The sequence below is a fragment of the Sorex fumeus genome, unplaced genomic scaffold, assembly GCF_029834395.1.
Source record: "Sorex fumeus unplaced genomic scaffold, SorFum_2.1 ptg000206l, whole genome shotgun sequence".
NCBI classification, from domain to species: domain Eukaryota; kingdom Metazoa; phylum Chordata; class Mammalia; order Eulipotyphla; family Soricidae; genus Sorex; species Sorex fumeus.
In genome coordinates this window covers 291,931-364,019 of record NW_026606263.1, presented here as the reverse complement: position 1 = coordinate 364,019, position 72,089 = coordinate 291,931, and positions in this window count along the sequence as shown.

The window sequence follows — 72,089 nt, the reverse complement described above, 5'->3', positions numbered from 1 at the left end:
CTAACCTAAATTGAATTCCCAGTTTGAGGTTCACATTGACTCCTCTGTGTGAGCCTCAGGGATCAACAGGAACTGACCTACTTCGTTAGGTCGTGACATTTGTGATGAAGTTCTTCCCCTGCATGTTTGCGCTGACCTTGGCATCTCTTTTTTGATGGATTCAACTGTTTCTGTTACCTAAGGAAGCCTGTCCTTTACTTTGAGAAATGCAGTGCCAAAACTCTACACTTGGTTGATTTCTCCAAAATAGGGAAATACCCAAACTTTAGTTTCAGTGATGAAAAGGCTAGCAAACAAAGACTTGTATAGAACATTTTTTCTCTTTGAACATCACCTGGAATAGAAAGTGTCAATGAAGTGAAGTCAATTCAACTAACTCGTACTGATCTTCTTCCCTAAACTCAGGCCACAGAAATGTTCTGCGACAAAGATCTGTTCTAAACTGGTCATTTTGGAGAAGGCCTAACACACAGTTGGATGATGGATCAGATTCTACGACAGGAAAACTGTTTGGTATCTCTTTGCCAAACATCTGCGAAAATGGCAACTTACCAACACCGATTCTTGTGAGTTCTGTTTTGTCCTGTAACACTAACTGCCCCAGGCGCCATGGAATCTCATCAATGGCCAAGACACAGTGGCCATAAACTAAAGCTCCCAGGAGCGAACAAGACAGATTTTCCTGGACATTATTTTCTATTCATAACAAGCAATACAAAACAAATTGTCTAGCATTGCCTTTTCGGCAGGTTTCAGTGGTGGTGGGACTGGTGTCAAAATATTGAATGTAACCAAATTAGAGAGAGAGAGAGAGAGTGGAGGAAATTGTCTGCCACATTGGCTGGGGAAGGGGGTAGGGGAATATAGGATATTTTGGTGGTGAAAAAATGTGCACTGGTGAAAGGATGGGTGTTTGATGATTGTATTACCAAAGTTCAAACATGAAAGTTTTGTAACTATCTCATGGTGAATCAATAAAAAGGGAGAAAAAAATAAAATAATAAAATAAAATAAACATTCTGAATGCAAAAAAAGTAATGTGGACTTCATGCCCAATTCAATCAGCTTAATCAATGGCTGAGTAAATAGTCCTACTCCGATATTTAAAAAAAAAAAAAAACAAGAAGGGGAAGTCTGTCAAAGGAGAGCTTTGATGGAAAACTCTTCCCAAATAGAAGGACGATAGATAACCACATGCCTGCCAGTATCATCATCAGTAACTTAAAGGATACAAAACCCAATTGAACTCTATCAGAATTCTAGAAAGGTTTTGATCATCTGGTCTACTAGTGTTAGTAAACATCATATAAGCCTGCTCAGATCAATTAGAATTTGCCTTTTAGATAGAGAATCCACAACATCTCCACACCCTGTTCCTTGAACTCAAAAAGTATTCTGAAAGCCAGTTTCACATTAGAAGCAGAGAATAGTTTGGAGAAGACTCTTTCATGGGTTTTATAAGTATTTCGATTCTTGGCACATTTGGTTACCATTCATCAATGGAGTGGCTCAGAAGATAGGCTCCAGTTCATGAGTTTCCTCCTTACATGAATATGGTATGTGCCATTGCAACGTAGGAAATACTAGTCGAGCCACTTTTTAGCACAAATTTAGGGAGTAGTTCTCTTCCTACTTTAGATTACAATGCTGGGGTTCTAGTATCAGGTATTGCTATAACTAGGTTCCAGAGTCCCATGGGTGCTTGTCTCTTCCTTCAAGCAGAGGACAGAGCAGGAAAGAGAAATTCAAACCGTATTCCGAGGGAATGTAGTAGAGAAAGCTTCCACCAGAGGAGAGTGTTGAGTTTTTTGCAGCAGGAAGTAAACACACACTGTCTGTGGCACTGTGGCACTGTCCTCCCATTGTTCATCGATTTGCTCGAGCAGGCACGACACAAGTGGAATGACATATGAAACGGAAAAAAGAAAAGCAAGTGGAGAAATTTGGCAGAAATATTTTTATATTTGGAATCAGGGAGGAGAATGGGGAAGTCTGTGTTAGAAAGGAACAGGAAAATACTGAGGAGGAGAAAGGTTAGCAGAGAAATTTGACTATTGGTTCGCCGAACAAACAGATGACATTTAAAACAAGCGTCTGTAGTAAAATGTCTTGGTGGGATGTTGACTATAATAGCATGAATATATAGAATGATGAACCACCAGAAAACACATGGGCTTTCGTCCTCCTGGCAGTTCCCTAGTTGTGTAAACACACAAAAAAGAAAAAGGCCGGCGGTCAGGCCGCTTCCCCACTCCAGGGAGGTCGAAGGCGATGGTCAGGCGAAGGAAGGAAACGAGGGCCAGGCTGGTTGGTCTTAGCAGCGATTTATTACATGGAAGAGATGTATGTCACGGAGGCCTCAGGAATCCTCAAGCATGTGCACACTTGTTCTCTCCGCTTCTTTCCTCAGCCCCATCTTCCCAGGTTCTCTGGTGCACGTGTCCCCCCCCCCCCCCCGCAGAGAGCCCTGAAATCTCCCTTATATAGATCATAGTACCTCTAAAGGGTGCAATATAATGATGTCATCAAAAGGAGTTACAGAAAGAACACTGAGGCAAAACATACATTGTTTCTTTACATCTGCTGGCCAGTAATCCTGGCCTCACCTTTTTATAAGCTATAAGCACTTAGATTAGCACAACAAAGACCAGTCTGCTAGAGCTTGGAATCTACATCTCCAAAATCAACCAGCCTGGAGCCAGGCATCTACATCCCAAAGACCAGGCCTGGCTTAGCACCTGGGATCTGTATACCTAAGGCCAGCTAGGTTCCTGTGAGATAAGAGAAACTACCTCAATATACTGAAATCATTCACTGAAGGCAGTTTGAAGGGGAGAAAGCAGTCTCATCCAAGCTAGTCAGGACACACAGGAAAATTGCTTCTAGGACGTGTTTCTCCTCTCCTTGTCCAACCAACATATAAGCATACATAATATTAATCATTTTGTATGGACACAGTAAGAAATACTTTGAGCTTATAGAATTGCTCTCCTAGGGCCATCTCGATCTCAGACTGCAGTGCTCAGGCCAGATATCTTTCCTATTCCTAGCAGCAGGGCCCTAGTCTCGTCATTACTTTTGGATCATGACATCATTTGCCTATGATCAACCTCTTAACTTATAGTTAAGAATCGTGGCACCTTGGCCTGGCCCATCGTGATGCCAGGGTAGCACATAACTTACCGACTTGCCCTGGTTCCATCCAGTCCCACGTCGGGACCCTGCCCTTGGGGTGCTAGGAAGTGAGGGCAACTGAGGCTTAAGTTGAGAAGGCAGATGCCCAGGAGTGAATAATATTCAAAGCCAATCAATTCCTAAGTTCAGAGCATATTAATTAATTGTCTTCCTGAATCTATACAAAAGGACATTGCATTAAAGTAAACTGCTCAAAAGACATAAGGAGAGGAGAAAGGAAATATTAACTTACAGTACAGCTTCAGTGTCTAAGCAGGATGAGACCTTACAAATTGGTTGGGGAAGAGAGCATAGAAGAGGTTACAGACAGACAAAGTAATGGGAGTGACTCAGGAGCACTGTGATGGGTGCAACCTGATAAACCTAAGCTCCGTGTACTCCAACAGGCTTTCGTCTTCCTGGCAATTCCCTAGTGATGCCCCGATATGAAGCACCATTCTGCTTTTCCTCCCTACAGAACATACTATGGCTCCTTTATGAGAGGGGGCCCTTGACAGAAGGCATATTTCGTCAATCCGCAAGTGTGAAGGCATGCAGAGAATTAAAAGAAAAATTAAATGCCGGCACTGATGTACAGATTTATTGCGAGCCACTTTTTGTAGTGGCCTCCGTTTTCCAGGTACGAAAGGTTCTCCCTTAATCCACTCTGTCCTGTGTTGCTCAGGAGAAATACAATGGGATTCCCTCGCGTAACATGCTCAGAATAAACTGTAAGCCTGAATGGTTCTTAGATAAACATCAGGAGCTAGAGAGATAATACAACTGTTAGGGCACTTGTCGTACACACAGCGTAGCAGGATTCAATCCCAAGCACGTTTAGCTGGTCCCCCAAGTCCTGTCAAGTGTAAGCCCTGGGCAAGGCTGCATGTGGCCCAAAACCAAAAAGAAAAAAGAAAGAAAGAAATCATACTTTATCAGGTCAGCATTGAGTTTTTTTTAAAGCCACCAGGAAGTCTAAGAGCGAACACAGCAGGGAAAGCATTTGCCTTGCACACAGCCCAAAAGCCTATAACAGAAGTATTCATAGCATGATTCTCAAAACAAACATCCTAATACAATAACTTTCATACAGTCTTCCTACCTTCTTAACACTGGCAAGATTTTCTAAAGGAAGCTCACTAAACTTGAAAACTAAAGTTTGCCACAAGAAGCATTTGCCTAAGGAAGAGATATTGCTTGGGTGAGTGGGGTGGGCTGGGGTTGGGGAGCCACTGAAAACTCCACTCTTTTGAGCCTTTACTGTTCTTGCTGCGCCCCACTAATGCCATCCCATGCAGGACAATCCTGTGGTGCCAGTGATTGAAACTGAGGCTCCTGCATACACAGCATCCTCTCTAGCCTGCTAACATCCCTTCTAATAGAGGCAAAGGTTGAGAAGGAAGAACCACAGAATCTGGACTGCCTTTCTCAAAGAACTCCCAACGTCGGCCTTGTTGGCGTTCCTCGCACTTAGACTTAGGGTACCAGAGTTTGATCCACAGTTGAGCTAGAGATAAAAAATGCAGAGTCAGAGCCATCTTTTAGCAGTTTTGAACTTTTAGGTTTGAACTCAGCAGGAGCTTCTGTAGACCTGTTTTACCTTCCCACCTCCCAGCAGGGTTGGAATGCACCAGAGCCAGGAGAGAGAAAGGTCCTGGAACAAACATCCAACTCAGGAAGTATGGTGAAATGGCACACTCTGCCCACCACTAGCGAGTGCAATTTAGGAATAGGAAGTGAGCCGGCTCTGCTCCTTGACAACTCTGAAGTAGAGGTTTGCAATGAAGCACCTCTCAAAAGAACTGAAGATTGGTATTAGGTTCTCTCATCTGGTTTGGCCAGAGTATATGATGACTTGTCAATCCTAAATATAATCCAAGGTATACATGCTGTGCTTACCCAGCTGTGATACTGTAAGGTTTTTTTTCTGTTTTGAGATGTCAGATTTTCTCTCATCTTTAAGGAATTTAAACCACATGTCTTGAAAATTAATTTTACTGTTCTTCACCAGGTTTAGAATGTGAATTCTTAAATTTTGTACAAAATCCTAAGGTTATACACAACAAAACTTAAGAAGAGTTTAACTGCAAGTGATTTGTGCAAAAATAAAATAAAAAACTATCAGTATAGTAGAAAGTCTGTTCAAGTGAGTCCCAGCTATCTGTTTGCATGCAGTTACCAGAAACATCTTGGTTTCTAACCAGATTCTAACTTGATTCTAACCAGAAGTTAGAATCGATCAGAAAAAGGACCGAGTCAGTCATGTTCCTACTTGTGAAATCAATTTATTAATAGGTAACATGACATCAAGGGGTTTTTGTAACAGTCATAAATACATTCTAGCTTCCAGTTTATTTTTTAAAGTTTTTAAGTTTTTTTTCATTTTTGGAGCATTACAGAGCCGTTCATAATTGAATTCCAGTCATACAATATTCCAACACCCATCCCTCCAGCAGTGTACATTTCCAGCACCAGAGTCCCCAGGTTCCTGCCCAACACCCCTTACCCCCTCCCCTTGCTGCCTCTTTGGCAGGTGCTTTTCTGAACTCACTCTCTCTCTCTCTCTCTCTCTCACCCTCTATCCTTTTGGGCATTGTGGTTTGCAATATTCATACTGAAAAGTTATCAAGAATATTTCTTACCTACTTTTAATCCTCAGATCTTGTCCAGAGTGATCATTACATTACCGGTTATTATTGTCATAGCAGTCACTTCTCTCTCTTACCTACCCTCAGCCCCACACACACTTGTGGCAAGTTCGAACAACTGACCAGTCCTCCGAACCCAAAGAGGCTTTCTAATGACCATAAGATCTCAGCTACAATTAGCTAAACTTCCCATATGTCCTTCATATCTATTTGACTATATGACAAATTGCAGCAGACCCATAATGACCCCTACTCTATATGAGAGGAGTAAAGAAATAAATAAACCATTATTTACTTTCAAAATAGTCCATCATTGCTCTGGTATCTGCTCATTAAACTAACAGGCACCCCAGCTCAAACATTAGCCCTGCAAACATGGCATCTAAATAATAAATTTTGAGTTGCCTGTGCTCAGGTAAGTAAAATCAATAATTTGGTTTCTCAGCAAGAGTTGAAACTGCCACGTCTAGAGTCGCATCTATCTTTCTCTTGTATCAACTTACAAAAAGGCAGCCTACTTCTCAGGCAGTGTTGGAGACCAGGATTGGAGATCAAGCTTTGCAAGCTCAACTTGATGAAGACTGTTGATTGGGATAACCTTTTGCTGGTGTCATACTCTGCTTCCATCAACCGCATCTATTTAGAGCCTGGAATGATTTCTCCCCCAAATCTATGAGAGCACTTATGTGGAGAACACTGGGAGAAACTGGAGTGTCTCCCCCAAGAATAGGAAGTAGCAGGGAGTTAGTATTCTTCACTAGACTAGCCTTCGCACCACAGCTAGTGCCTGTCCCATCTGAGGAAATAGGAGTACAATAAGTAGCGGGCTGGTTACCACATGCCTAACCTCAGAAAGACCATGTTAGTGCATCTATTTCTCTGAGCTACTGGTCTAAAGTTGTGTGTGTGGGCGGGATGGGGGTGGGGGTAAGCCACAGGGCAAGGGAAGGTGCTGTCTGCTTACTTACGGCCAGACTAGCCCGTTGTATACATTGCTACATGCACACAAAAGGAGGTGGAAGTTTCAATAGACTTCAGTCTTCAGTGACTCCTCTAGTTTTGGGGTACAAGAGAGTCAAAGTTAAACTAAAGCATGTGTTCGTAAAAGTGAATGTTAGTGCAGAGTTGACCAAGAACTCTGTTTCCCGGAGAAGGGAGAAAGAAATTTAACGAATCTTCCCACCCAAAGCTTTTCTTCTTTGCCCCATACTTAGGAGCCTGAATAATGACTTAAATATTTCAATTTCTTCTATATAAGGATTTTTTGAGGAGTATTCCAGGTAGTCTATTGTCATCAAACATGTTTGAAATTTGGCTTTCGATAATGGATGAAGCGAATCCTGAAGAGCGTATCCGTACTATCCAGTTGTAAGTGCGCTAGTTTTGTCATGTCTCAAAATCTTTCTGAAATGTATAACTTGCCTAGGAAAGTAATGATGACTATTAAAAGCACATTTGAGGGGGCTGGAGCAATAGCACAGCAGGTAGGGCGTTTGCCTTGCACGCAGCTGACCTGAGTTCGATTCCCATCATCCCATATGGTCCCCTGAGCACCGCCAGGAGTAATTCCTGAGTGGAGAGTCAGGAATGACCCCTGTGCATTGCCGGGTGTGACACCCCCCCAAAGAAAAAGCAAAAATAAAAAAAAACACATTTGAAATAGTAGGCGCAAGAAAGATAGTGGAACAGGAGGGAGCTTGCCTTGCACACAGCTGATCCAGGTTCCATCCCTGCCATTCCATTTGGCATCCTCAAACACCATTGGATGTGACCCAAAAAAAACAGAACAAACCAGGAGAGTAGATTAGCTGCCGTCATTGGTATTTCAGACGTAATTCTACCACATGGAATTCTTTACCTTTCTAAGAATCTGATAAGAACTGAAACCAATAACATCCAGAGCTAATGCTCTAGACCAAATCTTATCATTGGCGGTCTTAATTTTGTTAAGTATTTCACCAAACAACTCCTTAAATGTCTAACTCAACATCTGGATTCTTCTCTCAAGGAACTCTAAAGTCTGAGCAGATAAACTAGGAATTATAGTACTGTCTCATCAATGCCAGAAAAGACATAACTAGGGGTGGGATCTTCTTGGAGAGGCACTGCAGAAGGCTGCTCACTATTAAGAGTCAAGGGAGAGGGGAGTTGCAAAGTCTCTCCATCTTAATCACAGAGAACACATGGTTCTGCTGCAAAGGGAAGTTCCTAGCAGAACTCTGCACCCCTGACCCTAAACATTTTCTGTATTATGAGAGAATAAGAAAGATATGTCTAGGGACTGGAGCGATAGCACAGTGGGTAGGGCATTTGGCTTGCACATGGCTGACCTGGGTTCAACTCTTCACATCCCATATGGTCACCCAAGCACTGCTAGGAGTAATTCCTGAATGCAGAGCCAGGAGTAACCCCTAAGCATTGTTGGTCTGACCCAAAAATCAAAAGAAAAAAAAAGAAAGAAAGATATGTCTACCCTAATAAAAAGCAACACTTCCTTCACCTGTGAAAATGCAATCACTTATTTTTGCAAACGCTAGTTTAGTAGTCCTTTCTGGAATAACATTTAAAAAAGTTTGTTTCATTTGAATGAATCAAAGTGAGATACAATTACAGACTTACAAACTTGCATGATTACTTATTGGTTATACAATTCTTGAATACACATCCCTCCACCTGTGCCCATTCTCCATCACCAATGTTTCCAGGATCCCTCCGACCACACCTACCCTTTTGCTCCCCTCTCCCCAACTCTGAGGCAGGCATATTCTCTCTTTCTCTCTCTTTCTGGGTATTGTTCTTTGCAATACAAGTACCAGGTGACCATCATGTTTGGGCGATGGTCTACTTTCAGCACGCATCTACCATCCCAAGCAAGCCCTCCAACCATCATTGATTTAGTGGTCCCTTCTCTATCCAGCTGCCTTCCCTCAGCACATGAGAACAGCTTCAAAAGCCTTCCCCGCAGAGATCCCCTTGGCTCCTATCTCTACTCTCCTTAGGTGTTGGTCTCCGATTATTTTACTTTATATTCTACAACTGAGTGCAGTCATTCTATGTCTGTCACTCTCTTTCTGACTCATTTGATGTGATACTCTCCATGTCCATAAAATTGTTTGAAGAAAACCGCCCTAAAGCCCTTCTGGAGTAACCTTGAACTTGTGAATTATCTAGACTGCTGTTGATAAACTATGTTCTTCTATTAACAAAAGAGGTCTAGCTCCTAAGAGGGTCAGAAATCAAGGCCATGGAACAAAGAGGTTATTACTTTCATTATGATTTTGTGGGATGTTCAGACAGAATGAACATCAGATTATATGCTTTGTTGCTTGTCTTAAAGATCTTATCCTACAACCTCAAATAGTTCAAAGACTGATGACCTGAAAGTCAGAGAACCAAAAGAGAGTACCCTAGACAATAGCTGCCTTCTTACTGAACTTCCTCAGCAATCTTTAGATTCCTCGTCCGTGTCCTTTATACCCTTTCCCTACAGACTCTACCCATTAGACCACTGCACTGAGCCTAAGTGCCTCTGCTTCATTTGGCGCAGCACCACCCACCTGATTTTCCCACTGGCTGCAGATTCTGGCTAAAAATAACAAACTTTCAAGATTATCAATAATGTCTCTGTTTCTCTGGGTAACAGTTAAAATCATTTTTAGTGACTAATTGTTTGAAATCCCTTATGAGCTGCAGTCCAGACAGTGGGAAACATAGTGTGAGAGTGAAGGAGAATGCTAAGCTCTGGATGGAGCAAGGATGTGTCCCAAGCACACAGCTGAGGCCAAGTGCTTGGGACACCAAAAGATACACTGGCATTTCTGCATTGCTGGAGCAACTTGATATTTCAAGGAGCATGTTGGGAGCTGGAGTATTAGTAAAGCCAGTAGGACACTTGCACGTGGCCAACCCGGGTTCAATCCCCGCCACCCCATTTGATCCCACAAGCCTGCCAGAGTGATTCCTGAATGAAGAGCTACGAGGAATCGCTGAGTAACATCAGGTGCACTACCCCACTCCCGCCAAAAAAAAAACACATTAGTTGTTTAATTTCCTCAGAAAGTGTGTGGGATAGTTAGCTTGAGAGTGTTCGGAAATGTCTCTGGGTTTCAGGCAAATATTTTAGGCAGCGCTGTTTTACAAACCATTCAGTACCACTTTTACATCTTTCTAGACCCAATGCCCTATTCATTTGACCTCTCTACAGGCAGTGCTCACTCTGCACACCATCACACTCACTAAAACTCTGCATATCTGACTGTGCTCTTACTTTCTTTGGTTCCCTATGGACAGAAAAAGTGCCTACTCTATACAAGCTTTCTATGAAATGTCTTCTCTAAAGTGCCTTATTCTTTCTTTAGACTCTTACAGCATCTTCCAAGAGACAACATCACTGTCCTGAGGTATCTTTTTGGAGTGCTACACTGCATTGAGCAAAATTCCTCTTTAAATAAGATGAACGCTCTCAACTTAGCTATATGCATAGCCCCTAGCATCTTGGGGCCACCAAGAGATACCCCGAAGGTGGAAACAGAGATTTACGAAAAGGTAATGGCATTTCTTTTTTCTTTTGATGCCCCAGGGAACTGAGTTTTATTTCCTATAGCATTTGGGGTAGTTCTGGTGTCTTCTTTAAGTAACATAACATACCTTACAGACTACATTGAACATGTTATCCTAGCCTGTTCATCTATTCACACATGGATGGCAGTACCGTAATTTGTGTTAAGCCACATTCAAGTGTGAAACACTGATAGTACACGCCAGCATCAACATATTCAACAGAGAAGTACTCCCAATTGGGTCACTTCTCATTTCCCTTGAAGAAGGCAAGTCCTTATGTCTTCAAGTGATGAGAAAGCAACTGACTTATATGAAGGGAAGAAGAACTTTGAAGTGGGACAGGTCACGGTTCAATTCTCAGCCCATTATGTACAGAAAATATATATATATATATCTGTATATGCTCTTAGAAAAATGATTTGCAGTGTCCACCATTGCCAAATCTAAAAATCTGAAGTAATGGTAATCTCAAACTCATATTCTAGTGACTGGGAGCCACACTCATGTACAGTGTTCTTGCTTCCACCATTCTTCCTGTTCCACTGTCTCAGACACTGGGGCAACAAACCAAAGATTCCAGTATCCATCTCCATAGGGGCTGCTGCCCCAGGTGAAACTTTACCTCCTCCCACATCAGGGAATTCAAGGGAATGAACTTCACTGGCAGAGGCTGTGAGACAGAAGACAAACTCCCTCCTCCTTAAGAGGCCCCATGAGCACAGCCTCTGCCCACACTCACACACGTCATCAATACTTATCAAAGAATGCTTTACCAATTTTCATGATGTATGATTTTGTCGCTTCAAATACTCTACACAGAGGATACTGAAAACAGTCCTCATTTTAAAGTCAGAGCCATTGGCAGAAAAGTGTTAGCATGAAATCCAGGTCACAAATAGTGATTCTTTAATGTATACGCCAAATAACATACTCAGATGGAGAGTTAAGACACTTGACTTGCATGTGGCAAACCCCACACCTAGCACTTCCTATGGTTGCCCAGATACCGCCTGGTGTGGCCCAAGTCCTACACCCTCCATCCCCAAAAATGCCTTGTGTTTTGTGACTTTGAAAGCAGACATTTCTCTTAGGATTCACGTATTACAGGTGACTCGAAGAAAGGCTGTATAAAAACAGGTGCTTCCTTTTTTGTCCTTTTTGAACAGATGTCCAAACTCATTCAATTCATGATAGAGAATTGTTTCCAAATTTTTGGAGAGGTAATCATTTGCCTCTTTGGAGAAGTTTCGAAACCATATGATAGGAAAAAGAATATTCCAGGTATTGTAAAGAAACAAGATCTCTAGGGGGTTGGGGGGTGGGAGAACATGGACACTTGACTGGAACAGGGGGTATTTCTTAGAAGGCAGGTCTTTCTTGTCAGCAAAGGTCAGGGCATGGGGACGTCCACAGATTCACTTGGTGAGGTCCCAGAATCCAAGTAACTCATCAGCAACATGAGATACTAGAGTCATTTTAGCCTCTATTCAAATAAAGTTACACTAGGACCAAATGTGTTTACGTTGCTATGGTTGAAGTTGTAGTCAATGTCCCAGTGGCAAAGTAAGGCTTGTCTTTGGCTGTGTGATTCCTGGCATAGAGTCCTTGAAACTAAAAAAATAGTATCATGGCTGGTGTCCATGACTGAGTGGTGCTTGCATGTTGGAGGCCCTGAGTTGGATTCCTGGCAATGCCTTCCTCACCCCAGCACAGCTAAAAGGGGCTGAGCAGCAAGTTTTCTCTCACCCTGATCACCTTTTCTAGTCCTTCAAGTACCTCTCCAATAGAGACGACTTTTCAGGCTCAAAGGATACCTGGGATTGCTCTTTGGGCTCGCACGCTGATAACCCTGATTTTGAAATGTCTGGTTTCTCAGACGGCAGGCCAGCACTGCTTGGCTTCTACAAAAAAAGGACACGGTGGGATGGTATTCATAAAATAGACAAAAATCATTGCTGTTGTGGGGAAGGAGGTTTGGAATATGAAGTCCTGTTCTATCAATGACTAGTTCTATGGTCTTCAAGCTGCCATAGCTGCACCAAGAAAATACAGAGAAATCTAACTAATGGGGACTGAAGCAGTAGTACAACAGGTAAGGCACTTGCCTTGCACGTGGACGACCTGGGTTCAATTCTTGGAACCCCTTTGGGTCCCTGAGCCTGCCAGGAGTGATCACTGAACACTGCTCGGTATGGCCCAAAAACCGAATGGGTGTGTATGGGGGTGTGTGTGTGTGTGTGTGTGTGTGTGTGTGTGTATACAAAAGACATACAAAAGAGAAATAGTAGTTGTTAGAAAACAGTTTTCTGAGCCTAGAGTTGTAAGTCCCCACCAGCGATCCATGTTAAAAATCTGAACCCAGTTCAAGACGTTGGTGTATACCAGACATCAAGTCCTTACTTATCTTTACCATTTCTTGTTATTTTGGTATGTCCTCATGACAAGGATGTATGTAGCATGTGCTTGAGAAGTTCTTTTCCTACACTAACATTTGGGAAGATTGTGACAGAACCTATCCTCCTTGAGAGTAGGAGGCAAATGACAAGAAAATTCCATGGAAGATGTCTGTTTTTAAGGCACATGCACTGTGTTTGTGGTAAGAAAATACTAACAATAACTTGGATATTTTTTTCCCACAGCTTGTTTGCAAAAGTCCTATGATAGTGTGGAAAATGAACACCCATATCTTATGCCATGGTATCATGGAGAAGAGGACACCCCTGATGGTGATCCTGTCTTACTCTCAAACCCTCCCCTGGAGAGCCACTCTAAGCTCCCATCGGGAAAATTCAAAATGAAAAGTCCAAACGGTGCCAGATGTCAGGGGCAGTCCTCGGAGCCCACACTCTCCACAGAACTCTGTCTCAAGGAGAGCGTTCCCCAGGAATCGCGGGTGGCCTCCGCAGCGGCTCATGCCGTGCCCTTTGCCAACGCACATCATGGTGATCACGCCAGGGATTCCTCAGGGGAAACCCTAGTCAGATCTTTGTCAAGCAGACTGAGCCTGTGCTCGGAACCAGTCCCTGAAACACACCACAACCTCCCCGAAGGCATTCGGGGGGCCCAGCCTTCAGAGCCCACCACACCAGGGGCTCCAAGCCCTATGAGGCAGCAGCGGAGCTTCTCCGAGCCCACTCTAAACAGCCTGAGGATAAAGTGGCCCTCTTGGAAGGAACTGTATCAAAAAAAGTTCTGCTGCCATAGCTGTGACTCAGCCCTTTCACCACCACAGAGAGACTGTTTGAACCAAAAGTCACCCGGAAATGCAGAAAAGCAATGCTTAGAGAGAGATGTTACAGGCCTGGTGGGACTGCCTAAGAACAAACCCCTCCGCCAGTTGAGGCGATTTTCAAAATCCAACACAGGTCTGCCATGCGAGTCCATTTCTTTTTTTATTTTATTTTATTTTTTTTGGTTGGGCATTATATATATATATATATATTGTAGATTTACAATTTTTTGTGCTTGGGTTTGAATTATAAAATGATCAAATACCCATTCCTCCACCAGTGCCCATTTTCCACCACCATGGATAATATCCCTCCCACCCCCATCCCCCCCATTCCCCCCTGCCTCTGTGGCAGGGCAATCCCTTGTGTTCTCTCTCTCTCCTTTTGCTTGTTGTGGTCTGCAAAAGAGGCATTGAGAGGCAAACATGTTCAGTGCATAGTCTACTTTCGACATGCATCTCCCCTCCTGGGAGGATCCTCCAAACACCCTTTATTTGGTGCTCCCTTCTCTATCTGAGCTGCCCTTTCCCCTAGAATGCCCGGCTGGCCTCTAAGCTATGGAGTAATTCTCCTGGTGCTGATCTCAGCTATTCTTGGGTATTAATCTCATATTTTGTTACTTTATATCCCCCAGATGAATGCAATCTTTCTATGTCTATCCCTCTCTTTCTGACTCATTTCGCTTAGCATGATACTTTCCATGTAGTACCACTTCTATGTAAATTTCATGACTTCATCTTTTCTAACAGCTACATAGGACTCCATTGTGTAGATGTACCAAAGTTTCTTTAACCAGTATCTCCTCTCGGGCACTCAGGTTTTTCCCAGGTTCTGGTATTGTAAAGAATGCTGCAATGAACAAACAAGTGCAGATGTCACTTCGACTATACTTTTTTGCCTCTCTGGGATATATTCCCAGGAGTGATTTTGCTGGGTCAAATGGGAACTCAATTTCTAATTTTTGGAGAATCATCCATACTGTTTTCCAAAAGGACTGAACCAATCTACATTCCCACCAGCAGTGAAGGAGGGTCCCTTTCTTGCCACATCCGCGCCAGCACCTGTTGCTTTTGTTTTTTTGGATGTGGGCCTGTCTCTGTCGTGTGAGGTGATATTTCATTGTGGTTTTGATCTGCATCTCTCTGATGAATAGTGATGTAGAGCATTTTCTCATGTGCCTTTTAGCCATTCAGATTTCTACTTTGAGTATATTTCTTTTCATTTCATCACCTCATTTTTTGATGGGGTTAGAGGATTTTTTCTTGTGAAATTCAACCAGTGACTTGTAGATTCTTGATATCAACCCCTTATTGGATGGGTATTGCGGGAATATACTTTTCCATTATGTAGACTGTATTTGTATTTTGGTCACTTTTTCTTTGGGGTGCAGAAGTTTCTTAGTTTAAGATAGTTCCATCTGTTTATCTCTGTTTCCACCTGCTTGCCTAGCAGTGTGTCATCTTTGAAGATACCTTTAGCTTTAATGTCTTGGAGGGTTTTGCCGACCTTGTCTTCAATGTACCTTATGGATTCTGGTCTGATGTTGAGGTCTTTAATCCATTTGGATCTGACTTTTGTGCATGGTGATAGGTAGAGGTCTGAGCCAATTTTTTTGCATGGGGCCATCCAGTTTTGCCAGCACCATTTGTTAAAGAGGCTTTCCTTGCTCCAACTCCCATTTCTTGCTCCCTTATCAAAGATTAGATGATTATAAAAGGGTGTTGAGAGGATCCTCCCAGGATGAGAGAAGCATGCTGAAAGTAGACCATAGACCAAACATGATTGTCACCCATCGCCTTTTTTGCAAACCACAACACGCAATAAGAGAGAGAACAAAAGGGAATGCCCTGCCACAGAGGTAGGGTGGGATTGGGGGGTGGGGGGTGGGAGGGGTCCTGGGATCCGTGGTGGTGGGAAATGGGAACTGGTGGAGGGATGGGTATTTGATCATTGTATAATTGAAACCCAAGCACAAAAATTTGTAAGTCTACAACTGTACCTCGTGATGTCTCACTCATAAAATTTTTTTTAAAAAATTAGATGATTATATATTTGGGGGGGTCAGGATATTAAACCTTGTTCCATTGGTCTGCGGTTCTGCCTTTGTTCCAGTACCATGCCATTTTAATTATAACCACTTTGTAGTAGAGTTTAAGATTGGGGAGTGTGATTCCTCCCATTATCTTTGTCTGAAGAAATGCTTTAGTTATTCGTGGAGACTTATTGTTCCATATGAACATCAGGAGTGTTTGCTCCATTTCTTTGAAGAATTCATGGGTATCTTTATTGGGATCACATTGAATTTGTACAATGCTTTGGGGACAATTGCAATTCTGACCATGTTAATCCTCATCCTCCTGATCCGTGAAAAGGTGATATCTTTCCATTTCCTCATGTCCTCTTTTATTTCATGTCACTGTCATTGTCCTCCCGTTGTTCATCGATTTGCTCGAGCAGGCCCAGTAATGTCTCCATCAAGAGACTTGTTGTTACTGTGTTTGGCATATCGAATACGTCACGGGTAGCTTGCCAGGCTTTGCCATGTGGGCTAGATACTGCCACGCTCTCCGAGAGGAGCGGAGGAATTGAACTCGTGTCGGCCATGTTGGTCCCTTGCGAGGCATATGCCCTACCCACTGTGCTATCGCTCCAGCCCATTTTATCTTATGAAGCAGTATTTTATAGTTTTCTTTGTACAGGTCCTTTACCTCCCAAGTTAATTTGATTCCGAGGCACTTGACTTTCTGGGGCATAATTGTGAATGGGATTGATTTTTTCATGTCATTTTCCTCTGTTTCATTATTTGCATATAGGAGAGCCATGGATTTTGGGGTATTGATTTTATAAGCTGCAACTTTATTGGACAAGTCTATTGTCTCTAGGAGTTTCTTGGTGGAGGCTTTGGGGATCTCTTAATATAGTATCAAATCATCTGTGAGAGCTTGATTTCTTCCTTTCCTATATGGATGCCCTTAATGTCTTTTTCTTGCCTAACCACAATTGCAAATACTTCCAGCACTAAATTGAACAGGATTGGTGAGAGTGGCCATCCTTGTCTTGTCCCTGATCTTAGAGGAAAGGCTCTTAGTTTTCCCCATTGAGGATTATGCTTGCCATAGGTTTGTGGTAGATGGCTTTGACTCTATTGAGGAAAGTTCCTTCAAAACCCATTTTGGTGAGAGTTTTCATCCTTAATGGGGGTTGGATCTTGCCAAATGCTTTCTCCACATCTACTGATATGACCATATGGTTTTTATGTTTTCTTTTGTTGACATGGTGGATTCTGTTGATTAATTTTCGAATATTAAACCATTCTTGCATCCCCGGAATAAATCCCACTTGGTCGTTGTGTATGATCTTATTGATGAGATGTTGGATTCTATGTGCTAATATTTTGTTGAGGATCTTCGCACCCATGTTCATCAGGAAAATTGGCCTTTAGTTTTCTTTTTTACTGGTATCTTTGTTTGCTTTAGCTATTAGAGAGACATGTGCCTCATAGAAACTGTTTGGGAGATTTCCTGTTTCTTCCATTTCCAGGAAAAGCTTGAGAAGAACTGGTAACAGGTCCTCTGTAAAAGTTTGGAAGAATTCACTAGTGAATCCATCTGGACCTGGGCTTTTGTTTTCAGGAAGACTTTTTTGTTTTGCTTTGTTCTGTTTTATTTTTATTTATCTATTTATTTTTGCTTTTTGAGTCACACCTGGCGATGCACAGGGGTTACTCCTGGCTCTGCACTCAGGCGTTATTCCTGGCGGTGCTCAGGGGACCATATGGGATTCTGGGAATCGAACCCAGGCTGGCTGCATTCAAGGCAAATGCCCTACCCGTTGTGCTAGCTCTCCAGCCCCGTTTTTTTTTTAAAGAAGATTTTTGATCACTGTTTCAATTCCCTTGATACTAATAGGTTTCTTGAGGTATTCCAAGTCTCCCTTGTTTAATCCTGGGAGAATATTGGAATCCAGGAATTTATCCATTTCTTCTAGGTTCTCTTGCTTCGTGCCATACAGACTTTCAAAGTCATCTCTGATGATCTTTTGTTTTTGTTGTGTTATCTCCCTTTTCATTTCTGATTCGTTTTATTAGGGTTCTTGCTCTCTTTTTCTTTGTGAGTCTTGCTAGTGGTTTATCAATCTTGTTTATTTTCTCAGAGAACCAGCTCTTGGTTTCATTGATCTTACGGATTGTTTCTTGGGTTTCCATGTCATTGATTTGTGCTCCAAGTTTTGTTATTTCTTTCCTTCTGCCTGGCTTGGCCTCTTTCTGTTGGTCCTTTTCTAAGATCTTGAGTTGTGAAGTCAAGCTATTTATATAAGCCCTTTCTTCCTTCCTGAGAAATACTTGCAGAGCTTTAAGTTTCCCCCTTAAAACGGCTTTAGCTGCATCCCACAGGTTCTGGTAACTCGTGTCTTCAACCTCCTTTGTTTCCAGGTATCTTTTGATTTCTTCCTTCATGTCCTTCTTAACCACTTCATGTCCACTCGTTGTTCAAGACTGAGCTGTTCAATTTCCAGGTGTTTGATCTGCTTTTCCACTTCTGTGCATGATTAACTTCTGTCTTCAGTGCACTATGGTCTGAAAAAGATAGTTGACACAATTTCTATCTTCCTGATTCTGTTGAGGTATGTTCTGTGACCCAGCACAAGGGCTCTTGTGAAAACTGTTCCGTGTTCACTGGGAAAAAATGTGTATTCTCTCTTTTGGGAATGTAAGAGCCTACATAGTCTATGAGCCCTCTCTCTTCTGTTTCTTCCTTCAAAGACAGTGTTTCCTTGGTGAGTTTTATTCTTGTTGATCTATCGAGGGGTGATAAGGTGGTAATGAAGTCTCCAACTACTATTGTGTTGCTAGCAATGTCCTCCTTAAAACCTATTAGTAGGTTTTACATATTTAGTGGGTCCCTCACTAGGTACAAATACATTTGGGAGTGTGATTTCTTTCTGTTGTGCATATCCCTCGATTCATAAAAAAAATTGCCAGCATCATTCATTGAAGAGGCTTTCCTTGCTCCACTTCATATCTCATGCTTGCTTATCAAAGATTAGACGATTCTATATGTGAGGATGTGTGTAAGGATATTCAACCCTGATCCAATGATCTGCAGCTCTGCCTTGTTCCAGTAGCATACTGTTCTAACTGCTCAAACATGAATTATTGGGAGGAAAAGTCAAAGAAGTAAGAAACCACACTGGGCAATAACTGTGCCAGGAAAAGACCTGATGGGCGCATTCCTGAGATGGTAGCAAGTGATGTGAAGTGACTCTCACCTGCCAAACGAGGGGCTGTGCTGGACTGATTAACTAGATTTTTGGAAGCTCCTATCCTTAGAAAACAACAAGTTTTTACTTTACTGTTATTACTACCATTACTTAGTACACAAAATCACGGTAGTGGTGAGAAGCAGGCTTCACACCTCTTGGCTCGTTTGGTGGGATTTGAAAACTGCTTTATAGCCCATTCGGTTTATTTTATATTCCAGGACATATCTACAGTCTTATCTGCCTGGATAGCAGATAGCCTCGTTCATTTGGTGTGAGGGTATACAATGTGGAACCATTTTTCCCCGCCGGGAGAACACTTCTCCCGTCAAGTCAATATAACTAAGTGGATCGCTCTGTGTCCTGACAACTTCACGGACCAGACCATCCTGGTCAAGGATGATACATTGACCTTAGAATCAACTGACCATACTGTGACTCCTCACCCTGCTTAAAAAAGAGCAGAGAGTTCACTGACCTGTGTGACTTAGACTGAAAAGAACGGATGCATCCAGTTCTAACTATCTCTCTTTACACTCACAGCAAGCCTAAACTAGAGACTATAGTAAACTCCCAATATACTACCCAAGTGTCTTCTTTATGACTGTCTGAAGGAGAAAACTGATGGACACTTTGGGAAGAAAAAGAAATGCCTCCCACAAAACATGGAAAGAGTTGTCAAGCCTCATCTCACCACTGCCGTGGGTTTGTGTACCATCAACAACACGCACTTCAAAAAAACCTGGCTATGGGCTGGAGCGATAGCACAGCGGGTAGGGTGCTTGCCTTCCATGCAGCCGAAACAGGTTGGATTCCCAGCATCCCATATGATCTTCCGAGCGCCATCTGGAGTAATTTCTGAATTCATGAGCCAGTAATAACCTCTCTGCATCGCCAGGTGTGAACTAAAAAGAAAAATAAAACCCGGCTAAATCAGTCCAACACTGTCCATCCTTCGGCAGGTGAGAGGAACTTAACATGCTCCCACGTGCGCTACCACCCCAGCGTCATGCCCATCAGGTCTTCTCCTGGAACCGTTATTGGCCATTGTGCTTTCTTACTTCTTTTATGGATTTCTCCTAAATTAGTCCCATTTGAAGACTGGCTTTTATATCCCATTTGGATTCTTTTAGGGTCAGCAGCATTTCTACAGTCTATAGACTTGTGATTAGACTTGTTTCGTTGGTGTGAGATGATAAACTTGGCAACCTACTCGAAATTATTTTCTCAGCCATCAAGTTTTACCAAGTTGCTCAGAATTTATCTCTAGAACAATCCATCAGAATTAGTTGCTTACAGTCTATCAAAAAATAAAGAAAAATAATAATAAAAAGAGTTTGTCTCTATAATCATCTACTAAATTGAGTGGCTCAGAATTTATTTCTATAATCAACAAATTTAGTTGCTCAGAATTTATCTCTAAATTCATCCATCAAATTTATATGGACTTGTAGACACCTACTTCGACTATTATGTTTCTTGGTCACTTGAAGATTTCCAAGTGTCACATAATATCTGAAATGTAACATAGTTGCTTCTTGGAACTAACTTCCAGTCCGCACTGGTTTCCATGGAATTCACTGACTCTAAATTATTTCTCTTGTGCACCAGAATATGTTGACAGTGTCAAGTTGCTCAAACACATATCTCCAGTCACCTATCAAATGGACCTTTCTATACCTACAAACAATCTGTTTAAACTGTCTGCAGAAGTCAAATGGACTTTTTTCCTAATGACTCCCAATAAGTTACTTTTCATTTCTATTGGACAATTCCTCTTGTCAAACAACATCTACGTGTAAGGCAGTTGATTGCTGCAACAAACTATAGGAAAAACCTTTCTAAGAAAACACTTTAAACAGTTTTTCTCGGCTACCAGAAAATGCTGACCATATCAGCATGCTCAGAACTACTGTCTGGAGTCATCAGCAGTGCACTTTTCTCATTTCACTCTCAAGAAGTTATGGCTTAGTCATCATAAAACTTAGAAATATTCTTTCTCTATTGTCTGAAAACTTGTATTTCTCAATAACTAGGAGAAAAAATGTTTTCTGTAAGATAACAGAATTACCACACAGCAACAAACAAGAAAACCAGCTGGAGGGCACCACAGCTCCCGGAGAATGCTCCAGGCCCAAACAGAACCGATATCAGCTGGAGGTCCCAGATAGGCTAGGTGCTGCCGTCCTGCCTTCTCCAGATGGAATCCCAGTGACCATGAGCTCCTAAAAGTATAGCTCTGGCATACGGGTACCAGGACATTTTTTCCGAACTGAATGGGTCAGCCCCGGCTCCCAGACAACCTCTCATTCTGAAATCATGCCCACAACTCGCCCTCCAGCACCATCTTACACCACACACCAAGAGAGAAGAAATCCCGGTATAGGGACCCACAGCTGCCGGAGAATTCTCCAGGCCAAAAACAGAGCCGATATCACCAGGAGGTCCCAGATGGGGTAGGTGCTGCCGTTCCACCTTATCCAGATGGCATCACGGTGACCATGAGTTCCAAAATGCATGGCTCTGGCATGAGGGTACCAGGACTTTTGTTCCGAACTGCAAAGGGGCAGGCACGGCTCCCAGGCAACCTCTGTTTCTAAAAGTCACGCCCACAACTTGCCCCAGCGCCATCATAGAACTCACATCAACAAAGAAGAAAACCGGCTGGAAGGCTCAACAGCTCCCGGGGAATGCTCCAGGCCCAAACAGAACCGATATCACCGGGAGGCCCCAGATGAGGTAGTTATTGCCATCCGGCCTTCTCCAAATGGAATCCCAGTGACCATGAACTCCTAAAAGCATGGCTGTGGCATGCTGATACAAGGAGGTTTTTTCCACACTCCAAAGGGGCCGCCCCGGCTCCCAAGCAACCTCTGATTTTGGAACTCATGTCAACGATGCGACCGCCAGCGCTATTTACAGCACACAGCAACAAAGAAGAAAACCGGCTGGAGAGTTCCACAGCTCCCTGAGTATGCTCCAGGCCCCAAACAGAGCCGATATCACCGGTAGGTCCCAGATGGACTAGATGCTCCCATCCCACCTTCTCCAGAGAGTATCCAGTGACCATGACTTCGTACAAGCATGGGTCTGGCATGCGGGTCCCAAGATTTTTCTTCAGAACTGCAATGGGGCCGACCTGGCTCTGAGGCAACCTCTGATCCCTGAGTCAAACCCAAAAGTCGCCCCCCAGCACCATCTTACAACACACAGCAACAAACTAGAAAACCGGCTGGAGGGCCCCACAGCTGCAGGAGAATGCTCCAAGCCCCAAACAGAGCCGATGTCACCGGGAGGTCCCAGATGGGCTAGATGCTCCCGTTCCACCTTCTCCAGAGGGTATCCAGTGACCATAAGCTCGTACAAACATGGATATGGCATGCGGGTACCAGGACTTTTTTTTCCAAAATACGAAGGGGCCACCACAGCTCCCAGGCAACCTATGATTTTGGAACTCACGCCAACAACTCGCACTGAGCACCATGTTATACCACACAGCAACAAAGAAGAAAACCGGGTGGAGGAGCCCACATCTCCCGGAGAATCCTCCGGGCCTCAAACAGATTTGATAATACCAGGAGCTCCCAGATGGGGTTGATGCTGCCTTCCCGCCTTCTCCAGAGGGATTTCCGGTGACCATGAACTCATACAAGCATGGCTCTGGCATTCGGTACCAGGAAATTTTTTCCAAACTCAATGGGTTCGCCCCGATTCCTAGAAAACCTTTGATCTCGAAAGTCAGTACCACGAGGCGCCCCCCAGCGCCATCTTACACCACACAGCAATGAAGAAGCAACTGGCTGGAGGGACCCACACCTTCCAGACAATGCTCCGGGCCTCAAACATTCAATATCACCTATTCAATATCACCTGGAGGTCCCAGATAGTGTAGGTGCCGCCTTCTCCAGAGGGAGTTTCGGTGACCATGAGCTCATACAAGCATGTGTCTGACATGTGGGTACCAGGACATTTTATCCTAACTACAATGGGGCCGACCCAGCTCCCAGGCAACCTTTGATTCCATAGGTCACGCACACGACGTGCCACCCAGCGCCATCTTACACCAAAAAGCAACAAAGAAGAAAACCGGTGGGAGAGCCACACAACTCTCGGAAAATGTTCCGGGCCCACCTAGAGGCAATATCACCTGGAGGTCCCAGATGGGCTAGGTAATGCCATCCTGCCTTCTCCAGAGGGTATGCCAGTGACCATAAGCTCCTACAAGTATGGATCTGGAATACTGGTACCAGAATATTTTTTCCAAACTCAATGGGTCCGTCCCGGCAACCAGGCAACCACTGAATCCTGAGTCAAACCCACAACTCGCCCCGCAGCGCCATCTTACACTACACAGCAACAAAGAAGAAAACTGGCTGGAGGGACCCACAGCTCCCGGAGAATGCTTCCGGCCGAAAATGGAGCCGATATCACTGGAAGGTCCCAGCAGGGTTAGGTGCTGCTGTCCACCTTCTCAGAGAAAATTCCGGTGAGCACAAGCTCCAAAAAGCAAAATTATGTGGGCATGATTTCAGAATCAGAGGTTGCCTGGGAGCTGGGGCAGACCCATTGAGTTTGGAAAAAAAGTCCTGGTACGCTCATGCCAGAGCCATGTGGGTACCAGGACTTTTTATCCGAACTGCAAAGGGGGCAGCCCGGCTCCCAGGGAACATCTGATTCCAGAAGTCATGCCCACAACTCGCAAACAGCGCAAACTTACAACACACAGCAACAAAGAAGAAAACCGGTTGGAGGGCCCCACAGCTGCAGGAGAATGCTTGAGGCCGAAAATGGAGCTGATATCACTGGGAAGTTCCCGAAGAAGTAGGTGCTGCCGTCCCGCCTTCTCCAGAGAAAATCCCGGTGATTATGACCTCCAAAAAGTATGGCTCTGGCATGTGGGTACCAGAACTTTTTCCCCGAACTGCAAAAGGGCCGCCCTGGCTCCCAGGCAACCTCTGATTCCGGAAGTCATGCCCACAACTCGCACACAGCGCCAATTTACAACACACAGCAACAAAGAAGAAAACCGGCTGGAGGGCCACACAGCTGCAGGAGAATGCTTCAGGCCGAAAATTGAGCTGATATCACTGGGAGGTCCCCGAAGAAGTAGGTGCTGCCGTCCCGCCTTCTCCAGAGAAAATCCCGGTGATTATGACCTCCAAAAAGCATGGCTCTGGCATGTGGGTACCAGGAATTTTTCCCCGAACTGCAAAAGGGCCGCCCTGGCTCCCAGGCAATCACTGATTCCAGAAGTCATGCCCACAACTCGCCCCCATACCATCTTACAACACACAGTAACAAAGTAGAAAACCGGCAGGAGGGCCCCACAGCTGCAGGAGAATGCTCAAGGCCCCAAACAGAGCCGCTATCACCGGGAGGTCCCAGATGGGCTAGATGTTCCCGTCCCATATTCTGCAGAGGGTATCCAGTGACCATGAGCTCGTATAAACATGGATATGGCATGCGGGTACCAGGACTTTTTTTCCAAACTGCGAAGGGGCTACCCCGGTTCTTAGGCAACCTCTGATTTTGGAACTCACGCCAACGACTCGCACCCAGCTCCATATTACACCACACATCAACAAAAAAGAAAACCGGGTGGAGGAGCACACAGCTCCCAGACAATGCTCTGGGCCTCAAATATTCAACATCACCTGGAGGTCCCCGATGGTGTAGGTGCTGCCATCCCGCCTTCTCCAGAGGGAGTTTCAGTGACCATGAGCTCACACAAGGATGTGTCAGACATATGGGTACCAGGACATTTTATCTGAACTACAATGGAGCCGACCCAGCTCCCAGGCAACCTTTGATTCCATAAGTCACGCACACGACGCGCCACTCAGCGCCAACTTACACCAAAAAGCAACAAAGAAGAAAACCTGTGGGAGGGCCACACAGCTCCCGGAAAATGCTCCGGGCCCAACTAGAGGCAATATCACCTGAAGGTCCCAGATGGGCTACGTACTGCCATCCTGCCTTCTCCAGAGGGTATGCCAGTGACCATAAGCTCCTACAAGTATGGCTCTGGCATACTGGTACCAGGACATTTTTTCCAAACTCAATGGGTCCGCCCCGGCAACCAGACAACCTCTGAGTCCTGAGTCAAACCCACAACTCGCCCCCCAGCGCCATCTTACACTACACAGCAACAAAGAAGAAAACTGGCTGGAGGGACCCACAGCTCCCAGAGAATGCTTCCGGCCGAAAATGGAGCCGATATCACTGGAAGGTCCCAGCAGGGGTAGGTGCTGCTGTCCACCTTCTCAGAGAAAATCCCAGTGAGCACAAGCTCCAAAAAGCAAAATCATATGGGCATGATTTCAGAATCAGAGGTTGCCTGGGAGCCGGACCGGACCCATTGAGTTCGGAAAAAATGTCCTGGTACCATCATGCCAGAGCCATGTGGGTACCAGGACTTTTTATCCGTACTGCAAAGGGGGCAGCCCGGCTCCCAGGCAACCTCTGATTCCAGAGTCATGCCCACAACTCGCACACAGCACCAATTTACAACACACAGCAACAAAGAAGAAAACTGGCTGGAGGGCCCCACAACTGCAGGAAAATTCTTCAGGCCGAAAATGGAGCCGATATCACTGGGAGGTCCCCGAAGAACTAGGTGCTGCCGTCCCACCTTCTCCAGAGAAAATCCCAGTGATTAAGAGCTCCAAAAAGCATGGCTCTTTCATGGGGGTACCAGGACTTTTTTCCCGAACTGCAAAAGGGCCGCCCTTGTTCCCAGGCAACCTCTGATTCCGGAAGTCATGCCCACAACTCGCCCCCATGCCATCTTACAACACACAGCAACAAACTAGAAAACTGGCTGGAGGAGAATGCTCCAGGCCCCAAACAGAGCCAATATCACCGGGAGGTCCCAGATGGGCTAGATGTTCCCGTCCCACCTTCTTCAGAGGGTATCCAGTGACCATGAGCTCGTACAAACATGGATATGGCATGCGGGTACCAGGACTTTTTTTCCAAACTGCGAAGGGGCTACCCCGGTTCCTAGGCAATCTCTGATTTTGGAACTCACGCCAACGACTCGCACCCAGCGCCATATTACACCCCACATCAACAAAAAAGAAAACCGGGTGGAGGAGCACACAGCTCCCAGACAATGCTCTGGGCCTCAAATATTCAACATCACCTGGAGGTCCCAGATGGTGTAGGTGCTGCCGTCCCGCCTTCTCCAGAGGGAGTTTCAGTGACCATGAGCTCATACAAGGATGTGTCTGACATATGGGTACCGGGACATTTTATCTGAACTACAATGGAGCCGACCCAGCTCCCAGGCAACCTTTGATTCCATAAGTCACGCACACGACCTGCCACTCAGCGCCATCTTACACCAAAAAGCAACAAAGAAGAAAACCTGTGGGAGGGCCACACAGCTCCCAGAAAATGCTCCGGGCTCAACTAGAGGCGATATCACCTGAAGGTCCCAGATGGGCTACGTACTGCCATCCTGCCTTCTCCAGAGGGTATGCCAGTGACCATAAGCTCCTACAAGTATGGCTCTGGCATACTGGTACCAGGACATTTTTTCCAAACTCAATGGGTCTGCCCCAGCAACCAGACAACCTCTGAGTCCTGAGTCAAACCCACAACTCGCCCCCCAGCGCCATCTTACACTACACAGCAACAAAGAAGAAAACTGGCTGGAGGGACCCACAGCTCCCGGAGAATGCTTCCGGCCGAAAATGGAGCCAATATCACTGGAAGGTCCCAGCAGGGGTAGGTGCTGCTGTCCACCTTCTCAGAGAAAATCCCAGTGAGCACAAGCTCCAAAAAGCAAAATCTTATGGGCATGATTTCAGAATCAGAGGTTGCCTGGGAGCCGGACCGGACCCATTGAGTTCGGAAAAAATGTCCTGGTACCATCATGCCAGAGCCATGTGGGTACCAGGACTTTTTATCCGTACTGCAAAGGGGGCAGCCCGGCTCCCAGGCAACCTCTAATTCCAGAAGTCATGCCCACAACTCCCACACAGCACCAATTTACAACACACAGCAACAAAGAAGAAAACTGGCTGGAGGGCCCCACAACTGCAGGAAAATTCTTCAGGCCGAAAATGGAGCCGATATCACTGGGAGGTCCCCGAAGAACTAGTTGCTGCCGTCCCACCTTCTCCAGAGAAAATCCCAGTGATTATGAGCTCCAAAAAGCATGGCTCTTTCATGGGGGTACCAGGACTTTTTTCCCGAACTGCAAAAGGGCCGCCCTGGCTTCCAGGCAACCTCTCATTCCGGAAGTCATGCCCACAACTCGCACACAGCGCCAATTTACAACACACAGCAACAAAGAAGAAAACCGGCTGGAGGGCCCCACAGCTGCAGGAGAATGCTTCAGGCCGAAAATGGAGCTGATATCACTGGGAGGTCCCCGAAGAACTAGGTGCTGCCGTCCCGCCTTCTCCAGAGAAAATCCCGGTGATTATGACCCCCAAAAAGCATGGCTCTTTCATGGGGGTACCAGGACTTTTTTCCCGAACTGCAAAAGGGCCGCCCTGGCTCCCAGGCAATCACTGATTCCGGAAGTCATGCCCACAACCCGCCCCCATACCACCTTACAACACACAGTAACAAAGTAGAAAACCGGCTGGAGAGCCTCACAGCTGCAGTAGAATGTTCCAGGCCCCAAACAGAGCCGCTATCACCGGGAGGTCCCAGATGGGCTAGATGTTCCCATCCCACCTTCTTCAGAGGGTATCCAGTGACCATGAGCTCGTACAAACATGGATATGGCATGCGGGTACCAGGACTTTTTTTCCAAACTGCGAAGGGGCCACCCCGGTTCCTAGGCAACCTCTGATTTTGGAACTCACGCCAACGACTCGCACCCGGCGCCATATTACACCACACAGCAACAAAGAAAAAAACCGGCTGGAGGAGCACATAGCTCCCAGACAATGCTCTGGGCCTCAAATATTCAACATCATCTGGAGGTCCCAGATGGTGTACGTGCTGCCGTCCCGCCTTCTCCAGAGGGAGTTTCAGTGACCATGAGCTCATACAAGGATGTGTCTGACATATGGGTACCAGGACATTTTATCTGAACGACAATGGAGCGGACCCAGCTCCCAGGCAACCTTTGATTCCATAAGTCACGCACACGACCCGCCACTCAGCGCCATCTTACACCAAAAAGCAACAAAGAAGAAAACCGGTGGGAGGGCCACACAGCTCCCGGAAAATGCTCCGGGCCCAACTAGAGGCAATATCACCTGGAGGTCCCAGATAGGCTAGGTACTGCCATCCTGCCTTCTCCAGAGTGTATCCCAGTGACCATAAGCTCCTACAAGTATGGATCTGGCATACTGGTACCAGAATATTTTTTCCAAACTCAATGGGTCCATCCCTGCAAGCAGGCAACCACTGAGTCCTGAGTCAAACCCACAACTCGCCCCCCAGCGCCATCTTACACTACACAGCAACAAAGAAGAAAACTGGCTGGAGGGACCCACAGCTCCCGGAGAATGCTTCCGGCCGAAAATGGAGCCGATATCACTGGAAGGTCCCAGCAGGGGTAGGTGCTGCTGTCCACCTTCTCAGAGAAAATCCCAGTGAGCACAAGCTCCAAAAAGCAAAATCATATGGGCATGATTTCAGAATCAGAGGTTGCCTGGGAGCCGGACCGGACCCATTGAGTTCGGAAAAAATGTCCTGGTACCATCATGCCAGAGCCATGTGGGTACCAGGACTTTTTATCCGAACTGCAAAGGGAGCAGCCCGGCTCCCAGGCAACCTCTGATTCCAGAAGTCATGCCCACAACTCGCACACAGGGCCAATATACAACACACAGCAACAAAGAAGAAAACCGGCTGGAGGGCCCCTCAGCTGCAGGAGAATGCTTCAGGCCGAAAATGGAGCTGATATCACTGGGAGGTCCCCGAAGAAGTAGGTGCTGCCGTCCTGCCTTCTCCAGTGAAAATCCCGGTGATTATGACCTCCAAAAAGCATGGCTCTGGCATGTGGGTACCAGGACTTTTTCCCCGAACTGCAAAAGGGCCGCCCTGGCTCCCAGGCAATCAGTGATTCCAGAAGTCATGCCCACAACTCGCCCCCATACCATCTTACAACACACAGTAACAAAGTAGAAAACCGGCAGGAGGGCCCCACAGCTGCAGGAGAATGCTCCAGGCCCCAAACAGAGCCGCTATCACCGGGAGGTCCCAGATGGGCTAGATGTTCCCGTCCCATATTCTGCAGAGGGTATCCAGTGACCATGAGCTCGTATAAACATGGATATGGCATGCGGGTACCAGGACTTTTTTTCCAAACTGCGAAGGGGCTACCCCGGTTCTTAGGCAACCTCTGATTTTGGAACTCACGCCAACGACTCGCACCCGGCGCCATATTACACCACACATCAACAAAAAAGAAAACCGGGTGGAGGAGCACACAGCTCCCAGAGAATGCTCTGGGCCTCAAATATTCAACATCACCTGGAGGTCCCAGATGGTGTAGGTGCTGCCGTCCCGCCTTCTCCAGAGGGAGTTTCAGTGACCATGAGCTCATACAAGGATGTGTCTGACATATGGGTACCGGGACATTTTATCTGAACTACAATGGAGCCGACCCAGCTCCCAGGCAACCTTTGATTCCATAAGTCACGCACACGACCTGCCACTCAGCGCCATCTTACACCAAAAAGCAACAAAGAAGAAAACCTGTGGGAGGGCCACACAGCTCCCAGAAAATGCTCCGGGCTCAACTAGAGGCGATATCACCTGAAGGTCCCAGATGGGCTACGTACTGCCATCCTGCCTTCTCCAGAGGGTATGCCAGTGACCATAAGCTCCTACAAGTATGGCTCTGGCATACTGGTACCAGGACATTTTTTCCAAACTCAATGGGTCTGCCCCGGCAACCAGACAACCTCTGAGTCCTGAGTCAAACCCACAACTCGCCCCCCAGCGCCATCTTACACTACACAGCAACAAAGAAGAAAACTGGCTGGAGGGACCCACAGCTCCCGGAGAATGCTTCCGGCCGAAAATGGAGCCAATATCACTGGAAGGTCCCAGCAGGGGTAGGTGCTGCTGTCCACCTTCTCAGAGAAAATCCCAGTGAGCACAAGCTCCAAAAAGCAAAATCTTATGGGCATGATTTCAGAATCAGAGGTTGCCTGGGAGCCGGACCGGACCCATTGAGTTCGGAAAAAATGTCCTGGTACCATCATGCCAGAGCCATGTGGGTACCAGGACTTTTTATCCGTACTGCAAAGGGGGCAGCCCGGCTCCCAGGCAACCTCTAATTCCAGAAGTCATGCCCACAACTCCCACACAGCACCAATTTACAACACACAGCAACAAAGAAGAAAACTGGCTGGAGGGCCCCACAACTGCAGGAAAATTCTTCAGGCCGAAAATGGAGCCGATATCACTGGGAGGTCCCCGAAGAACTAGGTGCTGCCGTCCCACCTTCTCCAGAGAAAATCCCAGTGATTATGAGCTCCAAAAAGCATGGCTCTTTCATGGGGGTACCAGGACTTATTTCCCGAACTGCAAAAGGGCCGCCCTGGCTTCCAGGCAACCTCTCATTCCGGAAGTCATGCCCACAACTCGCACACAGCGCCAATTTACAACACACAGCAACAAAGAAGAAAACCGGCTGGAGGGCCCCACAGCTGCAGGAGAATGCTTCAGGCCGAAAATGGAGCTGATATCACTGGGAGGTCCCCGAAGAACTAGGTGCTGCCGTCCCGCCTTCTCCAGAGAAAATCCCGGTGATTATGACCCCCAAAAAGCATGGCTCTTTCATGGGGGTACCAGGACTTTTTTCCCGAACTGCAAAAGGGCCGCCCTGGCTCCCAGGCAATCACTGATTCCGGAAGTCATGCCCACAACCCGCCCCCATACCACCTTACAACACACAGTAACAAAGTAGAAAACCGGCTGGAGAGCCTCACAGCTGCAGTAGAATGTTCCAGGCCCCAAACAGAGCCGCTATCACCGGGAGGTCCCAGATGGGCTAGATGTTCCCATCCCACCTTCTTCAGAGGGTATCCAGTGACCATGAGCTCGTACAAACATGGATATGGCATGCGGGTACCAGGACTTTTTTTCCAAACTGCGAAGGGGCCACCCCGGTTCCTAGGCAACCTCTGATTTTGGAACTCACGCCAACGACTCGCACCCGGCGCCATATTACACCACACAGCAACAAAGAAAAAAACCGGCTGGAGGAGCACATAGCTCCCAGACAATGCTCTGGGCCTCAAATATTCAACATCATCTGGAGGTCCCAGATGGTGTACGTGCTGCCGTCCCGCCTTCTCCAGAGGGAGTTTCAGTGACCATGAGCTCATACAAGGATGTGTCTGACATATGGGTACCAGGACATTTTATCTGAACGACAATGGAGCGGACCCAGCTCCCAGGCAACCTTTGATTCCATAAGTCACGCACACGACCCGCCACTCAGCGCCATCTTACACCAAAAAGCAACAAAGAAGAAAACCGGTGGGAGGGCCACACAGCTCCCGGAAAATGCTCCGGGCCCAACTAGAGGCAATATCACCTGGAGGTCCCAGATAGGCTAGGTACTGCCATCCTGCCTTCTCCAGAGTGTATCCCAGTGACCATAAGCTCCTACAAGTATGGATCTGGCATACTGGTACCAGAATATTTTTTCCAAACTCAATGGGTCCATCCCTGCAAGCAGGCAACCACTGAGTCCTGAGTCAAACCCACAACTCGCCCCCCAGCGCCATCTTACACTACACAGCAACAAAGAAGAAAACTGGCTGGAGGGACCCACAGCTCCCGGAGAATGCTTCTGGCCGAAAATGGAGCCGATATCACTGGAAGGTCCCAGCAGGGGTAGGTGCTGCTGTCCACCTTCTCAGAGAAAATCCCAGTGAGCACAAGCTCCAAAAAGCAAAATCATATGGGCATGATTTCAGAATCAGAGGTTGCCTGGGAGCCGGACCGGACCCATTGAGTTCGGAAAAAATGTCCTGGTACCATCATGCCAGAGCCATGTGGGTACCAGGACTTTTTATCCGTACTGCAAAGGGGGCAGCCCGGCTCCCAGGCAACCTCTGATTCCAGAAGTCATGCCCACAACTCGCACACAGCACCAATTTACAACACACAGCAACAAAGAAGAAAACTGGCTGGAGGGCCCCACAACTGCAGGAAAATTCTTCAGGCCGAAAATGGAGCCGATATCACTGGGAGGTCCCCGAAGAACTAGGTGCTGCCGTCCCACCTTCTCCAGAGAAAATCCCAGTGATTAAGAGCTCCAAAAAGCATGGCTCTTTCATGGGGGTACCAGGACTTTTTTCCCGAACTGCAAAAGGGCCGCCCTTGTTCCCAGGCAACCTCTGATTCCGGAAGTCATGCCCACAACTCGCCCCCATGCCATCTTACAACACACAGCAACAAACTAGAAAACTGGCTGGAGGAGAATGCTCCAGGCCCCAAACAGAGCCAATATCACCGGGAGGTCCCAGATGGGCTAGATGTTCCTGTCCCACCTTCTTCAGAGGGTATCCAGTGACCATGAGCTCGTACAAACATGGATATGGCATGCGGGTACCAGGACTTTTTTTCCAAACTGCGAAGGGGCTACCCCGGTTCCTAGGCAATCTCTGATTTTGGAACTCACGCCAACGACTCGCACCCAGCGCTATATTACACCCCACATCAACAAAAAAGAAAACCGGGTGGAGGAGCACACAGCTCCCAGAGAATGCTCTGGGCCTCAAATATTCAACATCACCTGGAGGTCCCAGATGGTGTAGGTGCTGCCGTCCCGCCTTCTCCAGAGGGAGTTTCAGTGACCATGAGCTCATACAAGGATGTGTCTGACATATGGGTACCGGGACATTTTATCTGAACTACAATGGAGCCGACCCAGCTCCCAGGCAACCTTTGATTCCATAAGTCACGCACACGACCTGCCACTCAGCGCCATCTTACACCAAAAAGCAACAAAGAAGAAAACCTGTGGGAGGGCCACACAGCTCCCAGAAAATGCTCCGGGCTCAACTAGAGGCGATATCACCTGAAGGTCCCAGATGGGCTACGTACTGCCATCCTGCCTTCTCCAGAGGGTATGCCAGTGACCATAAGCTCCTACAAGTATGGCTCTGGCATACTGGTACCAGGACATTTTTTCCAAACTCAATGGGTCTGCCCCGGCAACCAGACAACCTCTGAGTCCTGAGTCAAACCCACAACTCGCCCCCCAGCGCCATCTTACACTACACAGCAACAAAGAAGAAAACTGGCTGGAGGGACCCACAGCTCCCGGAGAATGCTTCCGGCCGAAAATGGAGCCAATATCACTGGAAGGTCCCAGCAGGGGTAGGTGCTGCTGTCCACCTTCTCAGAGAAAATCCCAGTGAGCACAAGCTCCAAAAAGCAAAATCATATGGGCATGATTTCAGAATCAGAGGTTGCCTGGGAGCCGGACCGGACCCATTGAGTTCGGAAAAAATGTCCTGGTACCATCATGCCAGAGCCATGTGGGTACCAGGACTTTTTATCCGTACTGCAAAGGGGGCAGCCCGGCTCCCAGGCAACCTCTAATTCCAGAAGTCATGCCCACAACTCCCACACAGCACCAATTTACAACACACAGCAACAAAGAAGAAAACTGGCTGGAGGGCCCCACAACTGCAGGAAAATTCTTCAGGCCGAAAATGGAGCCGATATCACTGGGAGGTCCCCGAAGAACTAGGTGCTGCCGTCCCACCTTCTCCAGAGAAAATCCCAGTGATTATGAGCTCCAAAAAGCATGGCTCTTTCATGGGGGTACCAGGACTTTTTTCCCGAACTGCAAAAGGGCCGCCCTGGCTTCCAGGCAACCTCTCATTCCGGAAGTCATGCCCACAACTCGCACACAGCGCCAATTTACAACACACAGCAACAAAGAAGAAAACCGGCTGGAGGGCCCCACAGCTGCAGGAGAATGCTTCAGGCCGAAAATGGAGCTGATATCACTGGGAGGTCCCCGAAGAACTAGGTGCTGCCGTCCCGCCTTCTCCAGAGAAAATCCCGGTGATTATGACCCCCAAAAAGCATGGCTCTTTCATGGGGGTACCAGGACTTTTTTCCCGAACTGCAAAAGGGCCGCCCTGGCTCCCAGGCAATCACTGATTCCGGAAGTCATGCCCACAACCCGCCCCCATACCACCTTACAACACACAGTAACAAAGTAGAAAACCGGCTGGAGAGCCTCACAGCTGCAGTAGAATGTTCCAGGCCCCAAACAGAGCCGCTATCACCGGGAGGTCCCAGATGGGCTAGATGTTCCCATCCCACCTTCTTCAGAGGGTATCCAGTGACCATGAGCTCGTACAAACATGGATATGGCATGCGGGTACCAGGACTTTTTTTCCAAACTGCGAAGGGGCCACCCCGGTTCCTAGGCAACCTCTGATTTTGGAACTCACGCCAACGACTCGCACCCGGCGCCATATTACACCACACAGCAACAAAGAAAAAAACCGGCTGGAGGAGCACATAGCTCCCAGACAATGCTCTGGGCCTCAAATATTCAACATCATCTGGAGGTCCCAGATGGTGTACGTGCTGCCGTCCCGCCTTCTCCAGAGGGAGTTTCAGTGACCATGAGCTCATACAAGGATGTGTCTGACATATGGGTACCAGGACATTTTATCTGAACGACAATGGAGCGGACCCAGCTCCCAGGCAACCTTTGATTCCATAAGTCACGCACACGACCCGCCACTCAGCGCCATCTTACACCAAAAAGCAACAAAGAAGAAAACCGGTGGGAGGGCCACACAGCTCCCGGAAAATGCTCCGGGCCCAACTAGAGGCAATATCACCTGGAGGTCCCAGATAGGCTAGGTACTGCCATCCTGCCTTCTCCAGAGTGTATCCCAGTGACCATAAGCTCCTACAAGTATGGATCTGGCATACTGGTACCAGAATATTTTTTCCAAACTCAATGGGTCCATCCCTGCAAGCAGGCAACCACTGAGTCCTGAGTCAAACCCACAACTCGCCCCCCAGCGCCATCTTACACTACACAGCAACAAAGAAGAAAACTGGCTGGAGGGACCCACAGCTCCCGGAGAATGCTTCCGGCCGAAAATGGAGCCGATATCACTGGAAGGTCCCAGCAGGGGTAGGTGCTGCTGTCCACCTTCTCAGAGAAAATCCCAGTGAGCACAAGCTCCAAAAAGCAAAATCATATGGGCATGATTTCAGAATCAGAGGTTGCCTGGGAGCCGGACCGGACCCATTGAGTTCGGAAAAAATGTCCTGGTACCATCATGCCAGAGCCATGTGGGTACCAGGACTTTTTATCCGAACTGCAAAGGGAGCAGCCCGGCTCCCAGGCAACCTCTGATTCCAGAAGTCATGCCCACAACTCGCACACAGCGCCAATATACAACACACAGCAACAAAGAAGAAAACCGGCTGGAGGGCCCCTCAGCTGCAGGAGAATGCTTCAGGCCGAAAATGGAGCTGATATCACTGGGAGGTCCCTGAAGAAGTAGGTGCTGCCGTCCTGCCTTCTCCAGTGAAAATCCCGGTGATTATGACCTCCAAAAAGCATGGCTCTGGCATGTGGGTACCAGGACATTTTCCCCGAACTGCAAAAGGGCCGCCCTGGCTCCCAGGCAATCACTGATTCCAGAAGTCATGCCAACAACTCGCCCCCATGCCATCTTACAACACACAGCAACAAACTAGAAAACCAGCTGGAGGGCCCCACAGCTGCAGGAGAATGCTCCAGGCCCCAAACAGAGCCGATATCACCGTGAGGGCCCAGATGGGATAGATGTTCCCATCCCACCTTTTCCAGAGCGTATCCAGTGACCATGAGCTCGTACAAACTTGGATATGGCATGCGGGTACCAGGACTTTTTTTCCAAACTGCGAAGGGGCCACCCCGGTTCCTAGGCAACCTCTGATTTTGGAACTCACGCCAACGACTCACAACCAGCGCCATATTACAGCACACAGCAACAAAGAAGAAAACCAGCTGGAGGAGCACACAGCTCCCAGACAATGCTCCGGGCCTCAAATATTCAACATCACCTGGAGGCCCCAGATGGTGTAGGGGCTCCCGTCCCGCCTTCTCCAGAGAAAGTTTCGGTGACCATGAGCTCATACTAGCATGTGTCTGGCATGTGGGTACCAGGACATTTTATCCGAACTACAATGGGGCCGACCCAGCTCCCAGGCAACTTTTGATTCCATACGTCATTCACACGACTCGCCACCCAGCGCCAGCTTACACAGAAAAGCAACAAACGAGAAAACCGGCAGGAGGGCCACACAGCTCCCAGAAAATGCTCCGGGCCCAACCAGAGTCGATATCACCTGGAGGTCCCAGATGGGCTAGGTCCTGCTGTCCTGCCTTCTCCAGAGGGCATCCCAGTGACCATAAGCTCCTACAAGTATGGTTCTGGAAAACTGGTACCAGGACATTTTTTCCAAACTCAATGGGTCCGCCCCGGCAAACAGGCTTCCTCTGAGTCCTGAGTCAAACCCACAACTTGCCCCCCAGCACCATCTTACACTACACAGCAACAAAGAAGAAACCTAGCTGGATGGCCCCACAGTTCCCTTAGAATACTTCCGGCCAAAAATGGAGCCGATATCACTGGAAGGTCTCAGCTGGGGTAGGTGATGCTGTCCCTCCTTCTCAGAGAAAATCCCGGTGACCACAGCTCCAAAAAGCAAAATTATGTGGGCATGCTTTCAGAATCAGAGATTGCCTGGGAGCTGGGGCAGACCCACTGAGTTCGGAAAAAATGTCCTGGTACACTCATGTCAGAGTCATGTGGGTACCAGGACTTTTTATCCGAACTGCAGAGGGGGCAGCCAGCTCCCAGGCAACCTCTGATTCCAGAAGTCATGCCCACAACTCGCACACAGCGCAAACTTACAACACACAGCAACAAAGAAGAAAACCGGCTGGAGGGCCCCACAGCTGCAGGAGAATGCTTCAGGCCGAAAATGGAGCCGATATCACTGGGAGGTCTCCAAAGAAGTAAGTGCTGCCATCCCGCCTTCTATAGAGGGAGTTTTGGTGACCAGGAGCTCATACAAGCATGTGTCTGGCATGTGGGTACGAGGACAGTTTATCCGAACTACAATGGAGCCGACCCAGCTCCCAGGCAACCTTTGATTCCATAAGTCACGCACACGACCCGCCACCCAGCGCCATCTTACACCAAAAAGCAACAAAGAAGAAAACCGGTGGGAGGGCCACACAGCTCCCGGAAAATGCTCCGGGCCCAACTAGAGGCGATGTCACCTGAAGGTCCCAGATGGGCTACGTACTGCCATCCTGCCTTCTCCAGAGTGTATCCCAGTGACCATAAGCTCCTTCAAGTATGGCTCTGGCATACTGGTACCAGGACATTTTTTCCAAACTCAATGGGTCCGCCCCGGCAACCAGGCAACCTCTGAGTCCTGAGTCAAACCCACAACTCGCCCCCCAGCGCCATCTTACACTACACAGCAACAAAGAAGAAAACTGGCTGGAGGGACCCACAGCTCCCGGAGAATGCTTCCGGCCGAAAATGGAGCCGATATCACTGGAAGGTCCCAGCAGGGTTAGGTGCTGCTGTCCACCTTCTCAGAGAAAATCCCGGTGCGCGCAAGCTCCATAAAGCAAAATCATGTGGGCATGATTTCAGAATCAGAGGTTGCCTGGAAGCCGGACCGGACCCATTGAGTTCGGAAAAAATGTCCTGGTACCATCATGCCAGAGCCATGTGGGTACCAGGGCTTTTTATCCGAACTGCAAAGGGGGCAGCCCAGCTCCCAGGCAACCTCTGATTCCAGAAGTCATGCCCACAACTCACACACAGCGCCAATTTACAACACACAGCAACAAAGAAGAAAACCGGCTGGAGGGCCCCACAGCTGCAGGAGAATGCTTCTGGCCGAAAATGGAGCGGATATCACTGGGAGGTCCCCGAAGAAGTAGGTACTGCCGTCCCGCCTTCTCCAGAGAATATCCCAGTGATTATGAGCTCCAAAAAGCATGGCTCTGGCATGTGGGTACCAGGACTTTTTTCCCGAACTGCAAAAGGGCCACCCTTGTTCCCAGGCAACCTCTGATTCCGGAAGTCATGCCCACAACTCGCCCCCATGCCATCTTACAACACACAGCAACAAACTAGAAAACTGGCTGGAGGAGAATGCTCCAGGCCCCAAACAGAGCCAATATCACCAGGAGGTCCCAGATGGGCTAGATGCTCCCGCCCCACCTTCTCCAGAGGGTATCCAGTGACCATGAGCTCATATAAACATGGATATGGCATGCGGGTACCAGGACTTTTTTTCCAAACTGCGAAGGGGCCACCCCGGCTCCCAGGCAACCTCTGATTCTGGAACTCACGCCAACGACTCGCACCCAGCGCCATATTACACCACACAGCAACAAAGAAGAAAACCGGCTGGAGGAGCCCACATCTCCCGGAGAATCCTCCGGGCCTCAAACAGATTTGATAACACCGGGAGATCCCAGATGTGGTTGATGCTGCCTTCCCACCTTTTCCAGAGGGATTTCCGGTGACCATGAGCTCATAGAAGCATGGCTCTGGCATTCAGTACCAGGATATTTTTTCCAAACTCAATGGGTTCGCTCCGACTCCTAGAAAACCTCTGATCCCGAAAGTCAGTACCACGAGGCGCCCACCAGCACCATCTTACACCACACAGCAACAAAGAAGAAAACCGGCTGGAGGGACCCAGAGCTCCCAGACAATTCTCTGGGGCTCAAACATTCTATATCACCTGGAGGTCCCAGATGGTGTAGTGCTGCTGTCCCACCTTCTCCAGAGGGAGTTTCGGTGACCATGAGCTCATACAAGCATGTGTCTGGCATGTGGGTACCAGGACATTTTATCCGAACTACAATGGGGCCGACCCAGCTCCCAGGAAACCTTTGATTCCATAAGTCACGCACAGGACTCTCCACCCAGCGCCAGCTTACACCAAAAAGCAACAAAGGAGAAAACCGGTGGGAGGGACACACAGCTCCAGGAAAATGCTCCGGGCCCAACCAGAGGCGATATCAACTGAAGGTCCCAGTTGGGCTAGGTACTGCCATCCTGCCTTCTCCAGAGGGTATCCCAGTGACCATAAGCTCCTACAAGTATGGTTCTGGAAAACTGGTACCAGGACATTTTTTCCAAACTCAATGGTTCTGCCCCGGCAACCAGGCAACCACTGAGTCCTGAGTCAAACCCACAACTCGCCCCCCAGCACCATATTACACTACAAAGAAACAAAGAAGAAAACTGGCTGGAGGGCCCCACAGCTCCCGTAGAATGCTTCTGGCCAAAAATGGAGCCGATATCACTGGAAGTTCCCAGCAGGGGTAGGTGCTGCTGTCCCGCCTTCTCAGAGAAAATCCCGGTGACCACGAGCTCCAAAAAGCAAAATCATGTGGGCATGACTTCAGAATCAGAGGTTGCCTGTTAGCCGGACTGGACCCATGGAGTTCGGAAAAACTGTCCTGGTACCCTCATGCCAGAGCCATGTGGGTACCAGGACTTTTTTGTCCGAATCTCAAAGGGGGCAGTCCGGCTCACAGACAACCTCTGATTCCAGAAGTCATGCCCACAACTCGCTCACAGCGCAATCTTACAACACACAGCAACAAAGAAGAAAACTGGCTGGAGGTCCCTACAGCTCCCGGAGAATGCTCTAGGCCACAAACAGAGCCAGTGTCACTGGTAGTTCCCAGATGGGCTGTGTGCTCCCATCCTGCCTTCTCCAGAGGGTATCCCAGTGACCATGAGCTCATACAAGCATGGGTCTGTTATATGGGTACCAGGACTTTTATTCCCAACTGCAAAGGGCCGCCTTGGCTCACAGGCAACCTGATTCTGAAGTCGCGCCGACACCTAGTCCCCCAGTGCCATCTTACACCACACAGCAACAAAGAAGAAAACCGGCTCGAGGGTTCCACAGATCCCGTGAATGGTCCCGACCCAAACAGAGCCGATATCCCTGGGCGATCCCAGATGCGCTAGGTGCTGCCGTCCCGCCTTTTCCAGAGGGAATCTCGGTGACCATGAGCTCCTACAAGCATGGGTCTGGCATGCAGGTACCAGGACATTTTTTCCGAACGGCAATATGGCCGCCCCGGCGCCAAGGCAACCTGTGATTCAAAAGTCATGCCACAACTCGCCCTCCAGCACCATCTTATGCACACAACAACAAAGAAGGAAACCGGTGGAGGGCCCCACAGCTCCCGGAGAATGCTCCAGGCAAAAACAGAGCCAATATCACCCGGAGGTCCCAGATGGGCTAGGTGCTTCCGTCACGCCTTCTCCATACGGAATCTCGGTGACCATGAGCTTCTACAGGCATAGCCTGGGCATGCTGGTACCAGGACATTTTTTCTGAACTGCAATGGGGCCGTCTTGGCTGCAGGCAACCTCTGATTATGAAGTCACACCCACATCTCGCCCCCCAGTGTCATCTTACAGCACACAGCAACAAAGAAGAAAACTGGCTGGAGGTCCCCAGAGCTCCAAGACAATGCTCCAGGGCCCAAACAAAGCTGATATCACTGGGAGGTCCCAGATGAGCTAGGTCCTACAGTCCCGCCTTCTCAAGAGGGAATCCCGGTGACCATGAGCTCCTACAGATATGGCTCTGGCATGCAGGTACCAGGACAATTTTTCCGAACTGCAATGATGCACCCCGGCTCCAGGGCAAGCTCTGATTTTGGATGCCCTGCCCACAACTCGCCCCCAGGGCCATATTACAGCACACACCAAGAAAGAAGAAAACTGGCTGGAGGGACCCATAACTCCCGGAGCATGCTCCAGGCACAAACAGAGCCAATATCACTCGGAGGTCCCCAATGCGGTAGGTGCTGCCGTCCCACTTCTCCAGAGGGAACCCGGTGAGCATGAGCTCCTACAAGCATAGCTCTGGCAACCTGGTACCAGGATATTTTTTCAGAACTTCAATGGGGCCACCCCAGTCACAGGCAACCTCTGATTCTGGAAGTTGTGCCCACAACTCGCCCCCCCAGCGCCATCTTACAGCACACAGTAAGAAAGAAGAAAACGGCGGTGGGCCTACAGCTCCCAGACAAAGAACCAGGCCCCAAACAGAGCCAACATCACCCTGAGGTACCAGATGGGGTAGGTGCTGCCGTCCCGCATTCTCCAGAGGGAATCCCGGTGGCCATGAGCTCCTACAAGCATGGCTCTGGCATGCGGGTACCAGGACATTTTTTCCGAACTGCAATGGGGCTGCCCCGGTCACAGGCAACCTCTGCTTCCAGAAGTCACGCCCACAACTCGCCCCCCAGAGCCATCTTACACCACACAGCAAAAAAGAAGAAAACCCGGCATAGGGACCCACAGCTCCCAGAGAATGCTTCAAGCCCCAAACGGAGCAGATATCACTGGGAGGTCCCAGATGGAGTAGGTGCTGCCGTCCTGCCTTCTCCATAGGGAATCCCGGTGACCATGAGCTCCTACAGGCATGGGTCTGGCATGCGGGTACCAGGACTTTTTTTCCGAACTGCAAAGGGGCCGCCTCGGCTCCCAGGCAATCTCTGATTCCGGAAGTCATGCCCACGACTAGCCCCCAACGCCATCTTACAACACACAGCAACAAAGAAGAAAACCAGCTGGAGGGCCCCATAGCTCCCGGAGAATGCTCCAGGCCCCAAACAGAGCCGATATCACCAGGAGGTCCCAGATGGGCTAGGTGCTCCCGTCCAGCCTTTTCCAGAGAGTATCCCAGTGACCATGAGCTCATACAAGCATGGCTCTGGCATCCGGGTACCAGGGCATTTTTTCCGATCAACAACGATGCACTGGGTTCCAGGGCATTCTCTTACTTTGAATGTCCCGCCCACAACTTGCCGCATTTTTAATCTATTTTAATTTATCTTTAATCCCGCCCACAACTTGCCCACATTTTTAATCGATGTTAAAAATGCGCACTGCATCCTAAATTTACACCTGTCCTTTTGGTTTATACATACTTCACTCCATATACAATGTGAAGTAAAATGAGGATTATTTTATTCTCCAATGAAGTCTACTGGCAGAGAGAAACAGAAACAAAGAAACAGCTGGTCATCAATGGGATGAGAGAGGACCTGGATGTTTTAAACAAGAAAAAGGGGTAAGAAACCCTATTTTATACGAGGGCGTTGGGAAAAGTGCCATGTCAAAAGGAGCATGTAAATTGAGACTAGAAAGATGAAAAGCAACACTTGCAGGATTTTCAGGTCAGAGAGAGAAAATGACCCAGGCAGAAAGAAATGTCAAATTGATGGAAAGTCCCAAAGGTGGAAATGTGGGTTGAATTCAATGCAGTGCTTGAGAAAAAGCAGGTGGCCAACGCGTGAATAAAGAATGAAGAGAGAAAGAGAGAGGCTGAGAGTAGTACAGAGGTGCAAGCACTTGCTTTGCACACAGTACTGGATTCCCCACACACTGCAGGGCAGGATCCCTGAGCACAGATCCAGGAGTAATCCTTGAATACTGCCAGGTGTGACACAAACCCCACCCCCTCCGCAATGGGGGACAGGGGAAGAGAGAAAGGAGAAAAGGAGAAGGGAGGAAGAGCAAAGGGAACCAAATCATGTGTCTTTTATCCTCAGGGAAGTAGGAAGCTACTTAGGGGATCAGGGACAATTGTGACTGATGATAGGACCAATCACCCTAATCACTAGGCTCAAGAGCAGAAGTGAATTAGCACAGCTCGGCGGTCACAGAGACAGGCCACTTCCATGCATTCAGGGCCAAAGGAAAGAAGAGTGAAATGAAGAGGTTTAAAAAGAGACAACCAATATCGAATGTTTGGAAACGACTCCTTCCAATATTTTTTTCAAGTCATCGGAAAAGCTGAAAGCAACTAAAAACATGGAATTTAAGTCACCATCCCCACCACCACAAGGACAGCCTCTCTCGGGTCACAGGAACCTTCCTTCCTATGCCCTGCACCCTTGGTAATCTCAGTTCTGTCATCAGAGTCTATGGGTCTATTTTCAGTGAACACTGTCTATTCCTTACCTTGGATGATCTACCGATGAGATCATCCAGGAAGACTTAGCCTTCAAGTTCTTTTTCTTTTCTTTAAATACACTTGAAAATAGGTAGCCTACTTACACTTGGAGAAAAATGTTAAAAAGTTTTACAAGAAAATCTCCCTCGTGTTCCCAGCCTACCTATGGATAACCACTGATACTTCTACTAAATACTCCTTAGAACAATAGTATAATGCTGTACGACTGAACTACATCAGTTCTCCATTGATGGGCACGTACTTGTTTCAAGTCCTTTGCTGTTACAAAGAGCTGTGGTGTAAAAAACATTGTTGATGTGTTGTTTTCTAAATGTGAGATTAAGTAGATCTAACTTTCTACATTTAATTACAGTTCATTAAGCTTGTATTACTATCATTCTTTATCAATGGAAATGTACTTGCACATCTTGAATTTTAATACTTTGCTTAGCATGTTGTCAGTTAAAATTCTTGGAAAAAAATTTGAACCCACTGCAATAGCTCACTTATAAAAGTTCAGGAATCTTCCAGACTCACCCAAATCATCAATCTTTAAATGATCTTCAGCCACAACATCCAGAAAGGAGTCACCAACTTTTCCTTTGACATTCATGTTTCCCCATCATGCTTTATAACGTAGACAATGTTACTTTATCTTCTGAACTGGAAAAGGAAGCAGACCTTTTACTCATTTGAAAAGGTTCTTTCAAATAATTGTTTTTAGAACTTGGGGAGTCAAAGAAATAGTGTTGGGGTGTGTGTGTGCAAAAATATGTTCTTTTAGAGTCATTTTTTTTCTTTCCAAAACTGAACTCAGAAGGAGACACCACAAATCAAAGGCACGTCTCCACTCCTAGAGGAAGGGAAACTCCCACCATACAGGAAATAGCAAGGACATCATTGTAAGGCCTCAGTATAACACCTGCCACAACTCCCTGAAGTCATGGTCACAGCCATGTGGGGACATTTAGCAATCACTGCCATTTGTGAAGTCTGTTTTACTTTCACACAGCTTGCTGATGAAAGCTCTCTGCTCCTGTTCCTAAAGGACTATCCCAGCGCTGTGAGGCACTTCAGGCAACTCAAGTGCTTGTTGTGGAGGTCTCTGACAGGGAGCTGTCATTGAGACAGCAATGCGATGTTTTTCAGAGCATTTGAACATGGGTCCATACCGTGAACTCATCTAACACGGTCCTCCTCCACTGCTGAATTAACCGAATCACAGGCTAGAACTTCTCTGGGCTGTCATCGGAACCGAGGACATCTCCCTTGTCAAGTTAAACCCTCTGAGAGCTCAGACATTTTTCAGATGAGGAAAGTCATCATCCTTAGACAAACACTGAATTTCAGGCCACCCGAAGACATTCTTAAGGGTGACCAAAGACCCACAAAAATTTGCTGAATAATGTTACCGTTATAACGCAACCTACCAGACGCCTTTTTCTGACCTTTACCAATTAAGACACCTGTTTGCTGGTGAGGGTCAAGCTTCTCAAATGAATCACCCTAAAAAGGGATCTACAGAAGCACACCCTTAACGTGTGGTAGACTCAAGTAGGCAAGCTTTACCAAGCCTTTCTACAGCAGGGCCTTTCAGAAACTTAACTAGAATAAAACTCGAGTATATAAAAGCCTGATGAAAATATCCTTGACTACAATTGACATCAGATTATTATTACTGCTGTTGTGGGTTTTTTTTTTTTTGAGGGGGGGAAGGGGCACACCCAGCATTGCTCAGGTCTTACGGAGGAGGCAACTCAGAAACACTGCCTCCAGAAAAGCACACAGACTATCTAGGCACTATTATTAACTGGCGGTGTTGAGTTCTGCAGATTATTCCAATTCTAAGAACTAGCAAACAGCTTTTTGCTCTGATTCCCAGAAGGAAACTGGGAAATACATAGGATCCTTTCAAATCCTCACCTGCTCAGCGCGCCTGCCCACACCGCCTGCCCACACGCTCAGCGTCCAGCTGGGCCCCACGGGCTGGCAAGGACCCCCACCCCCATGCCCGCCCCTCACCTGCTCTGAGCGCCCGCCCACACGCTCAGCATCCAGCTGGGCCCCAAGCACAGGCCACCTAGCAGCAGCTTGGCATGGCGGGCGCAGCCCAGGGCCTCGGAGGTGGCGTGCAGGAGCCGGGCAGTCTCCAAGGAGCCACCACCAGCGGTCGGCGGTCAACGCCCGTGACGCAGTCCGCACAGGCACGCAGGACACGGAGCCCGCCTCAGCGTGAGACCTGGGAGGTGGGGAGCGTGAGCCCGCAGTCCCAGCCAGGCCTGCCCCACCCGCCTTCCCGCTGACCTTTAAAGGCCAGAGCAACAGCGCTTTCCCCCTCCCGCCCCCACCAACTGGCCCCTAGCCACGCCCCCTAAGCGGGGGCATTATGACATACATTGTTTGATTATGTTCACAAGCCAGTTAGTTTCAGCCCTCAGGAAAGAAACACAGCCAAATGTTCTGGCCTGTTATTTACAACCTCAAGCATCTGGTGTCAAGTGGGTCTGGTGTCATCTGGTCTATGAGAAAAGACTGACTCTTCTGCTATACTAAGATTTAGGTTTTTTACTTAAGGCAGCTTAAAGAAAGAGATGTTGAGCCTCATTGAAACCAATCTGGACACACACGTCTTGTCTCGCCCATTTTCATGGTTCCCTGTATTCCTGACCGTTAGTGGGATAGTCTACATGGACTCGTCTGTTTTTTTTTTTTTTTAAACAAACCTGGCCCAGTAAAATGAGGCTAGAATACCTGCAATGAGATGCTTTTTTCATTTAAGATTTCTTTTCCGTGGTTGAATTTTCTTTTTAGAACAACTACTTCTGGTCATTAGATTGAATCTGACAGTGTTCTGGATCAACGGTAATTATAGCAAAGCTATTGCATTTGTAAAAATTATTTATTCTCCTACATGTACTTCTTACCCTCTAAATGCTGATGACAGATGTCAAAGAGGCAAAAACCAGCTCAAATGGAAAGACCGTCAAAAAGAGTATCACCTTGTGCTTTCAAATACATTGAAGCATTTCGGTGTACAATAGTCCTTTCATTTGACATTTTTAACAAGATGCTGATACAGTGCAGCAAATATGCAAAGTCTTCTTTCACACAGTCTGTGAAGAAGACAGCTAATTTTTTTCAGTTCTGAGATACAAATGATTTAAAAAGAAATCAGGATGAACAAGTTTCAAAATGCAGAGTGTTCTGTGCATGAGTCCATTTTCTTTAATCTCTGAAAGAATAAAGTGGTAAGAAAACAAGACAAGATCTCCTGCTGCACTCTGATCTTCTCCACTGTGCTGGCCCAGACTCTATTCTGGCTTGGAAGGATGCAGGTGTTTCTTTACGGTGCCAACCTCCCAGTGGGTGAGCTGTTCCTCTGGCAGGTAGAGGCAGATGCTGCATAACTTGAAGATATTACCTTTATTTTTTGGAGTCTGCAAATGCTGTTGGTCGATAAAGAGAAACACTGACTGGTTGGGATTGTTGACAACAATTCCAGTCTTGTCCTTGTGGCTCAGTACATGCAGAAAGTGTTTTTCATAGTCACAGTGATGAAACTCAAATTTGGCATGAATGAGACGAAAAGGCTCATCAGATTCCTTCCAACTAGAAAACAGTAGACAGATAATTTTTTTCAATAACATTCTAAGGCCACAGAATGAAATACATCTCCTGAGTACAGTCAATGACATCCCTTCTCACAGACTGGTATCGAGGAGCAGGAAGCTGGACCACATCCTCCTTTAAAAGCTCTATGGAACTTTCCAAGGAATAGCTGGAATCCCGCACACCTTTTAGGATATTTTCTTATAATTATTCGTCATGACTGGTTTGACCTCAGACACTTCAAAACCTGCTGATTTTTTTCTTCTTCTCCTTGAATGCAAAGGTAATATACATCTTGAAGTCAAACTGGTCAGCTAGAGCTTCTTTTTCTTTCTAAGCTGAGCATGTAGTCTGTACAGAGCTTGTTTCTTCTACACGGACTCATCTTCACCATCTAGTCCGGCCCCAACAGAAAGAGACAGTGAGAGAGAAAGACAGAGAGAGACAGAGAGAAAGATACCGCCACTCCTCCAATAAGAAACTAGGAATAGTTCTCAAAAGCCAGAGTTTGAAAACAGGATTTGAAAACGGAAGTCCCTGGTTAGATGCTCAGTACCCTGTGGTCCCATGAACACTGCCAGCAACAACCTTTCACACCAAACCTGAAGTAGCTCCTGAGAACTAATAGGTGTGACCTCAAATCAAAAGCCAACGTTTGAAGTCATGGTTCCCACCACCAATTGAATGAATGTTCACAGCGCATTATATACTTAGGACCAAATCTTTGCTGGAATAAAAAACTAGCCACGATAACCCTGTGTGCATATTTCTGAGAATAAGACCTTCCTTGGGTCTAGAGTGATAGTGCAGTGGATAGAGCATTTGGTCCCCAAGGAACTGCTCAGAGTTGTTCCTGAGTTACAGAGCCAGGAGTAACCTCTGAGCATTTCCAGTCTGCTTCCCCGACGAAAATAGAAATGAAGAAAGCCCCCCAAAACACGGCTATAGAACGAAGAGCTGGAGTGCAGGCTTTGTGTCTGGGTTTAGTCTTGCACTGCATGGTTCACTCAGCACTGCCGGGAGTAATCCCAGACCACAGAGCTAGATTAGTCCGTGAACAATATGAGGTTCAATCCCTGGGGCAACCCATATGGTCTCATGAGCAGTACCAGGAGTAAATCTTGAGTGCGTAGCCAGGAGTAAGCCCTGAACATTGCCAGATGTGACTAAAAAAACAAAATCATAAGTACTTAGACCACCTGAAATAGAGCTGCGGGCAGGTCCTACAAGACACATTCCAGAGGAAGCTATTGCTGTCCCAAGGGATGGCAGATGACAACTCCATGTGAGATTCTTCCTCTGCAGCCACGCCAGTGAGAAGAACAGCTGTGAAGGTGGAAAACAATGAGATTGCTGGTTCTGACCCTGTCTAGGACTATGCGGATGGATGTGCTTATGCCTTACTTGATGCTGTTAATGTTCATTCATTTTCCCTTTCTCTTCCCTTTTCACTGTTGTAATGACCAGGATTTGCAGTGCTCCCACAGTTGGTTATGGTATTCACTGGGGTTACACGCATTTTGTTGTGGCATCTGCACACACTTGGATGCAGTGCACCACAGGTCATGTGGACTTGCTGAATCAAGCATCTTTCTAGTGTGGGAAGAACTACATCAGAGGAAGTGGGTGGGGGCTGGGGAAGGGACAAGGGACAGTCTGGAGTGAAGTGAGCGTGGGCAAGGAGGATCAGGGCACTCCTATGCCACTGTTCAGCAGCATAAGGACTCCATAAATTTCAAAGTGGATCCAGTCAATGGGTTTGCTGTGGTGCTATATCCAGGCTGGGGTGCCCACCTAATATAAAGGATCTTGAGTCAGGGTGTTTAGTGTGAATTCCCGGAGGTGACTGAAATGACTGGCAAGTTGGCTTCAAAGGGTCATTGAGAATAGAGAGCCGCAGGCCTGAGTCTGTTCTCAGTCATCGGGGTTCTAAGACACACGCCAAGAGAGGTGAAAAGACACAAGAAAGTACTGGCCGCTGGCCTCTGGCACTGAGTAAATCCCATCTCCTTCAAAGCCCGTGAACCAGCTGCCAGCATGGCTGGTGCATTCTCACTCTCCAGGCTGTAGGCCTTCCCTGACATCCCAGGCTGACACAGGGCCCTCCTGGGCATCGCCTCTTGATTTCCTGTGTGAATTCATCAGCATCTCCTTCATCATTTTGATTCCATGCTAATGATAAGCTTTCTCACAGAAGGTAAGCTCTGGAAGAGCAGGAATCGCACCTGCCTGTTCACCACAGCAACCTCAGAACCTACACAACCCAACACTCCGTTAACATGGAGAGGAGGGGGTAGCGGTCCCTCCTGGTTCTGTACTCGGGGGTCACTCCTGGTGATGAAGATATGCTGTGCTAAGGACAAAACTGTGTGCGAAGCAAACCTCTTCACCTCTCTCGAGCCACTCGTTGAACATGTAATAAATACTGTTGAATTAATCAAATTGTTATTCTGGGTTGTTTTTCCAATGGACTCGTTTCCATTTTGTATAGCCCCCATCATCAATATGTTGGCCCCTTGGTCTTACCATTTATGTTATTTTCATCTGAGGTCGGACCCTGACTGAGAAATGTTTTACTAGGCTAAGGATGTTTTTATAACTTTTTCTCCCCTCTGCTGGCCAAGGAGTTTTGATCATCATCTTTAAAAACATTTTGTGATGGGGGAGAATTGGGCTATACCCGAAGCTGCTCAGGGCCTACTCCTTATTCCTTCGCTCAGGGCTTCCTTCTAGAGGTACTCATGGGACCACATGTGGTGCCAGAAACCGAAGTGAGATTAGAAGCAGGTATGGCAAGTGCCTTGCCCCCTCCACATCTCTAATCCTAGATACATCTTCTCCATGAACACTCTAAGATATCTACTCTGTCACTGTCATCCTGTTGTTCATTGATTTGCTCGAGCGGGCCCCAGTAACGTCTCCATTCGTCCCAGCCCTGAGAGTGTATCAGCCTCTCCTTACTCGTCCTTCCCAACGGTGCCTTATGGGAGGCTCTTTCAGGGTCAGGGCAATGAGACCCACTATTAGAACATTTACTCTAGGTAAGTTAAAGTTGAATTTGGGCCTAAGAGAAAGAACACAGTGGCTAAGGCACTTGTCTTGCACACAGCCAATCGACTTCAATCCCCAGCATCCCATATGGTTCCCTGAGCCCCCGCCAGGAGTGATTCCTGAGTGCAGAGACAGGAGTAATCCCTGAGCACCACCGGGGGTGGACTCAAAGCAAAAATCAAACCAAGAAAAACCTGAAGGGGGTTATGCGATTTATCAAAGTCTGTAGCAAAGCTGAGTAAACTGAATTTTGTTAACTGAGCAGCAGTGCTCATGCTGCTAAGGGTTTTACAGGAAAGAGGAGAAGGTGAAAAAAAGAACTTAGAAGAAGAGGGGCTGTAACTCCGACTCTTTCTGGTGGCACTAAGGAGACATGAGGTTCTGGAGATCAAGTCTGGGGTTGCTGCATGCTGAGCTGAGCATCCACCCTGGAGAGCTCTCTCTCTCTCTCTCTCTCTCTCTCTCTCTCTCTCAATCTCTCTCTGCCCCTGGCACTTTTTAATGCTCTGACATCTGCTCTCATGCCAGCTGTTTTAGCATATTCAAAATTAACTGTTGCTTTCTGAAATTCTGATTTTTAAAAAATTTCTATTAGTAAAACACCATGAGGTACAGTTGTAGACTTACAAATGTTTGTGATTGAGTTTCAATTATACAGTGATCAAGTACCCATCCCTCCACCAGTGCCCAATTTCCACCACCATGGATCCCAGTATCCCTTCCCCCCCCCCCCATTGCCCCTCCCCCCCACCCTGCCTCTGTGGCAGGGCATTTCCTTTTGTTCTCTCTCTCCTTTTCAGTGCTGTGGTTTTCAAAAGACGCATTGAGTGACAATCATGTTCGATCTATAGTCTACTTTCAGCATGCTTCTCCCATCCTGGGAGGATTCTCCTATCACTAATCTAATCATCTAATCTTTGATAAAGGAGCAAGAAATGTGAAGTGGAATAAGGAAAGCCTCTTTAACAAATAGTGCTGGCAAAACTGGATGGCTACATGCAAAAAAAATGGACTTAGATCCTGCCTAACACCGTGTACAAAATTAAGATCAAAATGGATTGAAGACTTCAACATCAGACCTGAATCCATAAGGTACATTGAAGACAAAGTTGCAAAACCCTCCATGACATTGAAGCTAATGGTATCTTCAAAGATGTCACATCACTGGCCAAGCAAGTGAAAACAGAGATAGACAAATGGGACTATTTTAAACTAAGAAGCTTCTGCACTTCAAAAGAAACAGTGACCAAAGTACAAAGACAGTCTACAGAAAGGGAAAGGATATTTGCCCAATACACATCCAACAAGGGGTTGATATCAAGGATATATAAAGTACTAGTTGAAGTCCACAAGTAGAAAACATCCAACACCATCAAAAAATGGGGAGATGAAATAAACAGACACTTTCTCAAAGAAGACATCGAATGGCAAAAAAGGTACATGAGAAAATGCTCTACATCATTAATCATCAGAGAGATGCAGATCAAAACCACAATGAGATATCATTGCACACCACAGAGACTGGCCCACATCCAAAAGAACAAAAGCAATCAGTGCTGGCGCGGATGTGGCGAGAAAGGGACCCTCCTTCACTGCTGGTTCAGCTGACTGGTTCAGCCCTTTTGGAAAACAGTATGGACGATTCTCAAAAAATTAGAAACTGAGCTCCCATTTGACCCAGCAATACCACTCCTGGGACTATATCTCAGAGAGGCAAAAAAGTATAGTCGAAGTGACATCTGCACCTGTTTGTTCATTGCAGCACTCTTTACAATAGCCAGAATCTGGAAAAAACCTGAGTGCCCCAAAACAGATGACTGAAATTCTGGTTTTAAAGAAGAAACAGGAATTATGACTTCTTTCTTTTCCCACAGCTTTCTTCCCGCACAGCTCAGACTTCCCTTTCATCCCTTCTCCCTTCTATGCCCTTTGTGTAAATTTCAAGCAAAAATTAGAATGTTCTTACAGGATTCTGGATGAGAATATCTGGTGCTGGGTGAGTATCAGATCATCCAAGAAAAGTTACTTCCAATAGATGAAAAGTAATGAAAGAGAAGTCACAAAAATTTAAATCTGTCCCTTCCAAAGGGAGCGCTTGAATTCCAGAGATGCATATGATTATGTCAGCAGAAGGGAGGACATTCAGAAATGGAGTAGAAAGCATCCAAATGATAGCAACCCCTATATAAAAAGAAACAGTGTTGGGAAATTGACAACCTCCCATCTTGGTACTTGAGGGAAAACTGTGATTTATGTTCTTGAGTTTTCAGGACCTATGGGAGAGCAGGCCTGCATGCTGACTCAGGTCCCAATCCCAGCACCCCGTATGATCCCCCAAGCACTGCCAGGAGTGCACCCTGAGCTCAGAGTCAAGAGTAAGCCCGAAGCACAGCAGGTATGGCCCAATCTCCCCTCCATCAAATCCCCCCGTTCTTGTAATAATATGAAGGTCACACTTAAGTCTAAAACCGGTCAGGATGTAGGTCAGCAACAGAGCATTTGCCTTGCACGTGTGAGAGCCTGAGTTTGATTTCCAGGAATACAAAAGTAACAAACAAAAAACATAAGCAAGAGACTATAGATAAAAGACTCAGCTTAAAATCTCAAGTTTTCAGAACTCATATTCTTCCAAGTGCATCTCCGAACCCCACTGCAAGACGTGACTCATACATACAAAGTCCACAAAGAAATGGGAAATTACCCTGGTTTCAAGCACAAACAATTCTTCTGACATACTAAAGTGTTCCCTAAGTGAAAGTGAAAAGAAGACTCCAGGAGAAAGCCTTCTTCAAAACTAACTCAGAAATCACCACAAAGGCCTCCGACTGCCTGCTTTGGGTCTGACAGAAGTAGGGGCACCACTTTCTCCTTTTTCCAAAATCGGTTTCAGGCTGGTCCCTGGAATGTCTAGTGCAGGACTGCTTTGTTTGCCTTCTTTGTGACAATACTTCAGAGGCTGGAAGCCCAGTTAGAATGGAAGGGAATCATTCCTACACCACACATTTCTCCCACTGTTGTCTGGGGGAGTAAGGGTGATTTGTGCCTGTAATGCTCTGTCTGTGCTTGAAAACTAGGGTGCCCATTAGAGCAGGAGTGACAGAGGAGAAGGATTTCTGGTTTTTCACGCAATATTGAGTGTGTAACTCGTGTTGTACAGAATTCAGAAAGCAAAGGAAATTCCCCCAAATTATACCCGTTTTGTAAATCTTTTCGTAAAATTTAAAATTTTTAATGACTGATGTTTTAGAAGTTTCATTCTGAAACAAATTCCCACTATAACAAGCTTTAAAGGTGAAAAAATATAAAGGTGCTAGGGACTTAAAAACAATGGGGAAAAAAACCAGAGAAAAGACCATTATTAAATGTTATTAAATGCTCACCCTCTGCTATTTAAAATTCTTAGAGAAATGGGCCCAGGGAGAGATGGAAACGCCCACATCGCCATCACGTGGGGATTAGGTGGAACTACTGCAGCCCGACTTGTCCCAGGCTTCAGATTTCCTAACCCTCAGCTCAGATAGAGAAGGGAGCACCAAATAAAGGGTGTTGGGAGGATCCACCCAGGATGGGAGAAGCATGCAGAAAGTAGACTATAGACCAAACATGATTTCCACTCAATGCCTCTTTTAAAAACCACAGCACCCGAAAGGAGAGAGAGAACAAAAGGGAATGCCCTGCCAAAGAGGTGTGTGTGTGTGGGGGATGGTGGGGAGGGATGCAGGGATCCGTAATGGTGGAAAATGGGCACTGGTGGAGGGATGGGTACTTGATCAGGGTATAATCAAAACACAAGCACAAAAATTTGTAAGTCTACAACTGTACCTCATGGTGTTTCACTAATAAAAATTAAAAAGAAAAATGTTCTCAGCACAAGAAAAGAATTTAACTATATGTAGTGACATACATTAACTAGACTTACTCTCTAAATTATTTTAAAATGTACACAAATACTGAATCATTGTGTTATATACAGAAATCAATAGAAAAGTGTATGTGAGCCTTAATTATATTTTATAATGATATTTCACATTATAGCACAGTGGTAGGGCGTTTGCCTTGCACGCAGCAAACATGGCCAACCCACGTTCGATTCCTCCGCCCCTCTTGGAGAGCCCGGCAAGCTACCGAGAGTATCTCACCCACACGGCAGAGCCTGGCAAGCTCCCTGTGACGTATTCGATATGCCAAACACAGTAACAACAAAGTCTCCAATGGAGACGTTACTGGGCCCGCTCGAGCAAATCGACGAACAACGGGAGGGCCTTTACCTTTAAATGATATTTCAGTATATCCTACAATAAATGATACCTTGTTTTAGTTTCTGTAAAAAAAGAGACGTCGTGCCCTTTTCTTTGCTTCAAAGCTAGGTAGCATTGTAGCACTGTCCTCCCTTCACAGATTTTCTCCAACAGGCACCGGTAACGTCTCCATTGTGAGACTTGTTGTTTCTGTTTTTTGGTATATCAAATATGCTACGGGTAGCTTGCCAGGCTCGGCCGTGAAGGCGGGATACTCTCAGTAGCTTGCGGGGCTCTCCAAGAGGGACAGAGGAATCAAACCCGGGTCAGCCACGCGCAAGGCAAACGCCCTACCTGCTGTGCTATAGCTCCAGCCCAGTGGATCACAGCCAGTTACAGATTTCAGTGTTAGGTATAGGGTCATTAGGAAACAAGTAAGCAGTTTGGCCGTTGCAGCGGGAGCAGAGCGGTTAAGGGCTCTTTGTTCGCATGCATGGGACCCAGATCCTTTCGTACATTCCCCATACAGTTCTACAGCCATTCCGAAGTGATTCTTGAGTGCAGAGTCAGGAGAACCCCCTGAACATATCCATGTGTGGCCCCAACCATAAACAAACAAACAAGAAAATGAAAACAAAGCAGTCTCAGATGCTTGATGGCAAACTCCCTCATTCTGAGCTGGATCTTCCTCCATCCCCCACATCTTTATAGAAGAGGGTTGGGGCACCCTCACAATGTGGGTGGAGTGTGGGTTGTCCCTTGTAGGAAACATTCAAAGGGCACAGCCGCAGACATCGAAGGTGGGTTCAGAATTTTATTGCTCAGAGCGAAGAGAACAAAAAAAGAAAAGAGCCTTGCTTTGCTTCTTCCAGACCAGGTTCCAACCCCTGCAACCCTTCTTGTCCAGAGACCAAGCTGGGGCAACCCACCCGGGCACCCCGAGGAGATTCAGATATGTACCCCACAAAAGTCTGAAGGCGGGAATCGGACCTTGGTCACCCGCGGGAAAGACAAGCACCCGCGACACTCTCCTATCGCTGCACCTGTGGAAGCTGTGTGCTTAATGACCCCATACTTAACACTGAAGGAAACCCAAGGGAGGAAAATTCTTAAGAGAAAGGGGTCTGTGGAGGGGCAAAAACGCGGCACACCGCCATCTCGTGGCAGTTAGGCTGAACTACCGCGGCCCGACTTCTTCCATGCTTGATTTCCAGCCCTTTGCTTCAATATGGGGTCATCAAGCAGGCAGCTTGGGCGGCTGCAGCAGGAGCAGAGCGGTTAGGGCTCTGCCTTGCAGACACAAGGCCCTGGTTCTTTCTTTGGCTCCCCATACAGTCCCACCGTCATGATGGAGCGATTCCTGAGTGCAGAACCAGGAGAAGCCCTGAGCGTTTCTGGGTTTGTGACCCCCAAACTATGAACAAGTCAAATAACATGGACACAGCCTCAGTTCGTGATGGTGGATTCCCTCACCCCAACTTGGGGGACTCTGAGCTGTATCTTGCTGTATCCCTGACCCTTATTCCTTGTAGAGGAGGGTTGGGACACCCTCAGAACATGGGGTGGTGGTGTGTGGGGTTGACTATAATTGGAAACCTTTCCAAAGGGCTGGATCAAAGGCAGAGCAAAGTGGGTATAGACCATTTTTTGTTCACCTCAATGAGTAAAGCAAAACACATAAAAAATAAACTTAATTAAAATAAGCAGAAGTTCATGGCTAACTTTAATAGCAAGCACTTATAAGGGTCCCCAGAACCCCGCGAACCCACATCAAACCCCCAAATAAAATAATTCTTGGAAGAGTGAGTGGTGTATTTAGAATTTCCAGGGAAGGAGGTTGCCTGGTCTTTGGCTCATTATCACTGTTTTAATCAAAATTCTTTTTAACCTACTCCCATTTCTCTGATGGTAGGCAATCTCACCCCAAACTTTTGGAGATCCTGAAGTTGAATCTAACCTCTGTCACCATCCTTCACAGACTTGGGACTTCTCATGTATATAGGAAGCCCCAAATTCTCTGCGATAGGGAAAGATGGCACCCTTGGAAAAGTGGAGCGTAGGGGTGTGGGGGTGATAGACTGGAGACCTGTAAAAATGGTTGATTTGGAGAGATCATACTATGGTATGGCACAATCGTCTACTGTGCTCACCCTGGGTTCTGTCTCAGCACCATATCATACCCCTGAGCCCACCAAGAAGCTGTTGGGGCCACCCACAGCCCACAGTAAATAAAGCCAGAGACTAGCTTGGCCAGTCAGTGCGGGGGACTAAGGAGAGGGACAAGGGTGCAACTCCACTGTGCAGAAATTCTTTTTTGTTTTATTAATCAGAAATTCTGAGGATCCTGGGAGGTCTAGTTCTGGAGGAAAGTCGGGACTAGGGTTGGACATTTCTTAGAGGAATGTCCCTGGGGAGGGGAGGAAACGCCCCACAGCGCCCTCTCGTGGTGCATCGGCGGAAGAGCCGTGGCCAGGCTTTCCTGCCTGAAGATTTCCAGCCCTTGGGTTTGCTTCCATATTAACCTGCGGGTCACAAAGAATCAAGAAGGCGGCCTCAGGCCGTGCAGCGGTAGCCGAACATTGAGGGCGTTTGACTCGCATGGGGCGATCCCTGTGTCAGGATGAACCCAGCAGCCTGGCCAGTGCTTTGCCCGAAGTAGAATCTCTCCCTCTAAGCCCGTTCGCAAACAGTTCCTGTCGCGGTCATCCCCACACCTCGCGGTTTTCCGTAGAGGAAGGAGCTGGAAGCAAGACTCAGCTCGGCACCCCCAAGTTCGGCGTGAAGGAATGCGCCGCGAAAGTCGCATTCTGTTTGCTTGTGTTTTGCGGACCACACGGGCGGTATTCGAGGGTTATTCCTGCCCCTGCACTCAGGAATCACTCCTGACTGTGCTGGGGGAACCTATGGGTTGATCGCCCCATACAAGACCAGCGCCTTCGTGGCTCACTGTTAGATCCTTGACCTTTGATCCTTCATGACCCCGTATTAACACTGAAGCAAAGAAAATTTTTTCTGTTTTTCCCTTTTTGGGTCACACCCGCAATGCACAGGGGTTCCTCACGGCTTTGCACTCAGGAGTTAAGTCCTGGCAGTGCTCCGGGGACCATATGGGATGCTGGGAATCGAAGCCGGTGGACCCAGGTACCGGGCAAACGCCTTACCCGGGTACTAGAGCTCCAACGCAGGAGCTGGAAATCTTAAACTTGGGAATAGCCGCCCCGGTAGTTCCGCCTAGCCGCCACGTGATGGCGCTAGGCGAGGGCGTTTCCGTCCCTCCTCAGGACCGTGTCTCTAAGAATTTTCCACCCTTGGGTTTGCTTCAGTGTTAAGTATGGGGTAATTAAGGGTCAAACGCAGCTTTGACAGGCAGCAGTTGGATAGCCATGCGGATACTTGTGTTTCATGCGGGTGAACAGGGTTCGATTCCCACCTTCAGACTTTTGTGGGGTACATAGCTGAATCTCCTGGGGAGGTTCAGGTGGGTTCCCCAGCTTGTTCTCTAGACAAAGAGGGGTGCAGGGGGTTGATCCTTGTCTGGAACGAGCAAGGCAAAGTTTTATATATATATATATATATATATTTTTTTTTTTTCTTCGCTCTGAGCAAGAACAGTTCTGAACCCACTTTGTGATGTCTGTGAACGAGCCCTCTGGATGTTTCCTGCTATGAGCAACACACACTCCATCACCCCACAATCTGAGGGTTCCCCAACCCTCTTCTACAAGGACGTGGGCGATGGACGAAGATACAACTCAGAATCCCTCAAGGGAGGGAATTCGCCATCAAGGACTGCTTTGTTTTAATTTTCCTGTTTGATTGTTTATGGTTGGGGACACACCAAAAGATGCTCAGGGCACTCTCAGGAATGCCGCCGGGCACGACTCGAGGGCCATATGGGAAGCCAAGTGACAGACAACGGTTCTGTGAATGCAAGGAAAGTGTCCTAACCGCTAACCTACTGCTGCACCGCCCGAAGCTGCCTGCTTGATCCTAATTACCCCAGGCCTAACACTGAAGCAAGCCCAAGGGTGGAAAATTCTTAGAGAAAAGGGCCTGGGAGGGATGAAAACGCCCCACAGCGCCATCTCGTGACCCGGAACGAACTCCCAGCCTCCATTTTTCTTGCTTGAAGTCAAAAATTGGTTTGGTTTTGTTTGGGTTTTGGGAGTCACACCTGGTTATGCTCAAGGGTTACTCCTGGCTCTGCGCTCAAGAATTACACGTGGCAGTGCCACGCCCCAAAGTCACAGCAGCTGCCCTGCAGCAGCCAACCTAGGTTCACCCTCAGCATCCCATAGCGTTCCCCAAGCACCGCAAGGAGTGATCCCTGAGCACAGAGCGAGGAGTACCCCTGAACACTTCCTGGTGTGGTCGCCAAACAAAAGAAAACAAAGCAAAAACAGCTTACCAAATCCATTGACTTAGGAGGAAAATGCTGCTCAGATGTGGAAAACCAAGCATTCTGGCCATGATTGGTGGTGATTAGAAATCATTATTGGTAGGATAAATAGTAAGTTGCAGACAGAGAAGGAATTCTGATAACACGCTATTTGGTTTCGTGGTGAGAGTACTTTAAATGCTTATAATATTTCTGTAATGATCCAAATTCATGTTTCATTTAACTAGACATGTTATGTTTCTTGGAAAAGAAAGGGTTAGAACTGGATAAAAATTCAAAGGTCTCAGCAATTCAATTTTCCCTCATGGATTGTAGTGTACATTTTTTGTTTTGGGATTTTTTTAGTTTTATTTATTTATTTTTTGCTTTTTGGGTCACACCCAGCGATGCTCAGGGGTGACTCCTGGTTCTGCACTCAGGAATTACTCCTGGCGGTGCAGGGGAGACCAAATGTGATGCTGGGGATCAAACCCAGGTTGGCCGCCTGCAAGGCCAACTCCCTACCTGTTGTGCTATTGCTATTGCTCCGGCCCCTGTAGTCTATATTATTTTCTGATACATGTTCAAAGATTTATGTACCAAAAAAGTCACTACATCATTGAACAAGAACTGACAAAGAAAGACAACATAAGTCACCATCAGTTGGAAAGTGCTTAAACAGCTGGTTAAGTGAAGCATTGCTAAAGCATCAACAGTCAATCCAGCCCCCCGTCCCTCCCCCGGTGCGTGGCCCTGCGGAGCCAGCCAACTGGCCAGGCTCCCCTTCCTGGCCATAACGGGCGGGCGAGCTGCCCTGAGGAGGCGGGGAGGGGACGGCTGGGCTGGCGGGTGGGCGGGCGGGCACACGATAATAAAGAACTTCTGAGTGCCCCCCAACTGCATGCGCTTGAGCACGCAGTCCGACCTGGCCTTCTTCAGGTTCCCGCGGGACCAGGCCAGGTGCCAGAAATGGGTGGAGAATTGTAGAACAGCAGACTTAGATGGTAAAACACCAGATCAACTAAATAAACATTATCGATTATGTGCCAAACACTTTGAGACCTCTACGACCTGTAGAACTCTAAGTAATAGATACATTTTGCAAAAGTAGAAAATGAACGCTATGAAAATGGACGGAAGTGTCTCAAAGCTTACCTGAGCAACACTTTGAGAGACCAGGGGTCGAATAACTGGGCTTTGCTTAATATAAATTTTGATATAAAACATGATTTGGATTTAATGGTGAACACATATATCAAACTCTACACAACTAAGTCAGAGCTTCCTGCAGATAATTCAGAAACCATTGGAAACACCGAAGAGATTTTAAAATAGGGTTTATCTTCCATTTGAAAGCATCTTACAGAAAAGCTATGTTGTATGTAGGCCACCCAGTCACTGACTGTCTTGACCAGTAGGTCTCCCATTGAGTATGTTCATTTGTACTCCTATTTAAGTGGCTCCAGTTTGAATTCCTGCTTTGGAGACCGAACTGTTCTAAAATATAGCATTGAAAGTGTCACATCACATTTCAGTGTGAAGTCTGCTAGTGGCTCTAGAGTTGTTTTTAGTTATTTTAGACATAACATTATCACTGTGGATGCGATATGTGGGTATGGAGTTACCAGTTCCTTGAAGAAATAAATTGGAGGTTGTGTGGGAGGAATTCATTTTTAAAATGTTACGTTAAAGCTCACAACTGACCTTTGACTGATAAGAGTTCTAAGTGTTACTGCTCAAAACCTGTACTGGACAATTAAGAGTATTACCAGAGAAACTTGAGCTTGCCAAAGTGTAGATTTTAAGTGAAGATTTTGTCTTTAGCAAGTGAACTTAAAGAAACAGACGAGTCTGCCATTGTTGTTCCATAACTGGTTGTTGCTGTTTGCATTCCTTTGTTGAGCCTACAGAAGCTTTTAGCAAGTGTATCTTGAACTTGTGTTTCATGGTCAAGATAGGATCAGAGGCCATGGATACTGACAACTGATTTGTTTTGCTTTCAAGTCTGTTCTCCATGACTATTATCTACTGCCTCCTCTTGATTTATAAGTAAAACTAGGAGAAGACACAAGAATTATTGTTTTGTGGGCTTCTGGGAATTAAATGAAAATATTGCAGTTAATTTTGGTGAAGGAAATCAATTTTGTATAGTTTATTTCAACCTAAATAAAATGTGAATTTTGTTTTTAAAAAGTCAATCTAATAGATTCTAACATGAAGTCTCTTCACTTAAGAAACTGAAACAAAAGATGAACAAATTGAAGACTAGCACTAAATTGGAAAGTAAAATCAATTCAAATATCACCCTACAAACAGGTGAAAACATCAAATCTTGTGCGGGGACACAGACTCGAGGGGTATACTCAACGAATGGAGTTTTTGGATAAGAATTGGGATCATCAGGCTAGGGATAAGTTAGAGACTAAATCTGTACTACATACCATTTTGTCACTTGAAATATCATTCTAGAAGTAATATAAGAACTGTGGTGGAGGGTCCTGGACACTTTGACAGTGGTGAAGGTGCAGTGACTTTGGACAACAGTGCCATACAGTTAAATGCTATTAAGGTATTGAAACTATTTAGGTTTAACAATACAGGTGAAACTAAACTATAAAATGAGATGAAATGTTATGCTCAGCAATAATTACAATTTAAATGAATAACTTGAACATCTCAAAGAAATGGAAACATAAATAATACAGCTGTGAACCATGAAAGATCAGCACTCGTGTCCTCACTCCTTAGCCTATAGATTGAAAGATAAGCATTTACGTACATCACATCCAGTGTCAGCACAAGCAAGGTTATAGCTGGAATCATTAAGCCTTAGGTAATCTCCCTTGACCATCCTCATTTGAGTTACCCAAGTCTGCAGGGTGCTTTAGTGAGAGAATACATTTCAGGAACAGTAAATACACCTGAATCCTATCACACTTGGTTTAGAAAGATGTTATGCCCTGTTCACTTTCCAAGTCCCCTCTCCCCCAGGTGCAAAGCAGCCAAGCAGTTTTACAGAAAGCAATGTTGCAAGTTAGCTGAAGCACGCAAAAATTTGATGCCCTAATATGGATTCTTTCATATCCTTTTCTCTCTGGCTTGTATCACTTAGCACAAGGAACGGAAAAACGAATTAGTCTCTTAAATAGCTCACCTTAACACTATCATCTTAAGCAGCATTCTGTCATTTTAGCATATGGCCTGTAGGTGGCAGCAACAGCATTCTATGGAATCTCCATACTGCCCTTTCAGGGAGCGCATTTCATAGGAGGGTCCGAGTGTTCCTTCCTTCCTTCCTTCCCTCCCTTCCTCCCTCCCTCCCTCCCTCCCTCCCTCCCTTCCTTCCTTCCTTCCTTCCCTCCCTTCCTCCTTCCCTCCCTCCCTCCCTCCCTCCCTTCCTTCCTTCCTTCCTTCCTTCTTTCCTCCTTCCCTTTTCTTTCCTCCTTCCCTTCTTTTCTTTCTTAATTTCTTCTTTCTTTTCTTTCTTTCACTCTTCCTTCATTTTTTAAAATTTGTTTCTGTTTTTGTTTGAGGTCCACACATGGTGATGCTCAGGTGTTACTCCTGACTCTGCACTCGGGGATTACTCCTAGCAGTGCTTGGGTAACCATATGGGATTTAGGGAGTCCAGGGTAAGTCACATGGAAGGAAAGTGCTCTGCCCACTCTACTATCTTTCCAGCCCCATATATTTCTTTTCATAAGAATATTTTCTTGAAATATCTACTTATAAATTTATACAAATTTATACTTGAGTGGACTCTAAGTACTCTTGAATATAGTTATGAAAAAAGAAGCTACAAATCTCAGGATGGAAACACTGAAAAAATCTTCAGCAGAATGTGAATGATTGCCCCTCTGCTGTAGAACAATTGGTTTTCAGTTGGTTTTCCTCTCTGTGCCTTTCCAGGTTTTTCTACAAAAATCCTGGCATGCTGACCTCATTCCCTGCCTATCCTGACCAGAGGAGCCTCCTTCAGAGGTCTGGAGCATGGAAGTTGGTGTCCTATGTTACCCAGCATCCAAACACTGGCGATCTCACCAAACACTTCCTTTTCCAAAGTTGGAATGCAAATAATGAAAATGGCATTCGTTTCATAATAGCGTTGTTGAGGCAGATATGGGGAAGGGGGGCGCTACAGGATCTCTTTAGTACTCTTCCAATCCAGAAGCTGATTTTTCATGATGTTAATAAAGCTTATGCTTCAAGACCCCTCGCCTCACTTGAAGTAGTCCCTCTCCAAACATTCAATTTCTGAATACACAGTACTGTGATTTCCTTAGAAGACCCATCACTCCTCTGGTTACAGAATGTACCAGACACTGAGACCCAGTCTAGCCAAAGCTCTGGACAACTTTAATAGCCTTGTATGAGGGCTGCAGTTTTGTACAGTGGGCAGGGCATTTGCCTTGCACACAGCCAAGCTGGACTTGACCCCCAGCATCCCATATGGCTTCCTGAGCCCCACCAGGAGCAATCCCTGAACACAGTGCTAGGAGTAAGCCCTGAACTCAGAACTGACAGAGCCAGGTAAAAGCCCTGAGCACTACAGAGTGTAGCCCCTAAATAAAACAAAAAGAATCTAAAACAAAAACAAAATCCAAAATCATCTTCTCACAAGTTTCTTCAAAAGATGGACAAAGTGCATTAAGCATATTTGCTTTTTATTGGTTGTTCTCTATCTCTGTTTCTCTCTGTCTCTCTCTGTCTCTGTCTCTTTCTGTCTGTCTCTCTCACCTACATTCATCCACAAATAGGTTCTTCCCATCAAAGTAACAGACAAGTCCCTTTTGGCCAGAACATCTTCCAGTAAATCACAAAAAAGATTAACACAAAGAGGAAGAGGAGGGGCACCCGCTCTATGTTCTCTAGACCTTTAAGAAAACATGAGGTTAAAAAAACCCCCAAAAACTTGAGGTTGTTCCTTTGGCCACATACATGCAGATCCACAAGAAAGGTAAACTCGTAGACATAAGGGGAATGGGCATTGTCCCAAAAAAGAATTACTCCAGAAAAGTTTTTTTTTTTTGTAGGAGTACTGCTATTTATTCAGCCACTGATTAGCTGATTGAATTGTGCATGAACTCCACCTTACTTTTTTTTCCATTTTGTATAATTTTATTTATTGAATCACCGTGAGAGCAGTTACAAAGCTTTTGGGTCTAAGTCTCAGTCATACAATGAAACACCCGTACCTTCACCAGTGCCCATTCTCCACCCCCAACAACCCCAGTATACCCCCATACCACACCCTCCCCCTGCCTGTGGGGCAGATGATTTCCACATTACTCTCTATGATCACATTCACTATTTCGATACCAGACCCACCATTATTTGAAATTTTACCCCAACACTCAGATCTGCTGAAAAGGCAACAATAGATAATTTGTTCTATTGCTGGTTATGAATAACATATGATGTCATGTGGCTGCAGTAGGCCCATGTGGTTTTGAAATTCCGAAATTTTAACACTTAAATCTGGAGTGATTTCTGCCAAAAGCCACTGGGTTTAGAGATCTGCTCCTGAGTCTCTGGGATCAGGACCGTTGAGCAGCTTGATGAGGAGCCAGAGAGGCCGTTCGTGGGCGATGACTTGGGGTCTCGTTAGGGTGGGGAGGACAGGCCCGGTTTCCCCCCCCCCCCCCCATCCCGTGAGGCCCAACAAGTTTTCTGCAGGCCCAAGCCTGACTGTCTAATGGCCTCTGGAGGATGACAGCCACAAAAGTTTTTAACTGAGAGCACCTACAATGTTACCTAGCATGCTACTGGCATTGTCATAAACCAACAAGTCAAGGGCCAAACATGACGGAAAGTTAAGGAAATAGTTCACATCCAAGAGAAAGTGACGTTACCAGTCTCTCAATTTTCACTGGAGAATACGATGTGTTTTGCAAATCAAGTCATTTGCAGCACTTACGTTACATTCTCTGTACTCTTCTTTGCTGACTTCCTTATAGTAGTGATATCGCTTGGAATATGAGAACTTAGTCCACAGCTCCCTCATTGTCGTTAATCGTATTTCTTGCCTTTGTCTGATTTTGCTTGAGCTCGAGCGGGCCCAGTAACGTCTCTACTGGAGACTTTGTTGTTACTGTGTTTGGCATATCGCATACGTCCCGGGGAGCTTGCCAGGCTCTGCCATGCGGGCGAGATACTCTCGGTAGCTTGCCGGGCTCTCCGAGAGGGGCAGAGGAATCGAACTTGTGTCGGCCATGTTGGCTGTGTGCAAGGCAAACACCCTACTCGCTGTGCTTTGTTTTGTCCTTTTTTCCATGATCCATTACATAGCCTTCTTGAGTCGAGAAGTCTATTTTGTGCTAAGATTGTAATAAACCAACAAGTCAGGGACAAGATTCTTGCCGAGAGAATGACTGTTCATCGTGAGCATATTAAGCACTCTAAGAGATGAGTCAGCTGTCTGAAACAGGGGCAGGAAAATGGTGCGAAAAACAAGGAAGCCAGAAAGAAAGAGACTCTGGCTCAGCTGACGTGCCAGCCTGCTCCACCCAGAGAAACAAAGAGCCAAGATTTCCCATCACTAAAGCTCCTCAAATACACAACCAATCTGGAAAGTGGTTTCCACCAATGCAGTTCTAAGGAGCAGGCTGAAGAGGATGTTTCGAGGCTCTATGCTCCCATGTCATTAGAAATGTTGCCTCTTTTAGGTTGCCCACATTTGGACAGATCAGCTCCTGAGAAGTGAAAATTATCTGTGAGATACTCACTTAGGGGCAGCTAGGATCAGGCTGAAGAAATCTGACACTTGTCTCTAAAGCATGAATTGGAAACTCTTTAAGACGGATGGGGGCCCAAGAGCTAGTCCAGGGCAAGATGCTTTCCTTGTGTGTGGAGGGTTCCTACTTGGATATGGTCCTCTGAGGATCTCCAGGAGTGACCCCTGAACACTGCAAACCAACCTAAAGAACGGGGGTTGGGATAAGGAAGAAAGCTTCACAGCCACAGAAAGGCAGGGCAAAGAATTCTAAAACTAGTGCCACCCCTTTTCAAAGGTAGCAACTGCCTTTGTATATGCTTCCTTCTGTCTCTTGTCTAGAGCAGCCCAACGTAGAACACATCCCAAGAGCTGCTGTGTGTGTGTGTGTGTGTGTGTGTGTCTGTTGCCCTGACGGGAGGCGAGCTGCGGGCCCGCTGCTTCGATCCCTGTGCCTGGACGCCCATGGGCTAGAGCACCTGGGCCGCTCGGAGGCGGCGCTGGACCGCGAGCCTCTAGCCTGGATGCGTTGTGCCCGCGGCAGGAGACCCTGGCGGGACCATGGGGGCATCTGGGCTTGCCTGAGGCCCTTAGGAGAGGAGGACACTGAGCATGGGCCGCGGGGGGAGGGGGCGACTCGCGCCCGGCAAGCACATGCAGCCGTGCGAGGGGTTTAAATCCACAGAGTTCTGCTGCTTCGCGACCCCGCCTTTCCCACCCTCACGCCCCGCCCCGCTGCGCCAAGCCACGCTGCCCTCTCAGGGTCGCTCAGTCCCCGCTGTCCTCGCCACCACCCGACGCAGCCGCTGCTCCCGACCCTATCTTCTCTGGTCTTGCTCCCAGCCCTCTCGGCTCCTCTGTACATCCACCTGGGCGACCAGGCTCTGCTCGGGGGAGGAGAGGAGGGAGGGGGATCTTGGGGTCCCCCCGGCGCTCTGCGCCCCATGGCACGGGTTCCCGCGGTGGTGGCCCAGTCAGTCGGCCAGCGACAGGGGCCGCACAGGACGGTAGGCGACCACCGGGTCCCCTCGCCTATGCTGCAGAATCCTGGGGGAGGCGGCGGGAGGGGGGGTCGAAGGTCCAGGGGTGCGGGGGCTGCAGGCAGGTCCTGTTGGGGATGGGGCGGGGCTGTCGAGGTGGGCGTGTGTGGCCTGTCACAGCAGGCAGCCAGCAGCTTGTGGCCAGGCCACTTCAGGCGCCGTCCACCAGCAGATCCTGTTGCCGGAACAAGTGCTCGGGTTTGTGGGCGGGCCCAGGGATGTGGCTCGTTGTGCCCTGCCCGGTCCTCACCTGCAAGACTTAGTCACTGTTGCTCCCCATCCTTTTCTTTTATTCTTTTTTAAAAAAAAAATTATTAAAAACCCTTTTGAGCTGCATGTTGTAGCAATGCCCTCCTGGTTTCTGCGGAAAAAAATTGAAATCGGTGAGGAGCGGTGGGCGGGGGGGAGGGGGCATTGTTTCTTCCCCGGGACCTTAGCCGACTGCCTTTTTCTTTAAGTCTGTCCCTGGGTTGCCACCTGGACCTTGCAATGGTGAGAGGTCAGTAGCAGGGGGGTGCGAGTGCAGGCGAGCACGAGTACGTGCTTGTCACTGTGTCATGTCACCATATCACTCTCCTCCCACCTGGGGATAGTGCGTCACATGATGCATCACCATTGTCTGCAGTTTCTGTAGTGCCCAAGGATCAGCAGGAGGCTCCGTAGAAACCCCTGGAAAAGAAGTCATAGCCGTGAACACCAGAGAGGAGCACAACCCAAAGCCGTCACCGGAAGTCCCCGCACTGAAGCTGGAAAGGCCCTGACCACCCCGAGGTACGTCTCAGAGTTGCCAGATGCTCCTTCCTCTCCAGGGGACATAAAAGTGGGTTGTGATCTAAGCTGCCCATCACTTTCAGGGAAGGAAAAGCAAGCAGCTGACCTGCTGTCCTTTTTCTTTAACTGAAAATTTTATACTATTTGAGCAGACATATCTAGCCGAATTGATGAAAACTAAGTGTGGGAGCCGGCAAACAGAACACAGGGAAAGAGGGAAAGAGGGCACTGGCCTTGCGCACAGCTATCCTGGTTTGATTTCCTGCATCTATAGGGCCCCCACAGCCCACCAAGAGATTCCCGAATGCAGAATGTGAAGGAAGCCCAGACTCTTACTACTGTTGGATGGGGTCCCAGAATAAAACAAGAACACGCTCAAGAAATGTGAGTTGGGTACTTAGTAGAAATAAGAACCTCTACCATCACAACTTTCTGGAATTTAATCAGAGTAAAAGCTTTTTTTTGATGGCAACAGAGATAGCACAGATCATTTGGTGGCTGCCTGGCACACACTTCAACCAAGTTTCAATCCCCATCAGACCAAAGGGTCCCCACATCTTCATGGGGGATCAATGAGCAGAGTCACAAGTAACCCATTAGCATTACCAGGAGTGGCCAACAACAAAAAATAAAGCAATAAATTTAGAGGCTGGAGCTATAGTAGCATAGCTAATAAGCCTCACACATGGCTGACCTGGGTCAGTCCCCAGCACCAACTGGGTATTTGAAGCAGCAACCACAGGCTATGACCCAGAAGCCAAAGGATAAAAAGAAGAACTTGTATATTAGTCAAAGCCCACCAGGCAACTTTGTCGGGTCAGGGTTTGGTTTGGGGGACAGCAGGGAAAGAACTTTTGGCAGTGCTAGGGGACTCTGCTTTCCCGGGATTGGACTGTGGCAGGCTGCTTCCATGGCCAGGGCCTGCACTCCTGGCCTATCTCTGACCCTAGAAATTCAAATTCTAGATAAATCCTGTGTACCTTGTGATAACAACACAGACTGACTATTGGGGAGGAGGTCTTTGTCTTATCTTAGAAGGGTACCCTGGGAAGGAAGGGCTTTCCTATGTTCATTGTGCTACCTCACCTGGGTGAAACTGCTACCAGGAACGCTTGCAGGGTGGGCAGGAGACTTAGGCTGCAAGATGGAGGGAGGAGAGACCACCATAGGGGACAGAAGGAGACAAGATTGAGCGGCAGGGTGAGACTGGAATGGGGAGTATAGTGAGGCTGAAACAGTTGTGCGTGCAGAATGGAATAAGTGGCAAATGGTCTCCAACCAGCCTGGCAAGCCTGTTCCCTCCTTCATGCGTCTACTCAACCACACTCATTTATTTTATAACATAAATATCTCACTCGCATATACATGTCTCTTCCCTGGCCTCAGAGCTCCACCTTCCAGCCAGATCATGACCGGTTTCTCCCCCAGAAAGTCCTAAACCCCACAGACACATCTTCATGAGCCTGCATCTAGCACTCACTCCTGTTGTGCAGTAATTTATCTTAAAACAGTGCAAAAAGTTTGCTGTATAGGAAAATTAACCCAATATCCAGGACGTTTACTATACACCAGAATGTGAGCTGTGTCTCAAAGTTGTAGCAGCTGGAGTGATTCTACTTTTTAAAGATGAATATGATACCTTGTGGCCAAGGTGGTGATATAGGAGAAAAGGTGCTTGCCTTGCACTTGGCTGACCCAGGTTCTATACCTCAGCACCCCAGATGGGCTCCTGACCTTGGCAGAAATGATCCCTGAGTTAATAGCCAAGAGTTAGACATGAACCCTTTAGGTTGTGGACCTCAAATACTGCAACAACAAAAGGTAACTAACAAAGAAAACAAAACCAAAAATAAATTCATCTGCAAAGACAAATTCTACAGAGAAACACTTAAAGGATTGAACACTGGGTGCTAAAATCACATTTTTGGGACTTATTTTATGCTATAGAAGTTTTACACTCCATGTTTTATCCCGAATACTTATTCTTTTTCTCTGCTCTCACATCCGGTGTGTGTATGTGTGTGTCTCTGTGTGTGTGTGTGTGTTTCCTTCTGCGTATGGTGTATGGGCTTAGTTTTTGGGCAACAGCCAACAGTGCTCAGGGATTATTACAAGCTCTGGGATAAGAGATAAGTCTTGGTGGGGTCCGGGGACCATACGAGGTACCAGACATACATAGAACCTGGGTTGGCTGCTTGCAAGGCAACTCCCAGAATTGCTGTACTCTGGCCCTTTCTAAATAAATTATTTCTAGCACACCAGGAATGAGCCCTAGGCAAAGCTCCTACTCATCCCCAAGCCCTCTCAAACATCAAATATCTTCCTTCAAATATCTTAATTTATAGTACATCTCAAAACAACAGCATGGCTAGCATGGAAAAGGGAAAAATGAAATGAGGGGGGTACTTTGCTCCTTGTATTTAAGAAGCACACATTCCTACATATTCTTTTTTTTTCTTTTTGGATCATAACTGGCAATGCTCAGGGTTTCCTCCTGGCTCTGCACTCAAAATTACTCCTGCAGTTGCTCAGGGGACTATATCGGATGCCAGGGATCAAACCTGGGTTGGCCACGTGCATGAAAAATGCCTTCCTTATTATAGTATCACTACAGACCCAGAAGGAGATATTCTTTACTGGGAAAAAGAAAAAAGGAAAGAAAGTTAGAGCAAGAGACAGTAAAGTGGGTAGGAAGCTGCTTGCATACTGTTAACCCGGGTAAATTCCTGGCATCCCATAGGGTCCACTAAGTCGGCCCACAGAAATTCCTGAGCACAGTGCCAGGAGGAAGCTTTGAGCATTTTCAATGTAGTACAGAAATTTAAAAACATGATAATTAAAAAAAAAGCGAGTTTCATTTTGAAACCCCACCCACCTGCTGGATAGCCGCCCTCATCATGGCAACCAATGAAAGCACAGGAGATAACTAAGTCTCATGCTTTAGGGTTGGGGTCCTGCCAATCAGAGTTTTGAGGTTCTACCCTTGTGAGGACCAAGCCAAAGGCTCCAGGTCAGGGAGCAGCACATCCTGTGTTGGGAGGGCAGGAATTCCAAGCCACCTATCCTTGGTAGGACCCACAAACCCAGGGTCTTGCGTGCTTAAAAAAAATAAAAACACAACCTTTACCTGCAATTATCACCCCAACAGCCTGGGACACCTGATCAGGGAGAGAGGAGAGATGCGGGAGGCTTCGTAAGTTGATGTGAGAGAGCAGAAATTCCTGATGTACAAAACCACCAACACTGGAATCAGACAGACTGTAAAGTTGTAGGGTGCTCGCCTCGCTGACACCAGAGAATCCTCTGCATCCCGATGGCCCCCAGAGCACCCAGAAACAATGCCTGAGTCCGTAGCTAAGCACTCGGGCTATCACAGGGCATAACAGCCCCCATGCCCCACAACAAAAATAGCCCCCAAAGGAAACTAACATTAGCAAACCCCAGTCACATAAGGATCCACTGCTAGGGATGGCCCCGTCCCACCAGGGCAGCCAATGTGAAAGTAGGACAGGAACAGGGTCTCTTGCCATTGGGGGAGCGGCCGCTCTGCCCCTCAAAGTGAATCTGGAGACTTGAAGGCAGCGAGAGAGGGGCCAAGGTCCCAACAGGGGTCAATAGGGAGGGGAGGTTCGGCCAAGGTCCCGTACCCCCATGGCCCGAAGCCCGCAGCACCCTGCACTAAGCCCCACGAAAACCCGATGCTGCCCCATTGCAGATCTGGGGGCAATCGGGACCACAGGAGCCTCTCAGGATTACACACTCACACCCTTGACACCTGGACCCCAGTATAGGCCCCACTACACGCCACAAAGCTCCGCCACACCTCAGGAACCATCTGGATATGAGGGAATACGTGAAAAACAAGCACAAAAGCGCCCCCCACGCAGCTCAGTGTGGAGATTGGTAGGTGCCAGGTGATCACGGGATTCTGTCCCCAGCCTCCCACAAAATTGGCTTCAAAGTCCCGCCGCTTCTCAGGGGCCCTACTCTGTCCTTTACCCACACCACATTTCCAGAAACAGAAGCACCAGGAAGAGCCCACTGTGATGTCACTTCCGGTTCAGAACGCAGCATTAAAGGGCCAGAGCCCAGATGTGCAGAAAAGCACTATGCCCACCCAGACAAATAGGTGGCTCAAGGGGGATGGCCTCGCATAAAGGGGTGGAGAGGCAGCTGCTGGAGTGGCTTGTCATACATTGGGGGCTAGCGGGGAGTAAGGAGAAGTACCCTGGTCTTGTACTGAGCAGACAATGAACCAATGCTCTCACACACAGTCCGTCAGGAAAAAAGCAAAGGGGGTTCACTCCAAGTAAAACAGGCAGATAGGGAGCGGGTGGGGCACTGGACAGTGAGTTTCTCCAGGAAGTCATCAATCAAGATGGGGTGAAAGCAGTGACTCGAAGCCAGCACTGGAGATGCAGAGAGGAACTGGCCTAGCACCAGCCCAGACAGCTGGAGAGATACTGGTACAGGAGCAAAGGCTTGTAAGAACATCAGAGAGCACTTTCAGTCACCGCTCTAGCCCTGATAACGCATGAGTAGTGGACTCTCGCCTAGAAGAAAAACCCAGGGGGCAGTTTAAGAAAAATTAAAACACAGAGAGATAGTACAGTGCACTGGCACCTGCCATGAACTTGTGTCGACCTGAGTTCCATCCCTGGCATCCCAAATGGGACCCAGCACCACCAGGAGAGACCGTTAAGAATTACCAGTTGTGCCCACAAACAAAAATATATAAATAAATAAATGAAACGCAGCATGTGGAGACCAACCCTAGAATGGAGATATACATGAAGCTAACAGGCAGTAAACTAGACTGGCCATTGTGTGGCCTTGCTTGGCATTTTGGAGAGATCTCAATGATGTTGAGCATTCTGGTCAATATAAATTGTTGGAATTTTACTGCTTCCAAGCAAAAGTTTGATCTTTCTTTTTCTAGCCCTTACTACTGCTGAATTGAGGTCAGTGGATCCCAGGTATGTGACTGCCCTTTATTACTAGTAATCACAGTTAAGTCGAATTGCCTATTGAGATGGGTGCAGATGTTGGTGAATCTCTCATGTGCCCACCATTTATTTCAGGGTCCTCTGTACATTTCAAAGAACCAGCAAATATCTTTCTATGCCCAGTAAAGTCTGTATAACGTCTATATCCAACCTATTAAGGAAACTTGCCTAGGATGGTCTGCTAACTTGATACTTCCTGAAATGTTTTTAATGGTTTTACAAAACTAATGGAAATCTGAATATCGAGTGTGCAGACATGCTGGAGCAGGTAAGGTACTTCCTTGCACACAGCTGACATGACACCAACCCCAGGACCCCATAAGTTTCCCTGAGTCCCCCCAATCATGGACTACTGACCTTAGAGGCAGAATAAAGGCCTGAGCAGAGCTCAGTGAGTCTCCCAAGAACACAACAGGAGGGGC